At 37.5% G+C, this 64968-nt stretch overlaps 3 non-coding genes and 1 pseudogene across 3 annotated transcripts; 1 reads left to right on the forward strand and 3 right to left on the reverse strand.

Annotated features, from left to right (window-relative positions):
• Positions 1-3153: 3153 nt before the first annotated feature.
• LOC130958742 (small nucleolar RNA R71) lies at positions 3154-3261 on the reverse strand. Its single transcript, XR_009077848.1, has one exon. It is a non-coding gene; the product is annotated as a small nucleolar RNA R71 (small nucleolar RNA).
• Positions 3262-10131: 6870 nt separating this feature from the next.
• On the reverse strand, positions 10132-10238 carry LOC130959159 (small nucleolar RNA R71). The gene has a single exon (XR_009078254.1). It is a non-coding gene; the product is annotated as a small nucleolar RNA R71 (small nucleolar RNA).
• A 26159-nt stretch (positions 10239-36397) lies between these two features.
• LOC130954047 (ETHYLENE INSENSITIVE 3-like 5 protein) lies at positions 36398-37889 on the forward strand (annotated as a pseudogene).
• Positions 37890-55375: 17486 nt separating this feature from the next.
• Positions 55376-55479, reverse strand: LOC130958372 (small nucleolar RNA R71). The gene has a single exon (XR_009077498.1). It is a non-coding gene; the product is annotated as a small nucleolar RNA R71 (small nucleolar RNA).
• Positions 55480-64968: the final 9489 nt, after the last annotated feature.

Here is a 64968-nt window from a genome sequence, read left to right on the forward strand (position 1 = left end):
TCTTTGAGGTGTCTTTTTCGCGAGGATCTGGATGTTCCTCCGCCTGCAAAACCTCCGTTTTTCATGTGTATGTGCCTTTCAGGGGTTCGCAGGGTCTGTTCGGCCCGATCCTCGTTATCTCCCCTCCTTCTCTTTTTGGTCTCTTCTCCTTTTTCCGCTATGTATCTGTCGAGTTTTCCTTCTCTGGCTAGCTTTTCTATAACATTCTTCAGGTCGTGGCAGTCATTAGTAGAATGACCGTAGAGCTTGTGGTATTCATAGTATTCGGACCGATCTCTCCCCGCTCTCTTGTGTTTTAAAGGTCGGGGCGGTGGGATTTTTTCGGTGTGGCATACCTCTCTGTAGACGTCTACCAGGGAAACTCGGAGGGGAGTGTAGCTATGGTACTTCCGTGGTTTGTCCGAGTTGGACTCTTCTTTCTTTTTCTGTTCTCGATCTCGGTCTCGGAGTGGGTAGGTTGATTCCTTCCTAGAAGAGTCTCTTAGCTGGGAGGTTTCCTCCATGTTGATATATTTTTCTGCCCGCTCTTGCACCTCGTATAAGGAGGTCGGGTATCGTTTGGATAGGGATTGGCTAAATGGTCCTTCTTTTAGGCCGTTTGCTAGTCCCATGATGGCTGCTTCAGTGGGCAAGTGTTGTATGTCCAGGCAGGCTTTGTTGAATCGCTCCATGTATTCTCAGAGAGTTTCATGGTTACCCTGTTTGATCCCGAGTAGACTGGGGGCATGTTTTGCCTTGTCCTTTTGAATAGAGAACCTTGTTAGGAATTTTTTGGTTAGGTCCTCGAAGCTGGAGATTGATCCTGGTGGCAGGTTGTCGAACCACTTCATGGCCGACTTGGTGAGAGTGGTGGGGAAGGCTTTGCACCGAATCGCGTCGGAGGCGTCGACCAGGTACATTTTGCTTCAGAAGTTGCTGAGGTGGTGACTTGGGTCGGTGGTGCCGTCGTAGAGATCCATATCAGGTGGTTTGAAGTTTCGCGGTACCTTTTTCTTCATGATCTCTTGCGTGAAGGGATCATGGTTGTTTTCGGGGGTGGTGCCGCGTTCCGTCCGGTCTTTCAACTCGGCCTCTATCTTCCGCAGCTTTTCTTCTAACTCTCTGCGCTTGCGAGCTTCCCTTCTCAAATCTTGTTCAGTTTCTTTCTGCTTTTTTATGTCCTCTTCGAGTTGTTTCAGTCGGTTTTGCTGTGCCCGTACTGCTTCTAGAATTTCTGAGCTCTCTTCTTTTTCGGGATTTTGTGGATTTTTGTTTGGAAGTGATGTCTTTGGGCGATTCTGTTTGTTTCCTCCTGGAGTGCGTGGTGATAGAGGGCTGTCCGGTCGTTCTCCGGTGTCAATTTCCTCTTCTTGTTCTGATGTAGCGTGGTTATTGTTGGGAGGGTCGTCCGCCATGGTAAAGGGATGACTTCCAGGTCCCCGGCAACGGCGCCAATGTTCCGAGGGTTACCTGAAACGTGTAGCTCGGTCGTCTGGCAAGACCCGAGGTAGGGGTTCCGTGACCCGAGCTTGGTGTGCTGAGCGGCGGGGGGTTGTACCTGCAATGACACTCCGATGCTTAAGTTAGCATGGGTCCAAGCAGATATTGAGTAGAATTAGAGTATGAGTTATACCTGGGTGCTCCAGTGTATTTATAGTGGTTGGTCGTGATCTTCCCTGGATAAGATATTCTTATCTTATCTTATCTTTGGGAGTCTTATCTCTATCTTTTGTGGAACCGCCTTTCCTAGGCCTTTTTCGGCCTTTAGGTTTTGGGCTTCGTTCCTTTTGATGGGCCTTCTTCTTTATTTGTCCGAGGTCCGACCTTAGGCGTGGGCCTTTGGGACGAGGTCGGACCTTCTGCGAACTTCCCGAGTTAGGAGAGCTCGGTCAGGGTATGAACAGATACCATTCTGGGCGTTTAACGCCAGGATGGCACTAGGGGGAAGATTTTGTTTTTCAAATCAATTTTTTTTCAAGTTTTCAAAGTTTTTCAAAATCAAATCTTTTTCAAATCATATCCTTTCAATCGAATGTTTTCAAAATCAATTTCTTTCCTTTTTCAAAGATACTTACTAACAATTAATGATTTGATTGAACATCTCAAGTTTGTTGCCTTTTCTGTTGAGAAAGGTTTAATGTTTGAATCATATCTTTTCTTGTTAGGCAAGTCATTAATTTTTAAGATCATATCTTTTAAAATTGTTTTCAAATCATATCTTTTAAAAATTGTTTTCAAATCATATCTTTTAAAATTGTTTTCAATCATATCTTCTTAACCACATCTTTTTCAAATTAGTTTTCAATCAAATCTTTTTAATTTCTAATTTCAAAATCTTTTTCAAAAATCACTTGATTTCTTTCCCACTCTTATTTTCGAAAATCAAGTAGTGTTTTTCAAAATGTTTTCAAACTTTTTAACTTAATTTTCGAAAATTCTCTTCCCTCCTTCCCACATCCTTCTATTTATGGAGTATCACTCCTTCTTAATGCACAATTCGAACTCCATCTAATTAAAGTTCGAATTCTTCTCCTTCTTCTTTCTTCTATTTTTCTTTCCCTCTGACACCTCAAGGAATCTCTATACTGTGACATAGAGGATTCCATACTTCCTTGTTCTCTTCTCTTTCATATGAGCAGGAACAAAGACAAAGGCATTCTTGTTGAAGCTGACCCTGAACCTGAAAGGACCTTGAAGCGAAAGCTAAGAGAAGCTAAGGCACAACTCTCTGTTGAGGACCTGACCGAATTCTTCAAAGAAGAAGAACCCATGGCAGCCAAAAACAACAACAATGCCAACAATGCAAGGAAGGTGCTGGGTGACTTTACTGCACCTACTCCCGACTTCTATGGGAGAAGCATCTCTATCCCTGCCATTGGAGCAAACAACTTTGAGCTTAAGCCTCAATTAGTTTCTCTAATGCAACAGAATTGCAAGTTCCATGGACTTCCATTGGAAGATCCTCATCAGTTTTTAGCTGAGTTCTTGCAAATCTGTGACACAGTCAAGACTAATGGGGTTGACCCTGAGGTCTACAGACTAATGCTATTCCCTTTTGCTGTAAGAGACAGGGCTAGGACATGGTTGGACTCTCAACCTAAGGAAAGCCTGGACTCTTGGGAAAAGCTAGTCAATGCCTTCTTGGCAAAGTTCTTTCCACCTCAAAAACTGAGTAAGCTTAGAGTGGAAGTCCAAACCTTCAGACAGAAGGATGGAGAATCCCTCTATGAAGCTTGGGAAAGATACAAACAACTAATCAGAAAATGTCCTTCTGACATGCTTTCTGAATGGAGCATCATAGGTATTTTCTATGATGGTCTATCTGAACTGTCCAAGATGTCTTTGGATAGCTCTGCTGGAGGATCTCTTCATCTGAAGAAGACGCCTACAGAAGCTCAAGAGCTCATTGAAATGGTTGCAAATAACCAATTCATGTACACTTCTGAAAGGAATCCTGTGAACAATGGGCCAAGTCAGAAGAAAGGAGTTCTTGAGATTGATGCTCTGAATTCCATACTGGCTCAGAACAAGATATTGACTCAACAAGTCAATTTGATTTCTCAAAGTCTGTCTGGAATGCAAAATGCACGAGGCAGTACTAAGGATGCTTCATCTGAAGAAGAAGCTTATGATCCTGAAAACCCTTCAATGGAAGAGGTGAATTACCTAGGAGAACCCTATGGAAACACCTATAATTCTTCATGGAGAAATCACCCAAATTTCTCATGGAAGAATCAAGAGAGACCTCAACAAGGTTTCAACAACAATAATGGTGGAAGAAACAGGTTTAGCAATGGCAAGCCTTTTCCATCATCTTCTCAGCAACAGACAGAGAATTCTAAGCAGAGCCCCTCTGACTTAGCAACCATGGTCTCTGATCTAATCAAAACCACTCAAAGTTTCATGGCTGAAACAAGGTCTTCCATTAGGAATTTGGAGGCACAAGTGGGACAGCTGAGCAAGAAAGTTACTGAACTCCCTCCTAGTACTCTCCCAAGCAATACAGAAGAAAATCCAAAAGGAGAGTGCAAGGCCATTAACATGGCCGAATTTGGAGAGGAAGAAGAGGCAGTGAACGCCACTGAGGAAGACCTCAATGGGCGTGCACTAACCTCCAATGAGTTCCCCAATGAGGAACCATGGGAATCTGAGGCTCAAAATGAGACCATAGAGATTCCATTGGACTTACTTCTGCCTTTCATGAGCTCTGATGAGTATTCCTCCTCTGAAGAGGATGAGTATGTCACTGAAGAGCAAGTTGCTAAATACCTTGGAGCAATCATGAAGCTAAATGACAAGTTATTTGGAAATGAGACTTGGGAGGATGAACCTCCTTTGCTCACCAAAGAACTGGATGACTTGTCTAGGCAGAAATTACCTCAAAAGAGACAAGATCCTGGGAAGTTTTCCATACCTTGTACCATAGGCACCATGACCTTCAAGAAGGCCCTGTGTGACTTAGGGTCAAGTGTAAACCTCATGCCTCTCTCTGTAATGGAGAAGCTAGGGATCTTTGAGGTACAAGCTGCAAGAATCTCACTAGAGATGGCAGACAACTCAAGAAAACAAGCTCATGGACTTGTAGAGAATGTTTTGGTAAAAGTTGAAGACCATTACATCCCTACTGATTTCATAGTCCTAGAGACTGGAAAGTGCATGGATGAAACCATCATCCTTGGCAGACCCTTCCTAGCCACAGCAAAGGCTGTGATTGATGTTGATGGAGGTGAACTGATCATTCAAGTGAATGAAGAATCCTTTGTGTTTAAGGCTCAAGGATATCCCTCTGTCACCATGGAGAAGAAGCATGAAGAGCTTCTCTCAAATCAGAGTCAAACAGAGCCCCCACAGTCAAACTCTAAGTTTGGTGTTGGGAGGCCACAACCAAACTCTAAAGTTTGGTGTTGAACCCCCACATTCAAACTCTAAGTTTGGTGTTGGGAGGTTCCAACATTGCTCTGAGTATCTGTGAGGCTCCATGAAAGCCCTCTGTCAAGCTACTGACATTAAAGAAGCGCTTGTTGGGAGGCAACGCAATGATTATATTTTATATATTTTCTTTTGTTATTTTATGTCTTTTGTAGGTTGATGATCATAAGAAGTCACAAAATCAATTAAAAAAGCAAAAACAGAATGAAAAACAGGAAGAAAAACAGCACACCCTGGAGGAAGAATTCACTGGCGTTTAAACGCCAGTGAGGCTAGCAGTTGGGCGTTTAACGCCCAGTCTGGCACCATTCTGGGCGTTTAACGCCAGAAAGGGGCACCAGACTGGCGTTAAACGCCAGAAAAGGGCAAGAACCTGGCGTTAAACGCCAGGAATGGGCACCAGCCCGGCGTTTAACGCCAGAAATGGCTCAAAACGTGATTTTGAGTGCCATTTGGTGCAGGGATGACTTTTCCTTGACACTTCAGGATCTGTGGACCCCACAGGATCCCCACAAACCCCACCAACCTCACCCTTCAAATTCAAACCACTTTCCCTCCCAAACCCACCCATAATGGCCGAACCTCATCTCCCCCCTCTCCTATATAAACCCTTCTTCACCCCTTCATTTTCACACAACCTAAACACCACTTCTCCCCCTCCTTGGCCGAATACATAAGCCACCCCCTTCTTCCTCATTTCTTCTTCTTCTACTCTCTTCTTTCTTCTTTTGCTCGAGGACGAGCAAACCTTTTAAGTTTGGTGTGGTAAAAGCATTGCTTTTTGTTTTTCCATAACCATTTATGGCATCCAAGGCCGGAGAAACCTCTAGAAAGAGGAAAGGGAAGGCAAAAGCTTCCACCTCCGAGTCATGGGAGATAGATAGATTCATCTCAAGGGTGCATCAAGACCACTTCTATGAAGTTGTGGCCTTGAAGAAGGTGATCCCCGAGGTCCCCTTTTCACTCAAAAAGGGTGAATATCCGGAGATCCGCCATGAGATCCGAAGAAGAGGTTGGGAAGTTCTTACCAACCCCATTCAACAAGTCGGAATCTTGATGGTTCAAGAGTTCTATGCCAATGCATGGATCACCAAGAACCATGATCAAAGTGTGAACCCGGATCCAAAGAATTATCTTACTATGGTTCGGGGGAAATACTTGGATTTTAGTCCGGAAAATGTAAGGTTAGCATTCAACTTGCCTATGATGCAAGGAGATGAACATCCTTACTGATGAGCGGATGATTTGTATACTTTTTGGCATTGTTTTTAGTATGTTTTTGATATGATCTAGTTAGTTTTTATTATATTTTTATTAGTTTTTAATTAAATTTCACTTTTCTGGACTTTACTATGAGTTTGTGTGTTTTTCTGTGATTTCAGGTATTTTCTGGCTGAAATTGAGGGACCTGAGCAAAAATCTGATCCAGAGACTCAAAAGGACTGCAGATGCTGTTGGATTCTGACCTCCCTGCACTCGAAGTGGATTTTCTGGAGCTACAGAAGCCCAATTGGCGCGCTCTCAACGGCGTTGGAAAGTAGACATCCTGGGCTTTCCAGCAATATATAATAGTTCATACTTTGCCCAAAATTTGATGGCCCAAACCGGCGTTCAAAGTCACCCTCAGAATTCCCAGCGTTAAACGCCGGAACTGGCACCTAATTGGGAGTTAAACGCCCAAACTGGCATAAAAGCTGGAGTTAAACGCCAGGAAGAGTCTCTACACGAAAAATGCTTCATTGCTCAGCCCAAGCACACACCAAGTGGGCCCGGAAGTGGATTTTTATGTCATTTACTCATCTTTGTACACCTTAGGCTACTAGTTTCTATAAGTAGGACCTTTTACTATTGTATTTATCATCTAGGAATCTTGGTAGCTATCTTTGAGTTTTATGCTATCTTAGATCATTGGGAGGCTGGCCATTCGGCCATGCCTAGACCTTGTTCTTATGTATTTTCAACGGTGGAGTTTCTACACACCATAGATTAAGGTGTGGAGCTCTGCTGTACCTCGAGTATTAATGCAATTACTATTGTTCTTCCATTCAATTCCGCTTGTTCTTTTACCAAGATATCACTTGTTCTTCGACCTGATGAAGGTGATGATTGACGCCCATCACCCTTCTCACCTATGAACAAGGTGACTGACAACCACTCTTGTTCTACAAGCATCTGAGGCTTAGTGAATATCTCTTGGATTTCTGATTGCACGATGCATGGTTGATCGCCTGACAACCGAGTGCTCGCCTGACAAACGAGCCAGCCATTCCGTGAGATCAGAGTCTTCGTGGTATAGGCAAGAACTGATGGCAGCATTCAAGAGAATCCGGAAGGTCTAACCTTGTCTGTGGTATTCTGAGTAGGATTCAATGATTGAATGACTGTGACGTGCTTCAAACCTGTAACCTACTGGGCGTTAGTGACAGACGCAAAAGAGTTATTCTATTCCGGTAGGGGAGGGAACCAAACCGGTGATTGGCAGCACTGTGACAGAGTGTGTGCATTAGCTTTCACTGCGCGGATGGGAGGTAGCTGCTGACAACAGTGAGACCCTACACGAGCTTGCCATGGAAAGGAGTAAGAAAGGATTGGATGAAGGCATTAGGAAAGCAGAGAGACGGTAGGGAAGGCATCTTCATACACTTGTCTGAAGCTCTTACACCAATGATATACATAAGTATCTCTATCCTTATCTTCTATGTTATTTTCGTTCATCATCATATATATTTGAGTTTGCCTGACTAAGATTTACAAGATGACCATAGCTTGCTTCAATACTAACAATCTCCGTGGGATCGACTCTTACTCACGTAAGGTTTATTACTTGGACGACCCAGTGCACTTGCTGGTTAGTTGTGTGAAGTTGTGTAATGCCATGGTATTGAGCCACCAAGTTCTTGGAGCCATTACCGGGGATTATTTGAGTTGTGAAAAAGTATTGTTCACAATTTCGCGCACCAAGTTTTTGGCGCCGTTGCCGGGGATTGTTCAAGTTTTGAGCAAGCTTTTGGTAACATCAGTGCCAAGATCCGGCAACAACATCAAGTTCTTGGTGTTATTGCCCGGGATTGTTTAGGCTGGACAACTGACGGTTCATCTTGTTGCTTAGATTAGGTATTATTTTTTTCGAAATTCTTGAAGATGAATTCTAGAGTTTCATGATGATTTGTTGAAATCTGGCTGGCTGAGAAGCCATGTCTAATCTCATTGGACCGAGGTTTCAACTTATCACCACAAGAACTTGTTGATTTCTTATCAATCTTGCTTTTGGAGCAGTGATTTGCTAAGGCTTGGCTGGCCTCTGGCCATGTCTAGTGTTTTGGACCGAAGCTTTCTTTGAAAGCTTGGCTGGCTGTGAAGCCATGTCTAATTCCTGGACCGGGAGTCTTAGACTAGCATTGCACTGATTCCTGGAATTCTCACTAAGAATTTTGATGTTTTCACTTAATTTTCGAAAAAAAAAAAATTACAAAATCATAAAAAGACCAAAAATATTTGATGTTTCTTGCTTAAGTTTAGTGTCTCATCCTAAGTTTGGTGTCAAATGCATGTTTTTGTTATAATTTTCGAATCCATGCATATATTTCTTTGTTTTGATCTTTGAATTCTATTGACTTGAAGCATTTTGTGTGTCTCATATTCATTCTCATATTGTTAGTGTCAGTAGTATACAAACTGCTAAGTTTGGTGTCTTGCATGCATTGTTAATTGATTCCTTTTGCATTTTGATTATTAAAAATCCAAAAATATTTTTAATTTGTGTCTTTTCAAGTCAATGATACAAAGAATTGAAGATTCAGAACATACTGCAGAGGAATTACACAGAAAAAGCTGAGCATTCAAAAATGCCCAGTGAAGAAGGCAGACTGGCGTTTAAACGCCAGCCAGGGCACCTGGTTGGGCGTTTAACGCCCAAAGAGGTAGCACTTTGGGCGTTAAACGCCAGAATGTATACCATTCTAGGCGTTTAACGCCAGGATGGTGCTAGGGGGAAAATTTTGTTTTCAAATCAATTTTTTTAGTTTTCAAAATCAAATCTTTTTCAAATCAAATCTTTTCAATCAAATTTTCAAAATCAATTTCTTTCCTTTTTAAAGATACTTACTAAAATTAATGATTTGATTGAACATCTCAAAAATTGTTGCCTTTTCTGTTGAGGAAGGTTTTATGTTTGAATCATATCTTTTCTTGTTAGGCAAGTCATTAATTTTTAAAATCATATCTTTTCAAAGTGTTCTCAAATCATATCTTTTAAAATTGTTTTCAAATCATATCTTCTCAATCACATCTTTTTAAAACCATAACTTTTCAATTAAATCTTTTTAACCACATCTTTTTCAAATTAGTTTTCAATCAAATCTTTTTAATTTCTAATTTCAAAATCTTTTTCAAAAATCACTTGATTTCTTTTCCACTTTGATTTTCGAAAATCAATTAATGTTTTTCAAAAATGTTTTCAAAATATTTTAATGAATTTTCGAAAATTCTCTTCCCTCCTTCCCACATCCTTCTATTTATGGAGTACCACTCCTTCTAAATGCACAATTCGAACCTTATCTAATTAAAGTTTGAATTCTTCTTCTCCTTCTTCTTTCTATTTCTTTTTTTCCTCTGACATTTCAAGGAATCTCTATACTGTGACATAGAGAATTCCACACTTTCTGTTTCTCTTCTCTTTCATATGAGCAGGAGCAGAGACAAAGGCATTCTTGTTGAAGCTGACCCTGAACCTGAGAGGACCTTGAAGCGAAAGCTAAGAGAAGCCAAGGCACAACTCTCTTTAGAGGACCTGACCGAATTCTTCAAGGAAGAAGAACGCATGGCAGCCGAAAACAACAACAATGCCAACAATGCAAGGAAGGTGCTGGGTGACTTTACTGCACCTACTCCTGATTTCTATGGGAGAAGCATCTCTATCCCTGCCATTGGAGCAAACAACTTTGAGCTTAAGCCTCAATTAGTTTCTCTAATGCAACAGAATTGCAAGTTTCATGGACTTCCAATGGAAGATCCTCATCAGTTTTTAGCTGAGTTCTTGCAAATCTGTGACACAGTCAAGACTAATGGGGTTAACCCTGAGGTCTATAGACTGATGCTATTCCCTTTTGCTGTAAGAGACAGAGCTAGAATATGGTTGGATTCTCAACCTAAAGAAGCCTGGACTCTTGGGAAAAGATAGTCAATGCCTTCTTGGCAAAGTTCTTTCCACCACAAAGATGGAGTAAGCTTAGAGTGGAAGTCCAAACCTTCAGACAGAAGGATGGAGAATCCCTCTATGAAGCTTGGGAAAGATACAACAATTAATCAGAAGATGTCCCTCAGACATGCTTTCTGAATGGAGCATCATAGGTATTTTCTATGATGGTCTCTCTGAACTATCCAAGATGTCTTTGGATAGCTCTGCTGGAGGATCTCTTCATCTGAAGAAGACGCCTACAGAGGCTCAAGAGCTAATTGAGATGGTTGCAAATAACCAATTCATGTACACTTCTGAAAGGAATCCTGTGAACATGGGACTAGTCAGAAGAAAGGAGTTCTTGAAATTGACACTCTGAATGCCATTTTGGCTCAGAATAAAATATGACTCAACAAGTCAATCTGATTTCTCAAAGTCTGTCTGAAATGCAAAATGCACCAAACAGTACTAAGGATGCTTCATCTGAGGAAGAAGCTTATGATCCTGAGAACCCTTCCATGGAAGAGGTGAATTACCTGGAGAACCCTATGGTAACACCTAATTCTTCATGGAGAAATCACCCAAATCTCTCATGGAAGAATCAAGAGAGACCTCAACAAGGTTTCAATAATAATGGTGGAAGAAACAGGTTTAACAATGGTAAACCTTTTCCATCTTCTCAGCAACAGACAGAGAGCTCTAAGCAGAATACCTCTGACTTAGCAACCATGGTCTCTGATCTAATCAAAACCACTCAAAGTTTCATGACTGAAACTAGATCCTCCATTAGGAATTTGGAAGGACAAGTGGGTCAGCTGAGCAAGAAAATTACTGAACTTCCCCAAGCACTCTCCCAAGTAACACTGAAAAAATCCAAAAGGAGAGTGCAAAGCCATAAATATGGCCGAATTCTGGGAGGAAGAAGAGGCAGTGAACGCCACTGAGGAAGGCCTCACTGGACGTCCACTGGCCTCCAATGAGTTCCCCAATGAGGAACCTTGGGAATCTGAGGCTCAAACTGAGACCATAGAGATTCCCTTGGACTTACTACTGCCTTTCATGAGCTCTGATGAGTATTCTTCCTCTGAAGAGGATGAGTATGTCACTGAAGAGCAAGTTGCTAAATACCTTGGAGCAATCATGAAACTAAATGACAGGTTATTTGGAAATGAGACTTGGGAGGATGAACCCCCTTTGCTCACCAAAGAACTGGATAACTTGTCTAGGCAGCAATTGCCTCAAAAGAGGCAAGATCCTGGGAAGTTTTCTATACCTTGTACCATAGGCACCATGACCTTCAAGAAGGCCCTGTGTGACTTGGGGTCAAGTGTAAACCTCATGCCCCTCTCTGTAATGGAGAAATTGGGGATCTTTGAGGTGTAAGCTGCAAAAATCCCACTAGAGATGGCAGACAACTCAAGAAAACAAGCCTATGGACTTGTAGAGGATGTTCTGGTTAAGGTTGAAGACCATTACATTCCTACTGATTTCATAGTCCTAGAGATTGGGAAGTGCATGGATGAATCCATCATCCTTGGCAGACCCTTCCTAGCCACAGCAAAGGCTGTGATTGATGTTGATAGAGGAGAGTTGATCATTCAAGTGAATGAAGAATCCTTGGTGTTTAAGGCCCAAGGATATCCCTCTGTCATCATGGAGAAGAAGCATGAAGAGCTTCTCTCAAAACAGAGCCAAACAGAGCACCCACAGTCAAACTCTAAGTTTGGTGTTGGGAGGCCACAACCAAACTCTAAGTTTGGTGTTGAACCCCCACATTCAAACTCTAAGTTTGGTGTTGGGAGGTTCCAACACGGTTCTGAGCATTTCTGAGGCTCCATGAGAGTCCTCTGTCAAGCTAATGACATTAAAGAAGCGCTTGTTGGGAGGCAACCCAATGTTTTATAGTTAACTATTTTCTTTTGTTATTTTATCTTTTTGTAGGTTGATGATCATAAGAAGTCACAAAAACAATGAAAAAAGCAAAAATAGAATGAAAAACAGGAAGAAAAACAGCACACCCTGGAGAAGAAGAAGCTGGCGTTCAAACGCCAGTAATGCTAGCTGTTGGGCGTTTAACGCCCAGTCTGGCACCATTCTGGGCGTTTAACGCCAGAAAGGGGCACCAGACTGGCGTTAAACGCCAGTAAAGGGCAACAACCTGGCGTTAAACGCCAGGAATGGGCACCAGCCCGGCGTTTAACGCCAGAAATAGCTCAAAACGTGATTTTGAGCAACATTTGGTGCAGGGATGACTTTTCCTTGACACCACAGGATCTGTGGACCCCACAGGACCCCACCATCACTCTCTCTCTTCTTCCCCCATTCACCAATCACCTCAATACCTCTTCCCCAAAAACCCTTCACCCATCAAATCCCATCTTTCTCTTCACCACTCACATCCATCCTTCATAAAACCCCACCAACCTCACCCTTCAAATTCAAACCACTTTCCCTCCCAAACCCACCCTCAAATGGCCGAACCCTCATCCCCCTCTTTCCTATATAAACCCCTCTTTACCCCTTCATTTTCCCACTACCTAAACACCACTTCTCCCCCTCCTTGGCCGAATACAAAGCCATCTCCCTCTCCTCCATTTCTTCTTCTTCTACTCTCTTCTTTCTTCTTTTGCTCGAGGACGAGCAAACCTTTTAAGTTTGGTGTGGTAAAAGCATTGCTTTTTGTTTTTCCATGACCATTTATGGCATCCAAGGCCGGAGAAACCTCTAGAAAGAGGAAAGGGAAGGCAAAAGCTTTCACCTCCAAGTCATGGGAGATGGATAGATTCATCTCAAGGGTGCATCAAGACCACTTCTATGAAGTTGTGGCCATGAAGAAGGGTCAACTTTGATCAAAAGGTTGGACCAAGTCCTCATAGATATCTGTGAAGAGGACACCCAATGGAAGAGAAATTCAAGAGGCAAGCCGGTTCAATTAAGAAGGCATGACCTCAAACCCGTGGCTAGAGGATGGTTAGAGTTCATACAACGCTCAATCATTCCCACTAGCAACCGGTCCGAAGTTACCATAGACCGGGCCATCATGATCCATAGCATCATGATTGGAGAAGAAATAGAAGTTCATGAGGTTATAGCCCAAGAACTCTACAAGGTGGCGGACAAGACCTCCACTTTGGCAAGGTTAGCCTTTCCTCACCTCATTTGTCACCTCTGTTATTCAGTTGGAGTTGACATAGAGGGAGACATCACCATTGATGAGGATAAGCCCATTACCAAGAAAAGGATGGAGCACACAAGAGACCCCTCTCATCATGAGATCCCTGAGATACCTCAAGGGATGCACTTTTCTCCACAAAACTATTGGGAGCAACTAAACACCTCCCTAGGAGAATTGAGTTCCAACATGGGACAACTAAGGGTGGAGCATCAAGAACACTCCATTCTCCTCCATGAAATTAGAGAAGACCAAAGAATCATGAGGGAGGAGCAACAAAGACAAGGAAGAGACATTGAGGAGCTCAAGCACTCCATAGGATCTTCAAGAGCAAGAAAGAGCCGCCATCACTAAGGTGGACCCGTTCCTTGATTTCCTTGTTCTTTATTCTTCTGTTTTTCGATTTTTTATGCTTTATGTTATCCATGTTTGTGTCTTGTGATCATTAGTGTCTTAGTGTCTATGCCTTAAAGTTATGAATGTCCTATGAATCCATCACCTTTCTTGAATAAAAATGTGCTAATTGAAAAAGGAAGAATTGCATGAATTTTGAATTTTATAATAGTTTAATTATTTTGATGTGGTGGCAATATTTTTGTTCTCTGAATGTATGCTTAAACAGTGCATATGTATCTTGAATTTGTGGTTCATGAATGTTGGCTCTTGAAAGAATGATGAAAAAGGAGACATGTTACTGAGGATCTGAAAAATCATTAAAAATGATTCTTGAAGCAAGAAAAAGCAAACGAAAAAAAAAATTTCGAAAAAAAAAAAAAAAAAAGAGAAAAAGAAAGAAATAAAGTTGTGATCCAAGGCAAATAAGAGTGTGCTTAAGAACCCTGGACACCTCTAATTGGGGACTTTAGCAAAGCTAAGTCACAATCTGAAAAGGTTCACCCAATTATGTGTCTGTGGCATGTATGTATCCGGTGGTAATACTGGAAAGACAGAGTGCTTTGGGCCACAGCCAAGACTCAATAAATAGCTATGTTCAGGAATCATCATACTTTACTAGGAGAATCATTAACACTATCTGGATTCTAAGTTCCTAAAGAAGCCAACCATTCTGAATTTCAAAGGATAGATTGAGATGCCAAAACTGTTCAGAGGCAAAAAGTTAAAAGCCCCGCTCATCTAATTAATACTGATCTTCACAGATGTTTTTGGAATTCATTGCATATTCTCTTCCTTTTATCTTATTTGATTTTCAGTTGCTTGGGGACAAGCAACAATTTAAGTTTGGTGTTGACAAAAACTTGGTGCGCGAAATTGTGAACAATACTTTTTCACAACTCAAATAATCCCCGGTAATGGCTCCAAGAACTTGGTGGCTCAATACCATGGCATTACACAACTTCGCACAACTAACCAGCAAGTGCACTGGGTCGTCCAAGTAATAAACCTTACGTGAGTAAGGGTCGATCCCACGGAGATTGTTAGTATTGAAGCAAGCTATGGTCATCTTGTAAATCTTAGTCAGGCAAACTCAAATATATATGATGATGAACGAAAATAACATAGAAGATAAGGATAGAGATACTTATGTATATCATTGGTGTAAGAGCTTCAGACAAGTGTATGAAGATGCCTTCCCTACCGTCTCTCTGCTTTCCTAATGCCTTCATCCAATCCTTTCTTACTCCTTTCCATGGCAAGCTCGTGTAGGGTCTCACTGTTGTCAGCAGCTACCTCCCATCCGCGCAGTGAAAGCTAATGCACACACTCTGTCACAGTGCTGCCAATCACCGGTTTGGTTCCCTCCCCTACCGGAATAGAATAACTCTTTTGCGTCTGTCACTAACGCCCAGTAGGTTACAGGTTTGAAGCACGTCACAGTCATTCAATCATTGAATCCTACTCAGAATACCACAGACAAGGTTAGACCTTCCGGATTCTCTTGAATGCTGCCATCAGTTCTTGCCTATACCACGAAGACTCTGATCTCACGGAATGGCTGGCTCGTTTGTCAGGCGAGCACTCGGTTGTCAGGCGATCAACCATGCATCGTGCAATCAGAAATCCAAGAGATATTCACTAAGCCTCAGATGCTTGTAGAACAAGAGTGGTTGTCAGTCACCTTGTTCATAGGTGATAAGGGTGATGGGCGTCAATCATCACCTTCATCAGGTCGAAGAACAAGTGATATCTTGGTAAAAGAACAAGCGGAATTGAATGGAAGAACAATAGTAATTGCATTAATACTCGAGGTACAGCAGAGCTCCACACCTTAATCTATGGTGTGTAGAAACTCCACCGTTGAAAATACATAAGAACAAGGTCTAGGCATGGCCGAATGGCCAGCCTCCCAATGATCTAAGATAGCATAAAACTCAAAGATAGCTACCAAGATGTCCCAAGATTCCTAGATGATAAATACAATAGTAAAAGGTCCTACTTATAGAAACTAGTAGCCTAAGGTGTACAAAGATGAGTAAATGACATAAAAATCCACTTCCGGGCCCACTTGGTGTGTGCTTGGGCTGAGCAATGAAGCATTTTTCGTGTAGAGACTCTTCCTGGCATTTAACTCCAGCTTTTATGCCAGTTTGGGCGTTTAACTCCCAGTTAGGTGCCAGTTCCGGCGTTTAACGCTGGGAATTCTGAGGGTGACTTTGAAAGCCGGTTTGGGCCATCAAATCTTGGGCAAAGTATGGACTATTATATATTGCTGGAAAGCCCAGGATGTCTACTTTCCAACGCCGTTGAGAGCGCGCCAATTGGGCTTCTGTAGCTCCAGAAAATCCACTTCGAGTGCAGGGAGGTCAGAATCCAACAGCATCTGCAGTCCTTTTGAGTCTCTGGATCAGATTTTTGCTCAGGTCCCTCAATTTCAGCCAGAAAATACCTGAAATCACAGAAAAACACACAAACTCATAGTAAAGTCCAGAAAAGTGAAATTTAATTAAAAACTAATAAAAATATAATAAAAACTAACTAGATCATATCAAAAACATACTAAAAACAATGCCAAAAAGTATACAAATCATCCGCTCATCACTTACACTAGAAGGGTCAACTTTAATCAAAGGTTGGACCAAGTCCTCACAGTCATATGTGAAGAGGGCGCACAATGGAAGAGAGATTCAAGAGGAAAGCCGGTTCAATTGAGAAGGCATGACCTCAAGCCCGTGGCTAGAGGATGGTTGGAGTTTATCCAACACTCAATCATTCCCACTAGCAACCAGTCCGAAGTTACTCTAGACCGGGCCATCATGATTGGAGAAGAAGTGGAAGTTCATGAGGTTATAGCCCAAGAACTCTATAAAGTGGCGGACAAGTCTTCCACCTTGGCAAGGCTAGCCTTTCCTCATCTCATTTGTCACCTCTGTTATTCAGTTGGAGTTGACATAGAAGGAGATATCCCCATTGATGAGGACAAGCCCATTACTAAGAAAAGGATGGAGCAAACAAGAGACCCCTCTCATCATGAGACCCCTGAGATACCTCAAGGGATGCACTTTCCTCCACAAAACTATTGGGAGCAAATTAACACCTCCCTAGGAGAATTGAGTTCCAACATGGGACAACTAAGGGTGGAGCACCAAGAGCATTCCATTCTCCTCCATGAAATTAGAGAAGATCAAAGAATCATGAGAGAGGAGCAACAAAGACAAGGAAGAGACATTGAGGAGCTCAAGCACTCCATAAGACCTTCAAGAGGAAGAACAAGCCGCCATCACTAAGGTGGACCCGTTCTTTAATCTCCTTGTTCTTTATTTTCTTGTTTTTCGAATTTTAGTGCTTATGTTTATCTATGTTTGTGTATTATGATCATTAGTGTCTTAGTGTCTATGCCTTAAAGTTATGAATGTCCTATGAATCCATCACCTTACTTAAGAATTGTTCTTAATTGAAAAAGAAAAGAATTGCATGAAGTTTGAATTTTATAACAGTTTAATTATTTTGATGTGGTGGCAACACTTTTGTTCTATGAATGTATGCTTGAACAGTGCATATGTCTTTTGAATTTGTGGTTCATGAATGTTGGCTCTTGAAAGAATGATGAAAAAGGAGACATGTTACTGAGGATCTGAAAAATCATAAAAATGATTCTTGAAGCAAGAAAAAGCAGTGAATACAAAAAAAAAAAGAGAAAAAAAAAAGAAGAAGCGAAAAAAAAACGAAAAAGAAAGAGAAAAAGGAAGAAAAAGAAAGAAATAAAGTTGTGATCCAAGGCAATAAGAGTGTGCTTAAGAACCTTGGACACCTCTAATTGGGGAATTTAGCAAAGCTGAGTCACAATCTGAAAAGGTTCACCCAATTATGTGTCTGTGGCATGTATGTATCCGGTGGTAATACTGGAAGACAGAGTGCTTTGGGCCACAGCCAAGACTCAATAAGTAGCTGTGTTCAAGAATCATCATACTTAACTAGGAGAATCAATAACACTATCTGGATTCTGAGTTCCTAAAGAAGCCAATCATTCTGAGTTCCAAAGGATAAAGTGAGATGCCAAAACTATTCAGAGGCAAAAAGCTAAAAGCCCCGCTCATCTAATTAATACTGATCTTCATAGATGTTTTTGGAGTTCATTGCATATTCTCTTCTTTTTATCCTATTTGATCTTTAGTTGCTTGGGGACAAGCAACAATTTAAGTTTGGTGTTGTGATGAGCGGATAATTTGTACGCTTTTTGGCATTGTTTTTAGTATGTTTTTGGTAGTTTTAGTTGAGTTCTTAGTGTATTTTTATTAGTTTTTAGCTAAAATTCACTTTTCTGGACTTTACTATGAGTTTGTGTGTTTTTCTGTGATTTCAGGTATTTTCTGGCTGAAAATGAGGGATCTGAGCAAAAATCTGATCCAGAGACTCAAAAGGACTGCAGATGCTGTTGGATTCTGACCTCCCTGCACTTGAAGTGGATTTTCTGGAGCTACAGAAGCCCAATTGGCGCGCTCTCAACGGCGTTGGAAAGTAGACATCCTGGGCTTTTCAGCAATATATGATAGTCCATACTTTGCCCAAGATTTGATGGCCCAAACCGGCGTTCAAAGTCACCCTCAGGAATTCCAGCGTTAAACGCCGGAACTGGCACCCAAATGGGAGTTAAACGCCCAAACTGGCATAAAAGCTGGCGTTTAACTCCAAGGAGAGTCTCTACACGAAAATGCTTCATTGCTCAGCCCAAGCACACACCAAGTGGGCCCGGAAGTGGATTTTTATGTCATTTACTCATCTATGTACACCTTAGGCTACTAGTTTTCTATAAGTAGGACCTTTTACTATTGTATTAGGGAGCTTTTTGATCATGTTTTTATGATTGAACTCACTTTGGGAGGCTGGCCATTCGGCCATGCCTAGACCTTGTTCTTATGTATTTTCAACGGTGGAGTTTCTACACACCATAGATTAAGGTGTGGAGCTCTGCTGTACCTCGGGTATTAATGCAATTACTATTGTTCTTCTATTCAATTCCGCTTGTTCTTTGTCCAAGATATCACTTGTTCTTCAACTTGATGAATGTGATGATCCGTGACACTCATCATCATTCTCACTCATGAACAAGGTGACTGACAACCACTTTTGTTCTACAAGCAATCAAGGCTCTAGTGAATATCTCTTGGATTCCTGATACACGATGCATGGTTGATCGCCTGACAAACGAGTGCTCGCCTGACAAACGAGCCAGCCATTCCGTGAGATCAGAGTCTTCGTGGTATAGGCGAGAACTGATGGCGGCATTCAAGAGAATCCGGAAGGTCTAACCTTGTCTGTGGTATTCTGAGTAGGATTCAATGATTGAATGACTGTGACGTGCTTCAAACTCCTAGCAGGCGGGGCGTTAGTGACAGACGCAAAAGAATCGATGGATTTTATTCCGGCCTGACCGAGAACCGACAGCTGATTAGCCATATGCTGTGACAGAGCATAGGAACATTTTCACTGAGAGGATGGGAGGTAGCCACTGACAACGGTGAAACCCTACATGAGCTTGCCATGGAAAGGAGTAAGAAAGGATTGGATGAAGACAGTAGGAAAGCAGAGAGACGGAAGGGAAGGCATCTTCATACGCTTATCTGAAGCTCCCACCAATGATATACATAAGTATCTCTATCTTTATCTTTATGCTTTATTCATTTATCACTATACCCATTTGAGTCTGCCTGACTGAGATTTACAAGGTGACCATAGCTTGCTTCATACCAACAATCTCCGTGGGATCGACCCTTACTCACGTAAGGTATTACTTGGACGACCCAGTGCACTTGCTGGTTAGTTGTGCGAAGTTGTAGTGACCACAATTTCGTGCACCATATATTCTCTTCTTTTTTTCCTATTTTGATTTTCAGTTGCTTGGGGACAAGCAACAATTTAAGTTTGGTGTTGTGATGAGCGGATAATTTGTACGCTTTTTGGCATTGTTTTTAGTATGTTTTTAGTATAATCTAGTTAGTTTTTAGTATGTTTTTATTAGTTTTTAGTTAAAATTCACTTTTCTGGACTTTACTATGAGTTTGTGTGTTTTTCTGTGATTTCAGGTATTTTCTGGCTGAAATTGAGGGTCCTGAGCAAAAATCTTATTCAGAGACTGAAAAGGACTGGAGATGCTGTTGGATTCTGACCTCCCTGCACTCGAAGTGGATTTTCTGGAGCTACAGAAGCCCAATTGGCGCGCTCTCAACGGAATTGGAAAGTAGACATCCTGGGCTTTCCATCAATGCATAATAGTCCATACTTTGCCCGAGATTTGATGGCCCAAACAGGCGTGGCAAATCAGCCTCAGAATTTCCAGCGTTTAACGCTGGAACTGGCATAAAACTTGGAGTTAAACGCCCAAACTGGCATAAAAGCTGGCGTTTAACTCCAGAAAAGGTCTCTACACATGAAAGCTTCAATGCTCAGCCCAAGCACACACCAAGTGGGCCCGGGAGTGGATTTTTCTGTCATTTACTCATTTCTGTAAAACCTTAGGTTACTAGTTCACTATTAATAGGATCTTTTGACATTGTATCTGTACCTAATGACACTTTACACGTTTCTTTGTGTACTTCTTACAGCATGAGTCTCTAAACCCCATGGTTGGGGGTGAGGAACTCTGCTGTGTCTTGATGGATTAATGCAATTTCTACTGTTTCTTATTCAATCATGCTTGCTTCCATTCTAAGATATCACTTGCTCTTAACCCGGATGAATGTGATGATCCGTGACACTCATCATCATTCTCAACTATGAACGTGTGCCTGACAACCACCTCCGTTCTATCTTAGATTAAGTAGATATCTCTTGGATTCTTTAATCAGAATCTTCGTGGTATAAGCTAGAACTGATGGCGGCATTCAAGAGAATCCGGAAGGTCTAAACCTTGTCTGTGGTATTCTGAGTAGGATTCAATGATTGAATGACTAAGACGAACTTCAAACTCCTGAGGGCGGGGCGTTAGTGACAGACGCAAAAGAATCATTGGATTCTATTCCGGCCTGATTGAGAACCGACAGATGGATAGCCGTGCCGTGACAGGGTGCGTTGAACATTTCCACTGAGAGGATGGGAGGTAGCCATTGACAACGGTGAAACCCTACATACAGCTTGCCATGGAAGGAGCCTTGCGTGTTTAATGAAGAAGACAGTAGGAAAGCAGGGATTCAGAAGACGGAGCATCTCCAAAACCTCAACCTATTCTCCATCACTGCATAACAAGTACTTATTTCATGTTCTTGTGCTTTTCACAATCAATCCTGATAATTTCTGATATCCTGACTAAGATTTACAAGATAACCATAGCTTGCTTCAAGCCGACAATCTCCGTGGGATCGACCCTTACTCACGTAAGGTATTACTTGGACGACCCAGTGCACTTGCTGGTTAGTTGTGCGGGGTTGCAAAAGTGTGATTGCAATTTCGTGCACCACTAGGCATGGATCAAAGGAGCAAGGAAGGAAGCATGCAAGTGGAGAGAAGCACAAAAAGCCAAAGAATTGATCTCGGCCAAGGACGCGCACGCACAGAAGACGCTCGTGCGCACCTCGCGAAATCGGCCAGGGATGCGTACGCGTACCGTGCGCGTTCGCGCCGATGGCCGCATGTGATTTTTAAATAGAACTCGTACTCAGCAATTTTTGGGAAGCTGTGGGGCCCAGTTACAACCAATTTTGGCGCCAAAGTACTTTAAAGGATCAAGGATTGAAGGGGGGCATCATCCTATCACTTTTTGCATTCTAGCTTGGTTTAGTTCATTCATTCACATTAGGATTAGTTTAGAGGTAGTTTCTAGAGAGAGAAGCTCTCACTTCTCTCTAGAATTAGGATTAGGTTAAGGTTAATCTCTCCTCTTAGATTTAGGTTTAATTCATGCTTTGATTTACTATTCCCTTATCAATTCTTACTCCTCTCTTCTCCCTCTCTCTAGTTTGTACTTTAACCATTGTAATTCTTCACTTTGTTGTGGATATACTCTTGTTCTCTTTATTTTCTTTTAATAATGCAATTTGAGATTATTCATGATAATTGTGATTTCCTTGATTGTTGTTGTTAATTCTTTGCATTCAATTGTTGTTAGAATCCATTCTTGTTGTGATTTACCATACTTTTCTTTTGTACCTTCCAAGTGTTTGATGAAATGCTTGGGAGGATGTTAGAGTAAAATTTTATATTCTTGGCTTGGGAAGGTAACTTAGGACTCTTGAGTTACTAATGTCCAAGTGATTGATAGTTGATAGCCATTGACTCTAGCCTTCATCAATTCTATTAGTGGAAAGCTAGGATTTATGGATTTGGATTGATATAACTCACTTGACTTTTCTTTGCTACTTGTTAGAGGATGACTTAGTGAGATCGATCCTTGCCAATATCATAATTGTGGCTAGTGATAATGATAGAGGTCCTTGATCATCAAACCTTATCAAGACCGTTTTGTTAATAAAATTTTATTACCATTTACTTTTCATGTTTCCCATCTAAAACCCCAAAATATACAAGTCCTTAACCAATAACAAGAACACTACCTTGCAAGTCCTTTGAGAGACGACCCGAGGATTAAATACTTCGGTTTATAGATTTTAGGGATTTGTAATTGTGACAAATAAATTTTTGTATGAAAGGATTATTGTTGGTTTAGAGACTATACTTTACAACGAGATTTCATTGGTGAAATTCTAAACCGTCAAAAATCCAAAAAGGTTGTGCGATTTTGTCTCTACTGCCACGATACCAATATGTCCTACCAACCAATTTCCCTCTCCATCAAAATCCTCAGGTGTGTCCTATCCTATACAAAATTTTTTGAATTATAATTCTTTTTCTAAAAAACACTGCAGTTTTCTTGCCTCTCTCCAGATAGAACAAGAGCCAATAGCCTCTATTTTTCTCTCAAGCAGTTAGAGATGAGCGTTGGCACGAAGCGACGTCCCAAGAAATTCGTGCACTTCAACTCAATGACACGTGGAAGCTCACAACTCTTCCCCAGGAAAGAAAGCACATGGGTGTAAGTGGGTTTAAAAAATTAAATATAATTCTGACGGGACAATAGAGAGGTTCAAAGCAAGACTGGTAATTTTGGAAAATAATAAAGTGAAAGGCTTGAACTACAATGAAACGTTTTCTCCAGTGGTAAAGATGGTAACAATTCGCACAACACTCACAGTGGCAGTAGCCCAGGATTGAGAACTCCACCAAATGGATGTCCACAATGCATTTCTTCATGGAAAACTTGATGAGGACATTTACATGAAGCTTCCTCCTGATTTTCAAGTGCCTCAACAAGGACTGGTCTGTAAAATTCAGAAATCTCTCTACGGACTGTAGCAGGCCCCACGTTGCTGGTTTGTAAAATTTTCATTTGTCCTCCTTTGATATGGTTTTAAGCAATTCCCAAAGGATCATTCCTTGTTTAGCCTTCGCCATAATAGCATGCAATTGATAATTTTGGTATATGTTGATGACCTTGTAATTGCATAAAATAATGGTGCTGCAATTCAACGTTTCGAAGAGTATTTACACATATGTTTTCACATAAAAGATTTAGGCTGACTGGAATACTTCTTGGAATTTGAGGTTGCCAGATCTTCAACTGGAATCTTTCTGTGCCAAAGAAAATATGTTTTGGATATAATCACCGAAATAGGACTTCTAGGTGCTAAGCCTGTAGCAACACCGTGCAAAGAGAATCATTGATTGGGGTCAACTGCAGGTTCTCTTTTATCCGATCCTAGCATATGTCGTTGGCTTGTTAGAAGACTGATTTATTTATGTTTTACTCGGCCTAATCTAGCCTACGGTGTTCACATGTTATCCCAGTTCATGCAAAATCCACGCATCGAACACTGGCAAGCTACTTTATGTGTTGTACGCTATTTAAAGGGACACCTTGGGCAAAAAATTCTTCTTCCACGAGAGAATGATTTGCAGCCCTATGAATGGTGTGACTCCGATTGGGCTAGTTGTTTATTCACTCGCAAGTCAATCACAGGCTTGTTCATCCAGCTTGGTAACTCACCAATATCTTGAAAAACTCAGAAACAACAGACAGTGTTTGCCTCCTCTGCTGACAATGAATATCGTTCAATGGCTTAGACAACAAAAGAATTGAAGTGGATTAAAGATATACTCTCATCTCTATACGTGCCTCATCATGTACCTATTCATCTCTATTGCGACAGTTAAGCAGCTTTTCACATTACTAAAAATTCAGTTTTTCATAAACGCACGAAGCATATTGAAGTAGATTGTCATATTGTTCGGGATGAGATCGTGCACCAATGCCTCCTTCCATCTTATGTTCCCACTCATACTCAGTTGGCCGACCTTTTTACTAAAACTCTTGGTGCCAAAAAGTTTAAGGAAATATTGGTCAAGTTGGACATTGAAGACTTGCATGCTCCACCTTGAAGAGGGTATTAATGGATATTTAGATATACGTAGAAATATTATATCAATAATATTTTTATAATTATGTATAGATACAGTACTTGTAACGACTCAATTTCCAGTACGTCATGATCATACTATCGATTTTTTTTTAGAAAAAAAAACTTTTACTTTATAAAAATATTTGCGAGGAGAGCTAATTAAACTTAAGCAAGCCGTCACATGGAATTAAATAAAACATAAATAAGGCCAGGATTACATATAACCATCACACACACACACACACACACACACACACACACACACACACACACACACATATCGTAAGTTAGCATACAATTAGGCAAACCAATACAATTAAGCAAACCCAAACAATTTAAACATATGCAAATGATGTATGCCTGCCCTATGGCCGATGATATCATCTGTCTGTTACAAAGCCAACCCGACATATCTTGGTAGCTAACCATTGGACAGTCCCTGCGAGCGGGCATCCCCAAGCTGAAAATCATAAACAATTAAAATAAAATATCCATGGGGGAGAGCTCATCCGGAAAGGTCTAAGTGTCCGGCCATATCTTACAATACAGGGTCAACAGAATCTCGGATCTCAACCTGGAGCAAATGGAGCCGACCCATTGCATCAACCCAAGGAAATCCAAAACTCAGATAATTTCTCAAATACCAAGTTATTCTCGACTGGGAGTAAGTGGAGGCTAACCACTGCATCTACCCCAGGAATCTCAAACCAAATCTGGAGCAAGTGGAACAATGCCACTGCATCTACCCAGGCAGGTATATCTCACCACATCCCGGAGCAAGTGGAATCACTCCACTACATCTACCCAGGCAGATGTATCACAATCAGAATCATATTCAATATTATTTCATAATCATAATCAATCTCATCATCGATCTCATTCTCAATCTCATATTCAATCTCATTTGCAATCTCATATTCAATAGTATTAAACTCGCCTATTATCATCCTTCATCATCATATTTAATTACCATTCAACATCACGATCACTTTCTCAGTCTCAAGCATAACCTTCAAACTCACACTCCTATTCCCAAACCCTGGAATTTATAATTAATTTACTTCTTAGTATCCCTAGCTAATTAACCAAATCTCTTCTCATTATTATAAAAACCAAATAAGTTAAAATCATAAATCAACCAAGTAATAGAAATCTGATTCTCTTTGAAATCCTTTAAAACATTTAAAACTTGTCTCTTTTAACAATTAATTCAAATCAAACTCAGTTTTTGAAATCATACCCAAACCAGTCCCAAATTCGTAGAAAAATTTCGGTAGCACCTCCTCTAAAAATCGAAGTTTGCCACCTATCACGGGTCTTTTCTTTTCAATCCCAACTCAACAAAAACAAACCTTTTAATTCAACATTTTCAAATCTGGCGTTTAATGACCAATCATTATCGGTTTAAATCAAAGAAAACTAAAATCCAAATATTCAATCCATTTTACCAAAAAGCCAGAAATCAACCAATTCGATAACAATGCAACATATCAATCTCGATAGAAAATCATTCACATCACAGGCATTAATCCATTTGCATTAATCTACTAAACTTATCAGGTATTCAAACCCCAAAACATTTTCTTATTAAAACAAACCCCTACCTCAAAAGTTGAATCTCTTTTTATTCTTAATTCGCGGCAGCAACCTCATTATCTTCCAGGCAATATCAATGACGACAATCAAGGTTCACAGCAACGATGACTTATCTGACATAATCGGGATTAACGCGGAGTTGATATTAAGTGGAATTAAAATAAAATCTGTGATAGAATATTGCGATAAACAGGAACGGAACCAAATAGTCTCATTGCGAGAAATGAAGCAGGATGACATCGCATCGGCTTTTATTTTAATCATACAATTTCTAAAACTCAACCCTGGGATTTCAAGGCTAGAATAACTCACTGCGGCTAAAGAGAAAATGACGCAACGAAGCAGCAGCAGCTTCGGCAACTACCTCAAGTGACGGCGGCGGCCCGAATCTCAAATGACAGCAACTGTAATAGCCAAGCAGTGACAACAAGGTTCCAAGAATTCAAAAAAAATGAAAAATAGAAGCAAGTACGCCCTTACCGGCAGTGGATCCTCGCAACAGAAACTTGGAAACGCGATCGACAGTGACGGCGACAGCTAGGCAATGACAGAGTTCTGGTAGAGCTTGTTGTCCTCTCTATCTCTAGCACATTTTGTTCCTTATAGTGACGGCGGCCCAGCAGTTGTGGTGGTAGGACGCGGCAGCACGGTTCAGTGGAGGCGAGGGCAACAAGACGGGACGACAGTGGCGGCTCTTCCTCCCCTGCACGCGCGCTCTCTTCTCCATTCCGTGGCTATGGTTCGCGGCTTCCTCTCCTTTAACGGTGACACGATGGCGCGGCGGTAGTGATGCCCACCGGCGTCGTCCTTCCTCTTCCCTTTTCTCTTCCTATTTCTCTTTTCCCCCTTCATCCTCCCTTATTTCTGCGTGTGTGCATATATAATTGGAAAAAGGGGGTGATGATTGGATTTTTGACGGTTTAGAATTTCACCAATGAAATATCGCTGTAAAGTATAGTCTCTAAACCAACAATAATCCTTTCATACAAAAATTTGTTTGTCACAAGTACAAACCCCTAAAATCTATAAACCGAAGTATTTAAACTTCGGGTCATTTCTCAAAGGACTTGCAGGATAGTGTTCTTGTTATCGGTTAAGGACTTGTATATTTTGGGGTTTTAGATGGGAAACATGAAAAGTAAATGGTAATGAAATTTTATTAACAAAACGGTCTTGGCAATGTTTGATGATCAAGGACCTCTATCATTATCACTAGTCACAATTATGATAGTGGCAAGGATCGATCTCACTAAGTCATCCTCTAACAAGTAGCCAAGGAAAGTCAAGTGAGTTATATCAATCCAAATCCATAAATCCTAGCTTTCCACTAATAGAATTAATGAAGGCTAGAGTCAATGGCTATCAACTATCAATCACTTGGACATTAGTAACTCAAGAGTCCTAAGTTACCTTCCCAAGCCAAGAACATAAAATTCTATTCTAACATCCTCCCAAGCATTTCATCAAACACTTGGAAAGTTCAAAAGAAAAGTATGGTAAATCACAACAAGAATGGATTCTAACAATAATTGAATGCAAAGAATTAACAACAACAATCAAGAAAATCACAATTATCATGAATTACCTCAAATTACATTATTAAAAGAAAATAAAGAGAACAAGAGTATATCCACAACAAAGTGAAGAATTACAATGGTTAAAGTACAAAACTAGAGAGAGGGAGAAGAGAGGAGTAAGAATTGATAAGAGAATAGTAAATCAAAGCATGAATTAAACCTAAATCTAAGAGGAGAGATTAACCTAAACCTAATCCTAATTCTAGATAGAAGTGAGAGCTTCTCTCTCTTGAAACTACCTCTAAACTAATCCTAATGTGAATGAATGAACTAAACTAAGCTAGAATGCAAAAAGTGATAGGATGATGCCTCCCCCTTCAATCCTTGATCCTTTAAAGTACTTTGGCGCCAAAATTGGTTGTAACTGGGCCCCACAGCTTCCTAAAAATCGCTGGGCATGAGTTCTATTTAAAAATCACGTGTGGCCTTCGGCGCGGATGCGCACGATACGCGTACGCGTCCCTGGCCGATTTCGCGAGGTGCGCGTGCGCGTCCTTAGCCGAGATAAATTCTTTGGCTTTTTGTGCTTTTCTCCACTTGCATGCTTCTTTCCTTGCTCATTTGATCCATGCCTAGCCTATTTTAACCTGAGATTACTAGCAAACACATCAAGGCATCTTATGAAATTAAGGATGAATTAAAATTACCAAATTAAAGGCTTAAAAAGCATGTTTTTACATTCAAGCACAAATACAGGGGAGATCACAAAATCATGCTAATTCATTGTCTAAATGTGAGAAAAGGTTAGAAAAATACTCTAAATTTAACACAAGATAAACCCTAAAAATGGGGTTTATCAACCTCCCGACACTTAAGCCTTAGCATGTCCTCATGCTAAATTAAAAATGAACTAAGGGGTATGACATTTATTAAATGCAACTAAGCTACATGCAATCTATCTAAATGCAACTACCTATAATGAATGCACTTGCTTGGTCAAAACAAATCAATTTTCAAGAAAACATGTGTAAGCACAAGAGCTAGAGCAATAGGAACCAAGTCCAAACCACAATTGCATTGGATTATCAAAAGAATCATAAACGTGCATGAATATAGGTGACAAGGGTGAACACATGTAATTGAGCTATGGAACTCTAACCGGATGTGTATCCGCTCTTTTCACTCAAGTGTTTAAGGGTTAATTCACTCAATTTTTCCCTAATCATGCTTTCCCAAATTTGTTCCTCCTCTAACAATCAACAACCATTCAATGCATGCATACAAATATCATGAGGTCTTTCTCAAGGGTTGTAATGGGGCTAGAAGTGGACTAGAATTTGGACCTTTGATGAGCTTAAACTTTTCCACCTAACCTATATAATGACCTATATAATTGAGTTCTAACCTAACTACCCATCTTTCACTTTTTCACATACTCATGCATTTTCTTTTCATTTCACAATACTTATGCATTGATCTTTTATTGAGCTTCACTTTGGGGGCAATTTGTCCCCTTTTTATTTCTTTCTTTTTTTCTTTGTTTCTTTCTTTTCTATTTTTTCTTTTCTTTTCCATATTATTTTTTTCTTTTCTTTTTCTTTTCTTTTTCTCATCATTTTTTCTTCTTTCAAGAATATCAATGCATAAGATCTTACACTTAATCACTACATGAGCATACATCAATTCCCAAATATAAAAATATAAAAATCCCTTTTTATCCCAACCAATGTTCCCAAATCTTCCCAAACTTGAATAATAGACACTCTCACTAGCCTAAGCAAATCAAAGATCCAAACAAGGGACTTTTATTATTTTCCACTTTAGGACTTGTAATGTGCTAAAATGAAGAATAATTGGGTTAAGCATAGGCTCAAACTTGGTTGAAATGGATGGTAAAAGGTAGGCTATTTGGTTAAGTGAGCTAATGAAATAATGGCCTCAATCATATAAATTCATGAATACAAGGAATACTTGAACATATAGAATTGGGCAAATCAAGGATCACAATCATAGAAAGAGAATAATTGCACACAAGAAGGGAAATAAATGGTTATAAAATGTAACCACATCATTGGGCTCGAAACTCACAAGCTTGTGTTCTTAGCTCAATACATGCTTCACAAAGTATGAATTCAAGCAAGTTCCACAAATTTTTTCCAATCAATTGGGTTGTGCTCTCTAGTTAAATTCCTTGGAAAATCTCAATATTTGACTAAGCATTGTTGTGATTGAGAAATTCTAAAAATTCCTTAGTTTACCCTTTTTCTTTTTCTCTCAAAAACAATTTTCTTATGCAAAAAGGGTTAACTAGATCTTGACAATTCCAAAACAATTTCTAATCACAACCATAAGCTAAAAAAGATAACTATATAAAAAATCCAACTAAAAGTATGAAATCTAGCATCCAAAATATCTAACATCCAAAATGACAAGGTATGCAACAACTAAGGCAAAAGTATCCAAAATAAACCAAAACAACCAATATATACAATAGTGCGCAAAATAAAATAAAACAAGGTAGCATAACTAGGAAATACGCCAAAATATTCACCGGTCCTCCAATGGTGCCAACGGCAACCTCCCCACACTTAAGATCAAGCATCGTCCCCGATGCTAATCCTGAGGGTCAAGGAGAGGTACATCGGTCGGTGCTGGCTCCGACTGGGGCTGCTGTGTCTGAGGCTGAGGCTCCACAGGATGCTGCTCGGTCTCCTAGGTAGCCTGTGTCTGGTGTGGTGCCTCTGTATGGATGGGCTCCTCCTCATGGGTCTCCTCAAGATCCTCCTTGTGTGTATCATCATGGAACTCCTCATCGGAGTCGGAGGACTCGGGTAGAGGGGGCAACTCAAGGCCCTGAGCTATGAACATCTGGTCAATCCGGTCAAGACAGTGCATGAGCTGGTGCTTGCTGCGCTCCATGAATCAGAAGAGACACTGGACTAGGAAATAAGTAGGCTCTGGTGCTGGTGGGGGTGGTAATAGGACTGCTACTGCGGAAGTGGAAGCTCCTGTGGGGGCTGCTGATGAAGAGGGTCCAGCTCCCTCAACTGCTGCTCTGGCCCGAGATTAGCGTCGGGAGGCAGGCTTCTCGTGCACCCAGGATCCCCATGGAATAGTAACTGGCTCCTTTGTAGGGAGCGGTGGGGATGGTGATACATCATCCTGGTGCCACAGAACTCCGGTCCTCTGAATCATCTGAGTGATCATAACCGGGAAAGGAAAGGTACCTCTGATATGGGCTCTCCACATAAATTGCCTGATCAGCTGGGGGTAATAAACCTCCTTCCCCTCTATGATACAGCTGATCAGGATCAGCATCGCAATAGGTATCTCAGAGAAATGAGTGGTAGGCATGAGGTAGTGGGCGAAAATCTGTTGCCATGTCTTGGCCTCTCGGCTCAGATAACTGAAGTGCATCCCCTTGGGTGCCTTGTTTTCAGCATCCATAACCCAAGGTGCCTCTGGAGTAGCTACCACTGCTCTCAGTGCATCAAAATCGAAGGTCATACAGTGAAACTCTATCTCAGCCTGTAGGAAGGCATCAGTATCACCGGTCTTAGGCCGGTAGGTAAGGGCATCCTCAATGGCCTCCTCGGTGATAGGTATCTCAACTCCTCTAACCAATACCGAGTTAAGGGTGTGGCAGAAAAAGTTGCAGTAAAATTCTTGCACCCAAGACCGGTTCACTCGGCTCAACTCTTTATGTCGATGTTTGCACTCCACTCGTCCATTTTGTTGTGGTGTATTAACACATGACGATTGGTGAATAGTGCCTTGTTGTAGGAAGTATTATTTTAAACAAATGAATTCCGTTCCATTATCAGATCGTACCATTTTAACATATTTGTTATATTGGCATTCAATCAAAGTGAAAAAATTTTTTCAATGTGGTTGATACCTCAGCCTTTTCTTTCAACAAATATATCCAAACTGCTCGTGAATAATTATCCACAATAGTTAAGAAATACGAAGAACCACACGAGGAGGGAGTTCTATAGGGTCCCCACAAGTCACAATGGATTAAATAAAAATATTGGAAGCATGATAGTCACTTAAAGGAAACTTATCTCTTGTTTGTTTAGATTTTTCACAAATTTCACAAATCTCATTGGTTGTATATTTCTCACTTACATTGCGGAGCATTTGCACAATTTTAAATGATGGATGCCCTAGTCTCTTATGCCAAAGCGCCAATTGATTCTCTGTTCTGGCATGACAAGCTTGAATCTTGTGTACCCCATGATACCAATAGAACATATCCTTCTGCTCACCCGCTCCAATCAGCGTCCTCGAAGTACAGTCCTATATGACACAAAATTTATCAGTGAATTGTACTAGACAGTGTTCTTCATCTGTTAATTGAGAAACTGAGAGTAAGTTATATTTTGATTGAGGTACATAGAGAACATTTTTCAATTCAAGTCCTCCTTCAAGTATCATTGTTCCTTGCTTGCACGCTATCACCTGCTCTCCATTTGGTAAACCAACTGGACACCCGCATATAGTTTTCTTTTCACATAAAATTTTCAAGGTTCTCGTCATGTGGTTGGAAGCTCTACTATTAATAATCCATAAATAAAAAATTCTCTTACCAGTCATTTTCTCATAGTCATTTGATTTTTGCTTGTTGATCATATTTACCAACACTTTCCATTGCTCATTGGTCAACCCTGACATCTCACATCTCGTGTCTTCCATGTTGATAGCATGGCTACCACTTCTATCAGTGTGTGCCACATGTGCACGTACTGAAATTCCTCAAGTACGCGTGTCTTGTCGTCTGTAGCCTTTGCCACCATCTCTTCCTTCATTCTTTGGTCGATCGCCCCACCATTCTGGATATCCTACAATCTGAAAGCATCCTTTAACACTATGCCCACTTTTGCCACAGTTAGAGCATATTGTGGATTTTTGGCTAGGATCTCCTCGTCCTTTCGTCCGGTTTCCTGCCTGCATTGTGAGTCCCACAACGAACCCTCTCTCTTATGATGCCTTAGCCATCATCTTCACTCTCTCCTCTTGGACTAGCATTGCGTACACACGATTCAACAATGACAAATGATCTGTTGCCATAATATTTGACCACACTGTTCTATAACTCGCATCATTTAGGCCCATTAGTGGACCCTCTCTTCTTCCCTTCATTTCTCAAGTTGTGATCCAATCCCGTATTTACATCCACCACACGTGTATTTGGAAATTTGCTTGCACTGTGCTAATTTATCCTACAGTACTTTCAATTTCCTATAATACGCCGTTATAGCCATTTCTTCCTGCTTGCATCTCGTCAAATCTGACTTCAATTGTTGTATTCGTGGTCCGTTCAAGGTGAAAAATCGTTCTATGATATCTTTCCACAGTGTCTGCGCGTTCTCAACATACGCAACGGTTGACCGTAAGCTTGGTTCGATTGTGTTTAAGATCCATGATACAATCATGGATTGAACTGTCTACCAATCCTCAAGATCAGATGCATCTTGTTCTGGATCCATGAGAGTTTCATTGATGAATCCCATTTTCTCCGAGCCTGAAATAATATTTTCACAGCTCTGATCCATTCCTCGTAATTTTCTCCACGCAGCTATACTTGCGTGATTACATTTCTTGGGTTGTCACTCTCATTGAGGTCATATGGCGAGTGAATTTGTTTAGTTCCTTTTTCTGAAGCCTCTGGTATCATGGTTCTTTTTGTGTTTGTCGGTATCAGAGTAGGCCCTGATACCATGTAGAAAATAAGTTATTTCAACTTGCTTTTCCATTAGTCATGAACACATATATATACATCTTTTATATGAAACTATATCAAATCTCTCCTATCTTAATAATAAATATACACGAGAGTACTCTTTGAATACTGTATCTATACATAATTATAGAAATATTATTGATACATCTTTTGATACTAGAGTTTAGGAGTTAATTTGGAATAGAGTATTTTTTTACTTTATTAGGTCAATTTTAGAGTCTATTGTTTATATTATTCACAACAATTATTATCTACCTAACAAAACTCTAATTAAAAATGACTATTTATTTTAACTAATATGGGCCGAGTTTCATCATTCAACTTCATCTTTTATACGAGTATAAGACTTTCCTAAGCAAAATTATTGTAACCCAATTAAAGTATTTATTTTGAATTACGTAGGCCACCATTTTAAAGTCATGTTTACATTTTTCATACAATGAAAATGATCTATCTTTCTAAAGAACGGATATAGTTTTCTTTTTCACACACACTCCAACAGTCCAATTCAACTTTGTCTCTTCGTTGAATTATTGGTCACATACATATTAATATTATATTTATCCATTTGTACAACTCACTAAAATTAATTGATCATGTTAGGCATTATATTACATCATACAAAATTTCTTAGTATAAGAGTGCCCGTATCAGCCAGCATGAAAATAAGCCACAAATAACAAATTTACTCACATCATTTTCATTTGTTATATGATTCAATTTTTTTTTACTCAACAAATTACAAAAAGTGTTACTTTGTTGATGTCTAAATATTTTACATGTCACGGAGACGAAATTTAATAATATTTATTTGATTTATGTTTTCGTAAATTATGTATTAATAAAAATAAAAAATAAAAATATTTTTTTGTTTAGATTTATTTAAATACAACTGCTCTATGTCCACTTTTTTATTTTGTTATTGATTTATATTATATTTTTAAAATAAATTTAAAAATAATATATTATTAATTATTAGTTATTGCTGAAAAACTATTTAAAATATTATATATAATTAAAAAAAAACATTAAAAATGATCCGTCTGTATGAAATGTAAAATTTAATTTATGGGATACATGCAACTCTAGTTTACTATCTTACCTTAAGGATTGGACAAGAATATATATGAGGCATACTTTATTATTATTATTATTATTATTATTATTATTATTATTATTATTATTATTATTATTATTATTATTATTATTATTATTATGCTTTAATTTAATAGTGATGACCGAATAAATATTAAATATATGTGTTACTTGATTTAAGAATAGTTATTGATAGGTTTATCTAACGTATATCTTTAACGTATATGTTAGGTTATTCTTAGTAAAAAATCTAAACATTTTACTTTAAAAAATTACATAATAAATAGACTAAAAAATAATTTTTATAAGTTTTTTATAAAAAAATTAAATTAATAACCTTAATTTATACTCTTAAATACATATTAGTTAATTTCTATTTTTATTAATTTTGACATGGATTGTTTAATAGTTTTTGAATAGTCATAATTTTTATTATATGGATTAAACAATTGAGTCAATTTAGTTTAATTTACAAAATTTAATTATGTTATATGTATAAAAAAATTAATCATCGTATTAAAAGATACATATTTAGCAATTCATAATTCTTTTTATTATGCTATTATAAAACAGTTTTATTATTTGTTTATTATATATTTGATTATTTTATTATGATAAATTTGATTATTTTAATAATTAATTATTTAATTAAAAATATAAAATAATATGCATAAATATATACAAATATATGATAATAATTTAGTACGTAACTGATTTTTACTATATATGTAATATTTTTGAATTACTTTGAGGGATAAGTTAAGGTTTACACTATTTATAAAGGCTAAATTCATCTTATTTTTAACAGTTTCATTAAATATTTAAGTGTTTTTATCAATTAAGTTGTTTTTTGCACATTTTTTTCTCATTATCATTTTTTATTGTTGTGTTTTGTTTTATTTTTCCCCTGTTTTTTTAGTGGTTATTGTAATATTTTTTTTATTTTTTTTATGTTTGATTTTTTTTCTGTTCTTTATTCTTGTTTTTATTCATATTAAGAGGATTAAACAAGAAGAATCATGAGAAGGTGAAACAAGAAGAAGCAAATCAGGGAGAATTTTAAATTATGCATAATTTATTAAAAAAATAGTATCAAAATCTTTTAACAATGACACATATTCTTATTAGGAGGATAGAAAAAGATGAATTACAAGAATGTGAAACAAAAAGAAGAAAATGAAGAAAAAGATAATGATGATGAAGAAATAGAAGAGGAGGAGGAGAGAGAGTTTTGAATTGTGCATAATTTATCAAAAAAATATTATCAAAATTTTTTCATTGTAACACAAAAAATTTCTTAATTTAGATACAAAAATTTTTTAATCGTAATATCATTTCCAACTAAATGAAATGGTATTTATGTCTTTTTTTTTGTTCTGAACCACGCTTAAATGTATTTTATTGGTTGACTGGGTTAAAATTTTGGATTTATAGTTCGTTATTTAAAGATTTATTGTGTCTTTTATAAAAAATTTCTGTGTTATTTTTAACTAAATGATGTATTTTTATTATTATTGAATTAATTATATAATATTGAACTAATATATATAAGATTTGACTATTTCTGTGTTATTTATAACAATTTGATATATCTATTAAATTTAAAATATATTTAAATATATTTTATTGGTTGAGTGAGTCAAGATTATAAACTTATGGTATTTTAAAGATTTTTTGTGTTATTCACCACTAAATAATGTGTTTTGTTATTAAACTAATTTTATAATATTTAATTAAAGAAAAAGAAAATAATGATAACAAAAATGACGACTATAATAATCAAGAAGAGGAAGAGAAAAATAAAAGAAAAAAAATAAATAAAATAAGAAAGAGGAAAAGAAGATAGTGACAATAACAATAATAAAAATGACGACAATGGTAATTAAAAAGGAAGAGGAAAAAAAACCGACAACAGGCTACGAATGGTGTAAATTTTGTTTAAATTAATGACGGTAGGAATTATGATTCTAATCACCCAATACTGTTACAAATTGTGCATGCAAACAGAACTGCCTCATCTTCTTCATTATCTCATTCAAACGTTAATTTCACATTTACCAGCCTTTTCAAGAATTATAAACACCGTACAATTTCTACCTTGGTAATGCCTACTTTATCCCCATCACTCTTATGAATTATTTATTTGAATACAATTTCCCTAAACTAAGCCTATTTTACTGATGTTGGTTCCTTCTAAAGTAAGCTTATTTTGCTGATGTTAGATTCTTCTAACACCGCCATTCCACAACCTTTGTGAATATCTATATATACACATATAACCTTCACAAATTATAACAACATAATATCAATTACTCTTATCTATTCTTCTATACACATATTTTTTACACTTCACTTAATTTCTTTTATAAAATAATCATCATGGTGCTGATCCAAGAAGAAATGGATCCGCCCTATGTTCAATTATCTGATACAGAAGATGAGAAAATTGATACTACCGCGACAGCAGCAGAAGATGAAACTATAGATTATGAAAATTTGAAGAAGCGCATATGGAAAGACCGTATTCTTCTCCAGAAGATGAAGGAGAAACTTAACATGGACGAATTCGAGAACAAAAAAGCCAAGCAAGAAGCGTCCAGGAAAAAGAAGATGTCTCGGGCACAAGATTCTGTCCTCAAATACATGGTGAAAATCATGGAGGTTTGCAAAGCTCGTGGATTCGTCTATGGCATCGTCCCTGAAGATGGTATAGAATTACACCCTTCTTTCTTTTAAAATAAGGGTTTTTTTTTCATTTTATTTTTTTAATTAAAAATCAACTATGCATGGTTAAAAAGTTTAATTTAAAAGGAAGAATAATAACGTACGTAAAATTATTTTTATGTAAAATTATAATAATTTAATTAAATATATTAAATTATTTAAAAAATTTTAATCATGAAATAAATTATATTTGAGTTTTTATCTAATAAATAATACAAAAACAATTTTAATATTTTTTTATGTTTTTACTAAAAATATTTTATTCCTGTCACACTTCAGCCTTCATCATACTTTTTCTTTAATTATAATTCATAGGAAAGCCAATTACTGGTAGCTCGGATAGTTTGCGAGAATGGTGGAAAGAAGATATTAGATTTGAACAAACTGCCCCTAAAGCAATTGCAAAGTATTTACTGTTGCTTGAAAAGGGAGAATTAGATGCGTCGTCAAGCATACACCTTCTCCAAGATCTTCAAGACGCAACACTAGGATCTCTCCTTTCAGCACTGATGCAACACTGTGTGCCGCCACAGAGGAGGTATCCTTTGGAGAAAGGCGTGGCCCCGCCGTGGTGGCCTAATGGGTCAGAGGCATGGTGGGGCGATCAGGGCTTTTTGGCTCAAGAACACGGGCTATAAGAAACCCCATGATTTGAAGAAGGCATGGAAGGTTTCGGTATTGGCTTCAGTTATAAAGCACATGTCCCTTGACTTAGAGAAATTGAAAAGGCTCGTGACTCAATCAAAGACCTTACAAGATAAGATGACTGCCAAAGATAACGCTACTTGGTCCAAAGTTGTCAGCCAAGAAGAAGCTTTGTTGAGACTTACCAACAAGTGTCTTAAGATTTCCCCTTCTTCGTTCAACGACGAGGAGCAAAATAAGGAAGACGGGGAGGGAGAAATCGAAGTCTTTGAGTCATCCCCAATAAGCTCTGTTAATAATTCTCTTGACCATGTTTTGTTTGGTGGCGGGTGAAGCTTTTGGGGAAGACAAATTAGGATTGTGGCTGAATGACATTGAAGATTGTGAGTTGCTTGCGGCATTGGAGATAGTTAAAGCAAATAGCGCGATGGATTCCACTCATCAAAATAATAATCCACCATTAATAAAGCAGCATGATCGTATTTTCCCACATGGGGGCCATCTTCTTGACGAAGAAGCAACTACTTCATCACTTTGGGACTATACTACTACTTTGTTTAAGAGCAATAACATTTGATAATTATTTTTTTTTACCAAAGATAGGAGACTCGAACTCGCAACCTCTTAATTGAGTATGGGGAGACTATGCCATTTGAGCTATTACTCATTGGCAATTATTAGTCTTCTTTACTATTACATTATCATACACAATTTGCTCACATATGATTCTGATTAGATTGATTAATTACCTGATGTGAGTTATCTATAGTTATAGCATCCAAAAAATGTTTCTGTTATATGTAATATTGATTTTCTTGAATAAAATGATATTTTATTATGAATATGATTTGTATGTATGTGTTGATCATTCAAGTTATTCTCCTTGTTAATTATATTTCTTTTGAAATACTTTGAAGTTAGCAAATGATTAAAGTAAACAATTTTTTAAGAAAAATATCACGAGTAAAATTTTTGTACATATTTAGTCATATCTTATTTTTTGTGATTTAGAATTAGAATTTAGTATTTAGAGTTTAAAATTTTGTTAACGATGTAAGACAAAAACATGTTTTTTAAACAATACATGCATATGGAAACAGAACACCTCATTAGGTTCAATACACTGAAAAAGACTTGGCAAAAAAAATAATGGTTGTAAATAAATATTCACGCTAAATTTCATTGTGAAATTGAAAGACATAAAACAAGGTTGATTGATAAAGACTAAGGTATTCAACTAAGTGGTTGGGGTGGATTAGTTACATTGTAAACCTTTGGCAAGAGTCAAAACTCTAAGAGTAGTTCTGTGATTGGCACCACAAAAGGTGATATTTGAAACAACACATTATACATGGTATTAGATTTTCTGTGTATAATGGTAAAATGGTGATTGATCAAATAGATGAGGCAACTATCTGGCTTTGGTCTTGTGAATATCTAGCATATAGTCATAAAGTTAGATGATAAGGGTGGATGTTAGTTAGTCATACAAATTACATTAGTTTGTGCCATAGAATTGGAACGTATGATTTTGTTTGTTGTGTGTTTGGTATATAGCCTCAGTCACATCTTCATGAATATTCTCATCTGAATCGAGTATTTTATATAATTTGAGTAAATATTTAAATTATTTTTCGAATATTATAAATTAAATATTTTGGTAATTAACCATTTTTTATTATTTTAAATTTTTTAGACGAATTTATTTCTGTTAAAAAATGATTTATTTAATATGCATATTAAAAATTTTATTAAAAATAATAATAATTTTTCTAATCAAATTAATTTTTGAAGATTTTTATGATAATAAAAATTTATTGAAAATTAAATTGTCTAATTTAAAGTTCTTTAGAAATTAATTTAAGTGCTTAGTTTTATAAATTTTTATTAAAAGAAAAATAATTAAAATAGCAACTTCAAAAATATTTTAGTTATGTTATTTTTAATATCTTTGTATTTTTATTTCTCTATATCTATTAAATGTTTACTTTTTGTTTTTCTTAATATCACTTAAGTTCTGTTTATTTTCATATATTATACTATGTTTATTTATTTTAGCATAGATGTTTACTTTTTCATATAAAATATAAAGTAACAATGTGGATGTGTTTACTTTTTTTATATAAAATACTTTAGTAACAATGTGGATACAAGAGATAAAAGAAAAGAAAAAGTCTAGGGACAGCAATTTTATTAAATTTTGGCCAACATATAACCAGCAGAGGAAGGTTAGCCATTAGATGAAATTTTACACAAATCTCACACCATCAAATCATCATTGATAGCTAGTTGATGGCTAACAATCACAAAAATTGCTGGCCCTAGCATTGCTCAAAAGAAAATTATACTCCAAGAATAGGAGAGCATTTGAAAAAAAAAATTAACCTCCAAAGCATTTCATTAGATACTCTATCATAGTTATTAACTAATAATTGACCTAATTAAAATATTAGATTATTGAGTTACTAATTCAATGGTTGAGTTACTAATTAAATCGGTAACCCAATTATAACTAAGTAATTATATAGAATTATATTTCATTATTTTTATAATAAGTATTTTTTTAATTTTATTTTTTGTATTAAATTAATTATTGTTAGATTTCAATAATTTATTAATTAATTTATATCTATTACATGCTTTAAGTATTTATTAAAATAATTACATAATCATAGAAAAAAAAGTTGTAATTAATAAAAGATATTTGACCTTTTTAAAGTTATAAATATTTAATAAAATTTAATATTTATTTTAATAATGATGTATAATTAAAAAATTCCAACCTTGAGAAAAAATTAATAAAAAAACAAAATTAAAATTAAATTTAACGAATCTGCGAGCAAGCAGTTCATGCAGCTATGGTTCATTCATGCCTTTCTCCGGCCAAATATAAACTAACTTTCCAAAAATGAATTTGTAGCAATAGCAACTAATTAGTAATTATTAGGCATAAGAAAAGAGCTAGCTTAATTACTATTGATGATATTCATTTGTGTCCATACACCATATATAGGGTCGGTATCTAGAAACTAAAAAAGTGAAAATTTAAGTGAAATCGATTTTACGTGAAGTTGATATTTGAGAGCTGTTAGATGAAAATTTAGTCAAATCAGTCAAATTATTTAACGGTTTTCAAGTATCAACTTCACGTGAAGTCGACTGCACCTGAATTCCTACCTTTTTCTACTTGAACTTTTTTAGCTTTTCTCTCACCTGCCTATCATTATTCAGAAAGCCAAATGAGCCCACTCCAGGAGAAGAGAAGATGAAGATGGACACGGTGATGAAAATTTGGGAGTCATAATTTTATATTAGGGGTGGGATTAAATTGAGTTTAATTACTTAATTTGTAAAATCATTTTGATCATATTCATGTAACGTCCTCGTTACTTTACAATTAGAATGTCATGTTGACTTTTAACCGTTTAAATCAATACTGCACTAACAAAAATTTGGATTAGAGAAAAAAAAGAAAAAATTACGATATTTAATTTGAGTGATTTATTTGATCATTTATAAAGATTAAAAACTATTTTAATTCGCGCTTAGGAATTCGAAGTTGATTTTAGGCAATATCATGATTTAATTTACAATAATATTATATGTATAAACGTTTTTTAACTAAATTTATTTAAATTGGCATAAATTTATTGAAAAAAACAACATGCGCATATGTAATCAGTTGTCCTTTTTTGCACTTTTACACACATAAATTTTTTGTTGAAGAATACATCAATTCATTGATATATAGTACAATAATTTTTGTATATAATATAAACTTATTAATACAGTACAAAAATATTTGTATAAAGCACAAAAATTTACACATAGTAAGTAAATTTTTTATGTTACACATAGTAAATAAATTTTTTATGTGAATGTATTTTAATAGTTGAGTCAATATTTTTTATATGTGGCTCTCTAAAAATTTTTATGCTGCACACCAAAATTTCTGTAGGTACTAAGATTTTTATATTGTACATTAAAATTTTTATATTTTACGTATTTTATTGGTTGGATGTCAATATTTTGAACACGTGGTCTTCTAAATTTTTTTTAAACTAAAATTTGTGTTGTACACTAAAATTTTTGTGTTGTGCACCGATATATAAAGTGTGTCTTTTTTTTTGGGTTCTAATGTTTTAGGCATGTAGTCAGGGGTGAAAGTGGACCGGGCTACTCGATGGGGCTCGGCTCGTATTATGCTCAACTCAACCCGGTTTGTTTTAGTAAACAGACTAGGCTTGGAGCTTTTGTAAAACCTATTAGTTAAAACTTAAAAGGTCAGATCATAGGTTTTAAAACATGCCTACGAAACTCGTTGGATTGGCTCGGCAAAATATTTTTTTGTAAAAATAAATTATTTTTAGTTTAGATTTTTAACTATTCACTTATATTAAACACAAAACAAATTAAAAAGAATCAATTATCAATACTAATTAAGATCGTAATTTTTTTTCAAAAAAAATTATGAATTGTAAGTATGGTTATGATATGTGACTAAAGATTGATATATAAATGATTTTTTTTACAAATTATGAATTATAAGTTTTAGAATCTATTTAATGTGAATTTAGATTTTATAAGTTTATTATTTTTTGAGTTCTAATTCACCAAATAGGTTTTCCAAATAGGTTTGTGAGTTTGTCAAGTTTTAAACAAGCCGAGCTTAAGCTTAAAAAAAGGCCTATGAGAGATAATAAGTCTAGGTTTAGGTCGTCTATTTACAACATTGGCCAGTTTTGTCAAAGTCAAAGTTCGGCTTGGCCTAGTCCATTTTCATCCTTACATGTAGTCTTTTAAAAAAATTTATGATATATATTGTGCATCAAAATTTATATGTTGTACATCAAAATTTTTATGCTCTAATTTTTTGAACACATATAGAAGAAGAAGAAAATAAAAACCACGACGATGATAATAAAAAAAGGATGAAGAGGGAAAAAAAATTGAACATGTGTGAATGTAAATGCTATGGATTCTACCATATCACAAGAATTACATGATGTACAATTGTACATCACTATCCTTTATAGGTGGCTGACAGTCAGAGTAGAGAATGTGATGCAGCGAATTTCAGATGCAATAATAATCAGAAACATCAGATCACATAACAATAGTAAACCAAGTCAGTCATGTGCCTATATAAAGGAAGTAGAGTTGAACAACTGTCATAATTCTCTCTTTCTTAATATACTAATTATTTTAAATTCTTTCATTACATGTTTCCTACTTGAAGGGAAGAAGGGTGCAAAAACAATATAACCTTCTTTCTCAGTCATTAACATTACCAATAACAAGGATATAACATTCTTCCAAATATGTAAACCTTTTTCCTATATAAGAAGAGTCTTTTAAGCTGAAAAAGAAGAAACATTTACTTTCAATAGAGCAAATGGTGTGATCTTTGTTGGAAGAGTATGTGAGAAATGCAAATAGTTTTTCTTTTGTATCATTGCTAGAAAATCAAGTAAGAAATTTGCTATTGAATCAAATGCAACAATTTCAAATCAAAGTTCAAAAGGATTAAACACAAGGTAGTCCTCATTCACTTGAAGGACCAAACTTAGAGTTTGAATGTGGGGGCTTTGGTTGACTCTGTATTGAGAGAAGCTTTTCATGCTTCTTCTCCATGTGTATAGAAGGAGATCCTTAAGCCTTAAACACAAGGTAGTCCTCATTCACTTGAAGGACCAACTCTCCGCTGTCAACATCAATCACAGCTTTTGCTGTGGCTAGGAAAGGTTTACCAAGGATGATGGATTCATCCTCATCCTTCCCAATGTCTAGGAATATGAAGTCAGCAGGGATGTAAAGGGCTTCAATCTTTACCAAGACATCCTCTACAAGTCTATAAGCCTGTTTCTTTGATTTATCTGCCATCTTTAATGAGATTTTTGCAGCTTGTACCTTAAAGATTTCCAATTTCTCCATTACAGAGAGTGGCATGAGGTTTATGCCTGACCCCAGGTCACACAGAGCCTTCTCAAAGGTCATGGTGCCTATGGTGTAAGGTATTAAGAACCTTCCGGGATCCGGTTTCTTTTGAGGTATTTTTAGTTGAGCCAAGGCATTTAGTTCATTACTGAGCAATGGAGGTTCATCCTCCCAAGTCTCATTACCAAATAACTTGGCATTCAGCTTCATGATTGCTCCTAGATACTGGGCAATTTGCTCTTCAGTAGTAACTTCATCTTCTTCAGAAGAGAAATATTCTTCAGAGCTCATGAATGGTAATAGAAAGTTCAGTGGAATTTCTATGGTCTCTAGATGAGCCTCAAATTTCCTTGGTTCCTCAGGAGGGAACTCCCTAATGGTCAGTGGACGTCCCATGAGGTCTTCCTCACTGGGAATCACGTCCTCTTCACTCTCTCCAGGTTTGGCCATGTTGGTCATGGTTATGGCCTTGCACTCTCTTTTGGGATTTACTTCTGTATTGCTTGGGAGAGTACTAGGAGGAGTTTCAGTGACTCTTTTACTCAGCTGACCCACTTGTGCCTCCAAATTTCTTATGGAGGACCGTGCCTCAGTCATGAAACTGAGGGTGGTCTTAGATAGATCAGAGACTATATTTGCTAAGCTAGATAGGCTCTGCTCAGAATTCTCTGTCTGTTGCTGAGAAGATGATAGGAAAGGTTTGCTATTGCCAAACCTATTTCTCCCACCATTATTGTTATTGAAGCCTTGTTGAGGCTTCTGTTGATCCTTCCATGAGAAATTTGGGTGATTCCTCCATGAAGAATTGTAGGTATTTTCATAGGGTTCTCCCATGTAATTCACCTCTTCCATTGTAGGATTCTCAGGGTCATAAGCTTCTCCTTCAGAGGAGGCTTCTTTAGCACTGCCAGATGCGACTTGCAATCCGGTCAGATTCTGAGAAATTATATTGACTTGCTGAGTCAATAATTTTTTTTGAGCCAATATGGCATTCAGAGTATCAATCTCAAGAACTTCTTTCTTCTGAGTTGTCCCATTGTTCACAGGATTTCTTTCAGAAGTGTACATGAATTGGTTATTTGCAACCATTTCAATGAGTTCCTGAGCTTCTGCAGGCGTTTTCTTTAAATGAATAGATCCACCTGCAGAATGGTCCAATGACATCTTGGATAGCTCAGACAGACCATCATAGAAGATACCTATGATACTCCATTCTGAAAGCATGTCAGAAGGACACCTTCTAATCAATTGCTTGTATCTTTTCCAAGCTTCATAGAGGGATTCACCTTCCTTCTCTTTGAAGGTTTGAATTTCCACTCTAAGCTTACTCATCTTTTGAGGTGGAAAGAATTTAGCTAAGAAGGCATTGACCAGCTTTTCCCAAGAGTTCAGGCTGTTTCTAGGTTGTGAGTTCAACCATATACTAGCTCTGTCTCTTACAGCAAAAGGGAAAAGCATAAGTCTGTAGACCTCGGGATCAACTCCATTGGTCTTAATAGTGTTACGGATTTGCAAAAATTCAGCCAAGAACTTATGAGGATCTTCCAATGGAAGTCCATGAAACTTGCAATTCTGTTGCATCAGAAAAACTAATTGAGGCTTAAGCTCAAAGTTGTTTGCTCCAATGGCAGGAATAGAGATGCTTCTCCCATAGAAGTCGGGAGTAGGTGCAGTAAAGTCACCAAGAACCTTTCTTGCATTGCTGGCATTGTTGTTATTTTCGGCTGCCATGTCTTCTTCTTTTTCAAAATTTCTGTCAGGTTCTCTCCAGAGAGTTGTGCTTTAGCTTCTCTTAGCTTCTTCTTCAGAGTCCTTTCAGGTTCAGGATCAGTTTCAACAAAAATGCCTTTATCTTTGTTCCTACTCATATGAAAGAGAAGAAAACAAAGAAAGTACGGAATTTTCTATGTCACAGTATAGAGATCCCTTGATGTGTCAGAGGAAAAGAAGAATATAAGGATGAGGTAGAGAGAGGAATTCGAAAAGAGATAGGAGAGAGAAGAAATTCGAATATCAAAATTAAAATAATTGGTTAATTAAAAAGATTTTTGAAAAAGTGGTTAGTGATTTTCGAAAATTAGAGAGAGAAAGAGAGTTAGGTGGTTTTGAAAAAGATGAGAATTAGTGAAAAGATTTGAAAATCAAATTTTGAAAAGATAAGAAGTTAGAAAAGATTTTTGAAATCAAAATTTGAAAAAGATTTGATTGAAAAATATATGTTTGAAAAGATATGATTGAAAAACAAATTTTTGAAAAAGATTTGATTTTTAAAATTGATGACTTGACTAACAAGAAATTAAAAGATATGATTCTAAAATTCAAATATTGAACCTTTCTTAACAAGAAAGTAACAAACTTGAAATTTTTGAATCACAACATTAATTGTCAGCAAGGATTTTCGGAAATATTAAAAGAAAAATGAAAAAAGATTTGATTTTAAAAAAGATATGATTGATAAGAGAGGATATGAAAAAGATAAGATTTTGAAAAATCAGTTTTAAAACTTGAAAAATTGAAAAAGATATGATTTGAAAACAAAATTTCCTTCTTGGTGCTATCCTGGCGTTAAACGCCCAGAATGGTATCCATTCTGGCATTTAACGCCCACTTGTCTACCTCCTTGGGCGTTAAACGCCCAGCCAGGTACCCTGGCTGGTGTTTAAACGCCAGAATTCCTGCTTCACTGGGCGTTTTGAACGCCCAGCTTTTTCTCTGTGATTTCTCTGCTGTATGTTCTGAATCTTGAATTCTCTGTATTATTGACTTGAAAAGACATAATTTTTTTTTAAATTTTTAAGAAAAGAAAAACATGCAAGACACTAAACTTAGAAATTTTCATACTAGAGACACTAACAATTTGAGAATGCATATGAAAAATAACAAAAGACACAAAACAAGAGAATTTAAAGATCAGAGCAAGGAAGATCATCAAGAACAACTTGAAGATCAATGAAGAACACAATGCATGAGTTTTCGAAAAATGCATGCAATTGATACCAAACTTACAAATTGACACTAGACTCAAAACACAAAATATTTTTTATTTTATGAAATTTTTTTTTGTAATATTTCGAAATTTTTTTTTTGAAAAAGAAAATGAGAAACTCAAAATTTTTAATAAGAATTCCAGGAATCATGCAATGTTAGTCTAAAGCTTTAGTCTAAAAAGATTAGACATGGTCAGCCAAGCTTTAGCAAGACATTGCATACAACAGCCAAATTGATGGGAATCAACTAGCTCCTGTGATGATAAAAACATCATCTGAAACTCTAGAATTCATTCTTAAAAATTTTGAAGAACAAAATAAAAAGAAAAAATACATAATTTAAGCAATAAGATGAACCGTTAGTTGTCCAAACTCGAACAATCCCCGGCAACAGCGCCAAAAACTTGGTACACGAAATCGTGATACACAACTTCGTGCAGCTGACCAGGAAGTGCACTGGGTCGTCCAAGTAATACCTTACGTGAGTAAGGGTCGATCCCACAGAGATTGTCGGCTTGAAGTAAGCTATGGTCATCTTGTAAATCTCATTCAGGCGGATTCAATTGGTTATGGGGTTTTGATAATTAAAAGAACAAAATAGAACATAAAATAGGATAGAAATACTTATGCAATTCATTGGTGGAAATTTCAGATAAGCGTATGAAGATGCTTTGTTCCCTCTGAGCCTCTGCTTTCCTATTGTCTTCATCCAATCATTCATACTCCTTTCCATGGAAAGCTGTATATAGGTGGATCACCGTTGTCAATGGCTATCATCCATCCTCTCAGTGAAAATGGTCCTCTACGGTTTCCCGCATGGCTAATCATCTGTCGGTTCTCGATCATGTCGGAATAAGATCCATTGATCCTTTTGCACACTGTCACTGCGCCCCACAGTCGCGAGTTTGAAGCTCGTCACAGTCATCCTATCCCAGATCCTACTCGGAATACCACAAACAAGGTTTAGACTTTTCGGATCTCAAGAATGCTACCCATTTGATTCTAGCTTATACCATGAAGACTCTGATTGCACGGAATGGAAGCTCTATTGTCAAGAGAGGCAACCATGTGTCGTGAACCAGGAGGCCAAGAGATATACACTCAAGCTTTCGCAGATAGAACGGAGGTGGTTGTCAGGCACGCATTCATAAGGAAGGATGATGATGAGTGTCACAGATCATCACATCCATCAGGTTGAAGTATGAGTGAATATCTTAGAACAAGAATAAGGTTGAATTGAATAGAAAACAGTAGTGATTGCACTGATTCATAAGGAACAGCAGAGCTCCACACCTTAATCTATGATGCGTAGAAACTCCACCGTTGAAAATACATAAGAACAAGGTCTAGGCATGGCCGAATGGCCATGCCTCCCAAATAGCATAAAACAAATGAAAAAGGGTTCAAAGACCTGATCCCAAGATCAAAGATCATCAAAAGATCACAGATGATCAAAAAGATGAAAATACAATAGTAAAAGGTCATATTTATAGAGAACTAGTAACCTAGGGTTTACAGAAATAAGTAAATGATGCAGAAATCCACTTTCGGGGCCCACTTGGTGTGTACTTGGGCTGAGCATTGAAGCTTTCACGTGCATAGGCTTCTCTTGGAGTTAAACGCCAGCTTTGGTGCCAGTTTGGGCGTTTAACTCCAATTCTGGTAACAGTTTGGGCATTTTACGCCAAAATTTTTATGCTGAGTTGGAACGCCAGTTTGAGCCATCAAATCTAGGGCAAAGTATGAACTATTAAACATTGCTAAAAAGCCCAAGATGTCTACTTTCTAACACAATTAAGAGCATACCAATTGGGCTTCTGTATCTCCATAAAATTTATTTTGAGTGCAGGGAGGTCAAAATCTAACAGCATCTGCAGTCCTTTTTCAGCCTCTGAATTAGATTTTTGCTCAGGTCCCTCAATTTCCGCCAGAAAATACCTGAAATCATAGAAAAACACACAAACTCATAGTAAATTCCAAAAATGTGATTTTTTCATAAAAACTAATAATTATATACTAAAAACTAACTAAATCATACTAAAAACTACCTAAAAACAATGCCAAAAAGCGTATAAATTATCCGCTCATCAGGTATACGCCACAAATGTTATCGTGGCTCGACCACATGTGCTAAGGTGAGCGTTGTTTATTCTTCATTTATTGTTTATGATAGAAATGCTAATTAATCCCTTCTTCTTTATTTGAATGGTTTGGATTATGTTTCGTGGTTTGAATGAAATCTTCCAAGTAAAGTTTGGTATAATAAACTTATGTGAAAAAAAGTCCTTGAGAACAAGTTGTGTAGCTGTTGGTATAGAGTGGGTTGTTCCGATGATGATGTAGTGAGTGTATTGTATTCCTAGAAGAGTTGATATTGGGGTAGAAGCTTTGGGTTGCCTATATTAACATGTTACAATATTTTGCTTCGTTAATAGGGTTGCATTAATTAGATAGATTGTGACTATCAGATTGGATATTATTGTTGCCTATGCAATAGTGAAAGTTCTTTGGAACCACAAGTGGGTGGATCATTTAGACGAAGAAGCTATCACCTATTAGGAAACAGATGAACAACATTAATCATGAACCGATATTAACGTCAACCAATTATGAATCGGCGATTCCAGATCCGAAAGATGGGTGATGAGCGGATAATTTGTACGCTTTTTGGCATTGTTTTTAGTATGTTTTTAGTATGATCTAGTTAGTTTTTAGTATATTTTTATTAGTTTTTAGCTAAAATTCACTTTTCTGGACTTTACTATGAGTTTGTGTGTTTTTCTGTGATTTTAGGTATTTTCTGGCTGAAATTGAGGGACCTGAGCAAAAATCTGATCCAGAGACTAAAAAGGACTGCAGATGCTGTTAGATTCTGACCTCCCTGCACTCGAAGTGGATTTTCTGGAGCTACAGAAGTCCAATTGGCGCGCTCTCAACGGCGTTGGAAAGTAGACATCCTGGGCTTTCCAGCAATATATGATAGTCCATACTTTGCCCAAGATTTGATGGCCCAAACCGGCGTTCAAAGTCACCCTCAGGAATTCCAGCGTTAAACGCCGGAACTGGCACCTAAATGGGAGTTAAACGCCCAAACTGGCATAAAAGCTGGCGTTTAACTCCAAGAAGAGTCTCTACACGAAAATGCTTCATTGCTCAGCCCAAGCACACACCAAGTGGGCCCGGAAGTGGATTTTTATGTCATTTACTCATCTTTGTACACCCTAGGCTACTAGTTTTCTATAAGTAGGACCTTTTACTATTGTATTTTCATCTGGAGATCTTTGAATCTTTTGATCACTGGGAGGCTGGCCTCATGGCCATGCCTAGACCTTGTTCTTATGTATTTTCAACGGTGGAGTTTCTACACACCATAGATTAAGGTGTGGAGCTCTGCTGTACCTCGAGTATTAATGCAATTACCATTGTTCTTCTATTCAATTCCGCTTGTTCTTTGTCCAAGATATCACTTGTTCTTCAACTTGATGAATGTGATGATCCGTGACACTCATCACCATTCTCACCTATGAACAAGGTGACTGACAACCACTCTTGTTCTACAAGCATACGAGGCTCTAGTGTTTATCTCTTGGATTCCTGATACACGATGCATGGTTGATCGCCTGACAACCGAGTGCTCGCCTGACAAACGAGCCAGCCATTCCGTGAGATCAGAGTCTTCGTGGTATAGGCAAGAACTGATGGCGGCATTCAAGAGAATCCGGAAGGTCTAACCTTGTCTGTGGTATTCTGAGTAGGATTCAATGATTGAATGACTGTGACGTGCTTCAAACTCCTGAAGGCGGGGCGTTAGTGACAGACGCAAAAGAATCACTGGATTCTATTCTGGCCTGATTGAGAACCGACAGATGGATAGCCGTGCCGTGACAGGGTGCGTTGAACATTTCCAATGAGAGGATGGGAGGTAGCCACTGACAACGGTGAAACCCTTGCATAAGCTTGCCATGGAAAGGAGTAAGAAGGATTGGATGAAGACAGTAGGAAAGCAGAGAGACGGAAGGGAAGGCATCTTCATACGCTTATCTGAAGCTCTCACCAATGATATACATAAGTATCTCTATCTTTATCTTTATGCTTTATTCATCATCTATACCCATTTGAGTCTGCCTGACTGAGATTTACAAGGTGACCATAGCTTGCTTCATACCAACAATCTCCGTGGGATCGACCCTTACTCACGTAAGGTATTACTTGGACGACCCAGTGCACTTGCTGGTTAGTTGTGCAAAGTTGTGTAGTGAATCACAATTTCGCGCACCAATGGGCTTTTGAATGAGGTATACGACAACGGAGAACTTGTAGATTGTGATTATATTAGTTTTTTGTCATTCTGAAAATGAATGGTATAAGTCCATGAAATCTAGGGTGATTAAAGGCCTTGTTAAGTGTTGTGTAGGAGACACTTTTTGACATGGGCATCAAAGGGGATGAAGTGCCGAAGCAGGGTTTTTAGCAATGGCGCAGATAAACACAGATCCTCAATCGACTCAGGTACTAAGTCATGTTAGCATTGAAGATGTGTTGAAGATGGAGTTCTTTACCCCTGGGAAAGCAAGAGAATCTTACATGAGTTATAGTAGGCTAAAAGGTTTTTGCAATAAGGAAGAGTAAAAAGGTAAAAAATGCCAAAGGAGAGATCGTTAGATACACTTTTGTTTGCAACAGACAAGGGTTTAGGCACAAGAAGTGGTTAGAGAAGTTGGATAAGAAAAGAGAGCACAAGCCTGAAACTCGATGCGGGTGTGTAGCAGAGATAAGGATAAAGAAGAATCATACTATTGGAAAATAGTTTGTTTCATAGTTTGTAGACGATCATAACCACACCCTACTCTCAGAAAGGTTTATTGGATATCTGCCTTCACATAGGAATACGTCTGATGTAGAAATTGCTCAAATAAATACCTTAAGGTAAGTTGGGATAAGCATCCCAAAGATATATCAGTCATTTGCGATGCAAGTTGGGGGCTTTAACTGAGTAAGGTTTACTGATGAGCGGATAATTTATACGCTTTTTGGCATTATTTTTAGATAGTTTTTAGTATAATCTATTTACTTTTAGGGATGTTTTCATTAGTTCTTATGCTAAATTCATATTTCTGGACTTTACTATGAGTTTGTGTGTTTTTTTATGATTTCAGGTATTTTCTGGTTGAAATTGAGGGACTTGAGCAAAACTCTGATAAGGAGGCTAACAAAGGACTGCTGATGTTGTTGGAATCTGACCTCCCTGCACTCGAAATGGATTTTCTGGAGCTACAGAACTCCAAATGGCGCGCTCTCAACGGCGTTGGAAAGTAGGCATCCAGAACTTTCCAGCAATATATAATAGTCCATACTTTATTCGTGATTAGACGACGTAAACTGGCGCTCAAAGCTAGTTCCATGCTACATTCTGGAGTCAAACGCTAGAAACACGTAACGAACCAGAGTTGAACGCCAAAAACATGTTACAACTTGGCGTTCAACTCCAAAAGAAGCCTCAGCTCGTGTAAAGTTCAAGCTCAGCCCAAGCACACACCAAAGTGGGCCCCAAAAGTGAATTTCTGCACTTAGACTTATTTCTGAAAACCCTAGTAACTAGATTAGTATAAATAGAACTTTTTACTATTGTATTTAGAATCTTTGGTCTCAGTTTTATTCTATTATTCATCTGAGGAGACTATTGATCACGTTTGGGAGCTGGCCATTCGGCCATGCCTGGACCTTCATCACTTTTGTATTTTCAATGGTGGAGTTTCTGCACACCATAGATTAAGGGTATGGAGCTCTGCTGTACCTCAAGTTTCAATGCAATTACTACTATTTTCTATTCAATTCGACTTATTCTTATTCTAAGATATTCGTTGCACTTCAACATGATGAATGTGATGATCCGTGACACTCATCATCATTCTCACCTATGAACGCGTGACTGACAACTACTTCCGTTCTACCTTAGACCGGGCGCATATCTCTTGGATTCCTTAAGCAGAATCTTCGTGGTATAAGCTAGAATTGATGGCAGCATTCAAGGGAATCCGTAAAGTCTAACCTTGTCTGTGGTATTCCGAGTAGGATTCCGGGATTGAATGACTGTGACGAGCTTCAAACTCGCGATTGCTGGGCGTGATGACAAACGCAAAAGAATCAAGGGATTCTATTCCAACATGATCGAGAACCGACAGATGATTAGCCGTGCTGTGACAGAGCATTTGGACCATTTTCACTGAGAGGATGGGATGTAGCCATTGACAACGGTGATGCCCTACATACAGCTTGCCATGGAAAGGAGTAAGAAGGATTGGATAAAAGTAGTAGGAAAGCAGAGATTCAGAAGGAACACAGTACCTCCATACACTTGTCTAAAATTCCCACTATTGAATTACATGAGTAACTCTATCTTTATTTTCTGTTTATTATTTATTATTATTCAAAAACCCAATAATCAATTATTATCCGCCTGACTGAGATTTACAAGGTGACCATAGCTTGCTTCATACCAACAATCTCTGTGGGATCGACTCTTACTCACGTAAGGTTTATTACTTGGATGACCCAGTACACTTGCTGGTTGGTTGTGCGGAGTTGTGACTAAGTGTGATTCATGTTTGAGAGCACCAAGTCTTTGGAGCCATTGTTGATGATCACAATTCCGTGCACCAAGTTTTTAGCGCCGTTGTCGGGGATTGTTTGAATTACAATTACGTGCAACCACAGCGCCAAGTTTTTCTGATCCGGCAACAACACCCAGTTTTTGGCGCCGTTGCTGGGGATTGTTCGAGTATGGACAACTGACGGTTCATCTTGTTGCTCAGATTAGGTAATTTTCTTTTTTATTTTCTTTTCAAAAAATTTTCAAAAATATTTTTCAAAATTTCTCACCTGTTTTCGAAAATTTTCAGAGTTTTCAAGAATGAATCCTAGAGTTTCATATAGCATGTTTTAGCTTGGCTGGCTATTAAGCCATGGCTAATTCATAGGATTTTGATTGAGGACTTTGGATTCATTACTTTCTTTTTCCTATTTGTTTTTCGAAAAATATAAAAGAAAAATCCAAAAAAATCATAAAATCATAAAAACCAAAAAAAAAATTTTGTATTTTTTGTTAGAGTCTTGAGTCAATTTTTAAGTTTGGTGTCAATTGCATGTTTTAAAATTTTTTTCTTGCATTTTTCGAAAATTCATGCATTCATAGTGTTCTTCATGATCTTCAAGTTGTTCTTGGTAAGTCTTCTTGTTTGATCTTGATGTTTTCTTGTTTTGTGTCTTTTATTGTTTTTCATGTGCATTCTTGCATTCATATTGTCCAAGCATTAAAGATCTCTAAGTTTGGTGTCTTGCATGTTTTCTTTGCATCAAAATTTTTTCAAAAATATGTTCTTGATGTTCATCATGATCTTCAAAGTGTTCTTGGTGTTCATCTTGACATTCATAGTGTTCTTGCATGCATAATTGGTTTTGATCCAAAATTTTCATGTTTTAGGTCATATTTGTGTTTTTCTCTCTCTTCATTAAAAATTCAAAAATAAAAAAATATCTTTTCCATTTTTTCTCTCAAAATTTCGAAAATTTGGGTTGACTTAGTCAAAAAATTTTAAAATTAGTTGTTTCTTGTAAGTCAAGTCAAATTTTCAATTTTAAAAATCTTATCGTTTCAAAATCTTTTTCAAAAATCATATCTTTTTCATTTTTTACTATTTCTCGAAAATTTTAAAAATTATTTTTCAAAAATATTTTTCTTAATTTTATCTTTATTTTCGAAAATTATGCTAACAATTAATGTGATTGGTTCAAAAATTTAAAGTTTGTTACTTTCTTGTTAAGAAAGGTTCAATCTTTAAATTCTAGAATCTTATCTTTTAGTTTCTTGTTAGTTAAGTAATTAATTTTAATTTTAAAAAAATTAAATCTTTTTCAACCATATCTTTTCTATCTTATCTTCTTATCATATCTTTTTATCATATCTTTTATATCATATCTTTTTCAAAATTTTATCTTTTTCAAAAATTTGATTTCAAATTATCTTTTCTATATTCTTATCTTCTTATCTTTTCAAAATTGATTTTCAAATCTTTTTCAATTAACTAACTAACTTTTTGTTTGTTTCTTATCTTTTTCAAAACTACCTAACTACTTCTCTCTCTCTAATTTTCGAAAATATCTCCTCCTTTTTCAAAATTCTTTTTAATTAATTAATTGTTTTTAATTTTAAATTTAATTTTATTTCTTATCTTAATTTTTGAAAATCACTAACTCCTTTTCAAAATTTATTTTCGAAAATTTCTCTCTATCATCTTATTCTATTTATTTATTTATTTACTAACACTTCTCTTCACCTCTCTTCATCTCAAATCACTGCCCCTACCTTTACCCTTTATTCAGACTATTCATTCTTCTTCACTCTTATTCCCTTTCTTCTTCTACTAACAATAAGGAACCTCTTTACTGTGACATAGAGGATTCCTCTTCCTTTTCTATTCCTTTCTTTCTCATATGAGCAGGAACAAGGAAAAAAGGCATTCTTGTTGAAGCTGATCCGGAACCTGAAAGGACTCTGAAAAGGAAACTAGGAGAAGCTAAATTACAATAATCCAGAGACAACCTTGCTGAAATTTTCGAACAAGAAAAGGAGATGGCAGCCGAACCTAACAACAATAATGCAAGAAGGATGCTTGGTGATTATACCACACCTACATCCAAGTTTGATGGAAGAAGCATCTCAATTCCTGCCATAGGAGCAAACAATTTTGAGCTGAAACCTCAATTAGTTGCTCTAATGCAACATAACTGCAAGTTTCATGGACTTCCATCAGAAGATCCTTACCAGTTCTTAACTGAGTTCTTGCAGATCTGTGAGACTGTTAAGACTAATGGAGTAGATCCTGAAATCTACAGGCTCATGCTTTTCCCTTTTGCTGTAAGAGACAGAGCTAGAACATGGTTGGACTCTCAACCTAAAGATAGCCTGGATTCCTGGGATAAGTTGGTCACGGCCTTCTTGGCTAAGTTCTTTCCCCCTCAAAAGCTGAGCAAGCTTAGAGTGGATGTTCAGACATTCAAACAAAAAGATGGTGAATCCCTCTATGAAGCTTGGGAAAGATACAAACATATGACCAAAAGATGTCCTTCTGACATATTTTCAGAATGGACCATGATAGATATATTCTATTATGGTCTATCTGAGTTCTCTAAGATGTCACTGGACCATTCTGCATGTGGATCCATTCACCTAAAGAAAATGCCTGCAGAAGCTCAAGAACTTATTGACATGGTTGCAAATAACCAGTTCATGTACACTTCTGAGAGGAATTCCGTGAATAATGGGACGCCTCAAAGGAAGGAAGTTCTTGAAATTGATGCTCTAAATGCCATATTGGCTCAGAACAAAGTGTTAACTCAGCAAGTCAACATGATTTCTCAAAGTCTGAATAGATGGCAAAATGCATCCAACAGTACTAAAGAGGCATCTTCTGAAGAAGAAGCTTATGATCCTAAGAATCCTGCAATGGCAGAGGTAAATTACATGGGTGAACCTTATGGAAACACCTATAATTTATCATGAAGAAATCATCCAAATTTCTCATGGAAGGATCAACAAAAGCCTCAACAAGGCTTTAATAATGGTGGAAGAAATAGGCTCAGCAATATCAAGCCTTATCCATCATCTTCTCAGCAACAGACAGAGAATTATGAACAGAATACCTCTAACTTAGCAAATTTAGTCTCTGATCTGTCTAAGGCCACTTTAAGTTTCATGAATGAAACAAGGTCCTCCATCAGAAATCTGGAGGCACAAGTGGACCAGCTGACTAAGAAAATCACTGAAACTCCTCCTAGTACTCTCCTAAGCAATACTGAAGAGAATCCAAAAAGAGAGTGCAAGGCCATTGATATAATCAATATGGCCGAATGCAAGGAGGAGGGAGAGGACGCGAATCCCAATGAGGAAGATCTCATGGGATATGATAAACCACTATTTTATGGTTTATCTTGTGCTTAATTGAGTGAATTTTATCAATCTTTCATACACTTATTCATACTAAATGCATGGGTTTACATTCTCCTTCCTGATTTTGTGCTATAATTGAAAACATGCTTCTTTGGCCTTATATTTGCTAATATTAATCCTCTCTTATTATCATTAGATGCCGTGATATGTGTGTTAAGTGATTTCAGGGATTACAGGGCATGAATGGCTCAGAGGATGGAAATGAAGCATGCAAAAGTGGAAGAAATACAAGAAGTTGAAGAAATTGAAAAGCTGTCAACCTGACCCTCTCGCACTAAAACGATCATAACTTGAGCTACAAATGTCCAAATGATGCGGTTCCAGTTGCGTTGGAAAGCTAACATCCGGGGCTTCACAACGATATATAATTTGTCATAGCTGCCTCGAAGTTAGGCGATGCAGACACGTGAATGACGCGCCCGCATTGCATCTGCGAATCTCAACCCACGCAAACGCGTGGATGATGCCTCCGCGTCACTTTTTCGCGACCTGTACGTACCAGATTTTGAAATTAGCGATTTTTGAGTTGTTTCTGACCCAGTTTTTGGCCCAGAAAGCACAAATTAGAGGCTATAAAGTGGGAGAATGCATCCATTCAGATTCATTCATTCAAAAAAGCACTTTTCATAGTTTAGATGTAGTTTTTAGTGAGAGAGGTTCTCTCCTCTCTCTTAGGTATTAGGATTAGGATTTTTAAAAACTAGGAATATTTTTATCTTCTTCAATTACAGGTTTAATGTTCCTTTTATTTGTTTTCTCAATTTAGTTTATGGATTTCTATGTTTAACTCAACTTCTTTATTTGGCTATAACTGCCCATGTTACATTTGATGTCTTTATCAATTCATGATTTTGAGATATTTCATTTTATTATTACTCTCCTTTATTTATGTTACTGTTGCTCCCAATCCAAAGACATTTTTATTCCAGTAGATTTACTTTTCTCCTTTTGGTCTTGGTTAAGAAATCAGTAACTCAGGAGTTATTAGACTCAACGTGATCGATCATTGCTATCTTTGCTAATTAGCTTGAACTTCAATAATCCCAATCTTTTTCTAGGAATTAACTAGGATTTGAAGATCAAACTAATTAGTCACTTGACCTTCTCTTGCACTAGCAAAGGTTAACTAAGTAGAACTAAGATTCAATTTTCATCATCATTGATAAGGATAACTAGGATAGGACTTTCAATTTCTCATACCTTGCCAAAAGTTTATTTTACAATTATTTATTTATTCTAGAGTCTTTTATTTATTTTAATTGCAATTTAAATGACTTGTTCCTCATCTTTAAAACCCCGACTTATAATCTTCATAACCAATAATAAGAACATACCTCCCTGCAATTCCTTGAGAAGACGACCCGAGGTTTAAATACTCGGTTATCAATTTATTTAGGGGTTTGTTACTTGTGACAACCAAAACGTTTGTACAAAGGGATTTTCTGTTGGTTTAGAATCTATACTCACAACGCGACTATATTTTATAAAATTCTTTACTAGCAAAAATCTTAACTTCAGGACGTCTCTCAAGCAGGAAGGAGTTCCCTATTGAGGATCCAAAGGAATCTGAGGCTCATATAGAGACCATAGAGATTCCATTAAATCTTCTTCTGCCATTCATGAGCTCTGAGGATTATTCTTCCTCTAAAGAGGATGAAGATGTAACTGGAGAGCAAGTTGCTCAATATCTAGGAGCCATCATGAAGCTGAATGCCAAGTTATTTGGTAATGAGACTTGGGAAGGTGAACCTCCCTTGCTCATTAGTGAACTTGATACATGGGTTCAGCTAACTTTACCTCAAAAGAAACAAGATCCTGGCAAATTCTTAATACCCTGTACCATAGGCACCATGACCTTTGAAAAGGCTCTGTGTGACCTGGGGCATGAAATCGGGCCTGAGGGATAGGAACTTGACTTAATATTAAGAAAGAATATTAAGTCAAGTTCCAAGGTTATTACATCAAAGTGGGGGCATGAAATCGGGCCTGAGGGATAGGAACTTTCCACATGGAAGAGTGAGCTCATAATGCTTATATAAGTTCTCAGTTTCTTTGAAAACACAACAAACATGCACAGGGATTTATTAGAATCCCGTAGATATGCGATCAAACTTGAAACAATCATTGCAAGTCTTCCAATTTTACAAATTGTTACCTCATTTCATCATTTTTGGCAAAAATATAAGTCCCAATGTGGCACTCGTCCTTAGTCAGAACCACATGGGGAAGTTTTGTGTTGAAAACAGCTGAATTGTTAATTATGAAAACAACACAGTGTAGCTTTATAATAAAGAATGGGACATCTATAGTAAAATTCAATCGTTCAAAGGGTTAATCATAGGGTTTCTATTACGTTACTTGCCTTAGGTATGTGGTAAGCTGGGTTCTCCAAGTTCCGCGCCAGAATGCGTCCCCGACACCCACCTTTCAGTACGATGAAACAAAGGTCGTCTCTGTAGCGTCGAGTTCGATTAAGTCTTGGGAGGAGATCGCATGGTCACATCGTCATGGAAGGCAACTAGTAAGTCTGTGCTTGAGACCCGTGGCATCTTCAGACGCCTCAGAGCTGGTTTGGAAGAGGCATAGAGATCATAGACCCAAGTTGTACTCTCGAACTGCCCTTCAAACCTTGTACTCTACAAAAATACAAGTTCAACCAATGTTTTGTTAGTAACCAATATCGAATGTAGATGCCGAGAAGAGGAAATGTTTCATTAAATTATCTACATACAAGAAAACGTTTACACGGGAACACCCAATCGAGATTTACAAGTGAAAAGGCTTGTGGTTCATCCAAAAGCAATGTGGCGATGATAACCACGGTATATTGCCATTACATGCGCTACTATTTTAGGGTTCATGGGCATTACACACATCAACTCACTAGATGAGGCCATGAATGGGTTGGGGTATTTCTAACAGGCTCATTTGGAAAGAATTACATTTGGCCCATCACCACACATATATAGATATTATGTTTTTTTATGTCTAAAGATACCCTAGGTCTAAAAAATTAAACAAAAAAGGTTCACACAAATAAATTCCAAATTTTTCTTACATTTGGTTTATTACTAAAGGCCCAAAGACACTTAGTGTAACAACCACCCCTTCTAGAAACAAAAATTAAATTCAAAATTCGAAAGTCAGTTGGGAGTTGGGCTTAGAATTTTGAATTTATGGATAGGAATTTAGTAACCGCCTTCCGTTTGAATTTAAAATTATCCCAACCACCCTATCACCAAATATATATAAATAGGGGTGCACCTATAGGTAGAAAATTACTTCTCTCAAACACTAATCCTCTCCCTTCTCTCTACAAAAATATATTCTGTGTGCAAACACAAGGAACACAAGAGGCAAGCTCATAGGCAACAATGAAGCATTAGAAAAAGTGTAGGGAATTATGTTTTTTTAAAATGCTTGGCATGTATTATGTTCCATTTTTATTTTCTTCCATTCACGAATGTTATCATGGCATTAATTATCTTTCACTCATCCTTTATTCATGTTGATCATGTCTGTCCACCATGTCATTCATGTCTTCTTGAATCGTTAGTATATGTCTCCTTGTGATGTTCATTCAATTATTCACTATACTCATTTTGTGCTCTTTTATATGATTATATTGTTAATATTCCCTTAGATCAAGAGTACATGCCTTCTTATAATGCCTATTCAATCTCCTATATTATTATATTAATATTCCCTTAGGGCCGAGAGTACATGCCTTCTTATACTGTCTTGTTCAACATACCATATTCTATTATATGCATATGTGTGATCTCTTACATTATTATATTACTATTTATATTATTTTATTCAAATATTTTATGTGCATATCATTATGTTATTATTACTCCTTTAAAGTCAAGAGAACATGCTTTCTTAAGTATTTTATTCAAAAATTTAATATACCCTATTCTATTATGTGCATCTATGTGACCTGTTATATTATTACGTCATTATTACTCCTTTAAAAGAGTACATGCTTTCTTAAATATTTTATTCAAACATCTAATATACCATATTCTACTATGTGCATATCATTATGTCATTATTACTCCTTTAAAGTCAAGAGTACATGCTTTCTTAAATATTTTATTCAAATATTTAATATACCCTATTCTATTATGTGCATCTATGTGACCTGTTATGTCATTATTACTCCTTTAAAGCCAAGAGTACATGCTTTCTTAAATATTTTATTCAAACATCTAATATACCATATTCTACTATGTGCATATCATTATGTCATTATTACTCCTTTAAAGTCAAGAGTACATGCTTTCTTAAATATTTTATTCAAATATTTAATATACCCTATTCTATTATGTGAATATCATTATTATTACTCCTTCAAAGTCAAGAGTACATGCTTTCTTAAATGTTTTATTCAAATATATAATATGCTCTATTCTTATTATATGATCGTTGCACCATTATATTACTCCTTTAGGATCGAGAATACATAATTTCTTTAATATTTTGTGCAATTATTTAAAATGCCCTATTTTTTGCACTTTGATATGATCTCTTTCAATCCATGCTATTATATTACCAAGATCTTTTAATTAGAAAATCTATACACATGCTAGAGTCTCATGATTTTCATATATCCCTTTATTATCACAATTGTTCCTTTTCTTCCATGATCTCTTCTTATATGATTTTTCTCTCGTGTATGTTTAAATAACCTAATTGTAAATTGAATTGAGGGAATGATCCTTCGGTAAGGGAAGGTGACCCCCAAAGACAAGATAATCGAGACGATCCTTCGGTAAGGGAAGGTGATCGAATCGAGATGATCCTTCGGTAAGGGAAGGTGATCGGCAAACCTTTGGGAACCTTCGGTAAGGGAAGTGAACTCCCATCAATTTTATATAATAAGATATCTTTGTTGATATAACTCTTTTCTTGTGTATGTCTAAATAACCTTGATTGTAAATTGAACTGAGGGAGTGATCCTTCGGTAAGGGAAGGTGACCCCCAAAGACAAGATATCGAGATGATCCCTCGGTAAGGGAGGGTGATCAATCGAGATGATCCTTCGGTAAGGGAAGGTGATCGCCAAGACACTCGAGATAAGAACCTTCGGTAAGGGAAGGGGACTCTCATTTATACCGGTTTGAGCTCAATACCTTCCATAAAAAGTTAAAAGTTAAGAAAGAAGAAAGCATGAATGGAAGTTTGATGTTTATGTTTTTTTCTTTAGATTTAATTATGATTATGTTGATGTTACTTAAGATGTTATCCTTCTATTTTCCTATATGCTTTCCTTTTTGCACACATGTTTTACAAGAAAGATACATATTACATGCCACGTTATACGCTCTTTTTAAAAATCCCGCACGTGGGCTGGAGATGGATATGGAGGTGTTGCATAGCACTCCTACTGAGACGTTGGGTTCTCACTCCCTTTCTTTTCCCATACTGTCTCCAGAAGAACATGGCACAGCGGATAGAGACGACGCAGTGTCCCCCGAAGGTAACTTCTGAGTATGACCCCTCGAAGCACGCGTGGGTAGTTGCGACCACTACTACCGTGCTCCAAACTATCTACTTAGATCGAGAGTTCGTGGAAGAAGAACCCCAGCTGCCCGTCGTAACCTTCCTAGATGGGAACGCTTCAGCATCTAAGAAGCGGTCATCTAAGGTGGTACACCTCGAGTCTGACTCCGAAACCGAGGAAGAGGAATCCGACAACCCGAGCCAAGGATAGGACATGACACAAGGATGGAAGTTTCTTCGATGAAACTAGTTAGGATGCGTTAGTTTCCTTTTCGTCATAATTACCTTTAAGCACTATCTCCTTTAGAACGGTGTTCATGGAAATTCTTTTATGTTTGCTTGAACCTTTTTGAGTTTTGTTCAATTTCATCCTTTTAGTACTACTCGATTTCCACCCAAAGTTTCGCGCGTGTTTTCCTTCTTTTCTTAACTAACGATTTAGTTCTTTACTTTTTTCATATTAAGTGTGACACCCTACTTAAAGGCCTTTAAAGGTAGAATATTAACTTAGGATGTTACATTATTGGTATCAGAGCAAAGTCGATCCTAGAGATCCTGTTTTAGAAGGTACGACTGATAGAACTTCTCCTTATAGTTACCCATGAACAGGAAACCTATGGCAAGCCAAAGGAGCCCACCAGTCAGAAGATTGAATCAAGGGTAAGTGCACAATTAATGGAGTTTCTTTAACTATTCTTTACGATACTGATGCTTCTCATCCATTTATATCTCTCTCTGCTACTAGTAGAATCAGTTTACCCATGACCAAACTACCATATGTCCTACTGGTGACTACCCCAGCCGGTAAGAGTGTTAAAACTCAGTAGGTTTGTCAAGGGACTTGCATCCTCATTTCAGATAGGTCATACCTTGCTGACCTAGTGTGCCTCCCTTTAGTAGGACTAGACATCATCCTAGGAATGGATTGGCTCAACAAAAATCGAGTCTTGTTAGAGAGAAAAGTCATCTTTCTTTCTCCATCCATATATGACACAAGTGACCTTCCAAGATCCTCCAAAGGTACAAGTACGAGACAAGAATGTGCCTTGCTAAATTCGGTAAAAGCAGATCCTAATCATGAGTTGTGTGAGATACCAGTAGTACGAGACTTTTCAGATATCTTTCCCGAAGATATACCCTCTTTTCCCCAACACGAGAAGTCGAGTTCTCCAAAGAATTGGTGCCTGGAATAGGGCCAATCTCCATAGCCCCTTACCGGATAGCTCCGTTGGAGCTCACTGAACTAAAGAACCAACTAGAAGAACTGCTGCAAAAGGGATTCATCAGACCAAGCGTCTCTCCTGGGGAGCTCCAGTATTGTTCAAAAATGATGGCAGTATGCGTCTCTGCGTAGACTATAGACAACTCAACAAAATCACGGTGAAGAACAAGTATCCCCTCCCAAGAATAGATGACTTAATGGACCAACTACAAGGTGCAACGGCATTTTAAAAAAATTGACTTGAGATCAGGGTATCATCAAATAAGGGTAAAAGAAGAAGACATTCCGAAGATAGCTTTTCGAACGAAGTTTACAGTAATGTCTTTTGGGTTGCGTACTAATGCAATGCAAGAAGGTAGTGGCGTATGCGTCAAGGCAACTAAAGACCCACGAAGCCAACTATCTAATTCACGACCTTGAACTAGCCACAATAGTATTTGCACTGAAGACATGGAGACACCATTTGTACGGAGTTGGGTTTCAAGTATTCTCCGATCATAAGAACTTAAAGTACCTGTTCGACTAGAAGGAACTCAACATGCGACAAGGGAGGTGGATGGAGTTTCTTAAAGACTACGACTTTGTTCTAAACTAGCACCCGGGGAAGGCTAACTTGGTGGCTGACACTCCAAGTCAGAAGGTACTTAAGGCATCATGGCTGATGATAAAAGAGGCAGTGTTGATAAAGAATTTCAGAGACATGAACTTACAAGTCACCCTCGCTCCAGAAAGCATACGTTTGAGCCACCTAACAGTGACAAGTCAATTCAAGGAACAAATAACTAAGGCACAGAGCTCCGACCCCGACTTTCAAGAAATCATGCGCCTTGTCAAGGAAAGAAAATTGAAAGATTTCACCAAAGGAGAGGACTAGGTATGGAGATACCAAGGTCAAATCTATGTCCCAAGAGAAGGCGATCTTCAAAACAAGATTACGGAAGAAGCCCATAAAGGAGACTTTACCATTCACCCAGGCATGACAAAGATGTACCATGATTTGAAGAAGATGTTCTGGTGGCCAGGGATGAAAAAGGATTTGGCTACAGTCGTGAATAAATGTCTGGTTCGTCAGAAGGTAAAAATCGAGCATCAAAAACTATTAGGGGTATTGCAACCTCTTGGCATCCCAGAATGGAAGTGGGAGAACATATTGATAGATTTCGTCATGGGACTACCTCGTACTCAAGCAGGACGTGACGCCATATGGGTCATTGTGGACCGGCTTACCAAGACTGCCCATTTTCTACCAATCAAGGCGACCGAATCGTTAGAAAGACTAGCCACGCTATATATCAAAGAGATCCTGGGGTTACACGGGATACCATCAACCATAGTCTCGGACAGAGACCCCGAATTTACCTCCAGATTTTGGAACGCATTGCAGAAGGCGTTCGGGACAAAATTGTGCTTAAGCACGTCATACCACCAGATGGACAAATGGAAAGGACCATCCAGTCGTTGGAAGATATGTTACGAGCTTGTGTCCTAGACAGACTAGGAGAGCGGAAAAGTCACTTACCACTGATCGAGTTTGCTTATAACAACAGTTACCATAATAGCATCGGGATGGCACCATATGAGACACTTTACGGGCGAAAGTGCCAATCTCCTTTATGTTGGTATAGACCAGAAGAGAAAGGCTACTTAGGACCCGAATTAGTGAGACAGACCACAGAAGATATCAAAAGGATAAGGGAAAGAATACGTACCGCCTAAAGTCGACAAAAGAGCTATGTAGATCAACGAAGAAAACCCCTCGAATTTCAGGAGGGCGATTACGTGTTCCAAAAAAAAATCACCCCTACCACCGGGGTAGGAATGACCCTTAGGTAGTGTTTGTTTTCAGGTATTGAGACAGAGACTGAGAGATTGAGACTCAGTATCT

Source organism: Arachis stenosperma, chromosome 10 (genome assembly GCF_014773155.1).
Source record: "Arachis stenosperma cultivar V10309 chromosome 10, arast.V10309.gnm1.PFL2, whole genome shotgun sequence".
NCBI classification, from domain to species: domain Eukaryota; kingdom Viridiplantae; phylum Streptophyta; class Magnoliopsida; order Fabales; family Fabaceae; genus Arachis; species Arachis stenosperma.